General features: G+C 39.1%; 5 protein-coding genes across 9 annotated transcripts; 4 read left to right on the top strand and 1 right to left on the bottom strand.

Annotated features, from left to right (window-relative positions):
• Positions 1-8336: 8336 nt before the first annotated feature.
• On the top strand, positions 8337-12351 carry LOC144663944 (protein Wnt-8b-like). The gene is made up of 5 exons (XM_078525044.1): positions 8337-8788; positions 9240-9276; positions 10132-10288; positions 11019-11287; positions 11765-12351. The coding sequence occupies exons 1-5, from the start codon at positions 8715-8717 to the stop codon at positions 12236-12238; spliced, it is 1011 nt and encodes a 336-aa protein (XP_078381170.1). The 5' UTR covers positions 8337-8714; the 3' UTR covers positions 12239-12351.
• Positions 12352-14521: 2170 nt separating this feature from the next.
• LOC144663142 (alpha-1,3-mannosyl-glycoprotein 4-beta-N-acetylglucosaminyltransferase C-like) lies at positions 14522-18701 on the bottom strand. Its single transcript, XM_078524075.1, has 3 exons — positions 18527-18701; positions 16355-16438; positions 14522-15690 (listed from the first exon to the last, which is right to left on the bottom strand). Exons 1-3 carry the CDS (start codon positions 18699-18701, stop codon positions 14522-14524), a joined length of 1428 nt encoding a protein of 475 aa, XP_078380201.1.
• A 3519-nt stretch (positions 18702-22220) lies between these two features.
• LOC144663942 (uncharacterized) lies at positions 22221-52116 on the top strand. Of its 2 annotated transcripts, none has more exons than XM_078525043.1 (3): positions 22221-22395; positions 27203-27286; positions 31949-33284. In XM_078525043.1, exon 3 carries the CDS (start codon positions 31983-31985, stop codon positions 33024-33026), a length of 1044 nt encoding a protein of 347 aa, XP_078381169.1. In that variant the 5' UTR covers positions 22221-22395; positions 27203-27286; positions 31949-31982; the 3' UTR covers positions 33027-33284. The 2 variants fall into 2 exon arrangements, 1 of the variants encoding a protein (XP_078381169.1); XR_013572702.1 differs by lacking the exon at positions 27203-27286 and adding an exon at positions 51936-52116 and having other exon boundaries at positions 22224-22395; positions 31949-33087.
• LOC144663937 (uncharacterized) lies at positions 39268-51929 on the top strand. 4 transcript variants are annotated; one of them, XM_078525033.1, is made up of 4 exons: positions 39284-39338; positions 42464-42601; positions 43319-43360; positions 50380-51929. In XM_078525033.1, the coding sequence occupies exon 4, from the start codon at positions 50415-50417 to the stop codon at positions 51885-51887; it is 1473 nt and encodes a 490-aa protein (XP_078381159.1). In that variant the 5' UTR covers positions 39284-39338; positions 42464-42601; positions 43319-43360; positions 50380-50414; the 3' UTR covers positions 51888-51929. The 4 variants fall into 4 exon arrangements, with proteins under 4 accessions (XP_078381157.1, XP_078381159.1, XP_078381158.1 ...); XM_078525031.1 differs by lacking the exon at positions 42464-42601 and having other exon boundaries at positions 39268-39338; XM_078525032.1 differs by lacking the exon at positions 39284-39338 and having other exon boundaries at positions 42350-42601.
• An 8099-nt stretch (positions 52117-60215) lies between the features above and the next one.
• LOC144663141 (uncharacterized) lies at positions 60216-61787 on the top strand. The gene has a single exon (XM_078524074.1). The coding sequence runs from the start codon at positions 60216-60218 to the stop codon at positions 61785-61787; it is 1572 nt and encodes a 523-aa protein (XP_078380200.1).
• Positions 61788-65890: the final 4103 nt, after the last annotated feature.

The raw sequence follows: 65890 nt of genomic DNA, 5'->3' as shown, positions 1-65890 counted from the left end.
TTAGAAACAGCGCAAAAGGATTGATTAACATGAAAAATGAGGATAATGAATGCTTCCGTTGGTGTCATATCAGGCATCTTAATCCCCAAGATAAATACCCTCAAAGGATCAAAAAATCGGATAAAGCATATGTTGAAAAGTTAAATTATGATGGAATTAATTTTCCTGTGAATATAAAGCAGTTCAACAAAATCGAGAAACAGAATGAAATCAATATAAATGTTTTCGGTTACGAAGACAAGAAACCATATCCCATTTTTATATCAAAAGAAAAGTATGACAATCAGATGAATTTATTATTGATAACTGAAAATGAAAACAAGCATTATATTCTAATAAAAGATTTCAATAAATTCATGTATAACCAAACAAAACACAAAGAAAAGAAGTACTTCTGCATGCATTGTCTCCAGTGCTTTAGTTCTGAGAGAGTATTAAACGATCACAAAGATAATTGCATTCAAGTCAATGGGACTCAAGCAGTAAAGATGCCTGATAAAGATAATAATATACTGAAATTCAATAACTTTCATAAGCAACAGCAAGTTCCATTCACCATATATGCTGATTTTGAAGCAATAACAGAAAAGATATCTGGTTGTAAGCCTAATGATGATAAATCATTTACTGAAGCTTATCAAAAACACAAAGATTGTGGATATGGTTATAAGGTTGTTTGTTGCTATAATGATAAATATTCAAAGCCTGTTCAGATATACCGAGGTGAAAAGGCTGTTTACAAATTCATGGAAGCTATGCTAGATGAAGTTAAATATTGCAAAACGACTATGCGAAAATTCTTCAAAAAACCACTAAAAATGACTCAAGATGATGAAGATGCATTTCAAAAAGCAAACGGATGCCATATTTGTGACAAAAAATATACTGACGAAGATATACGAGTTAGAGACCATTGCCATATAACTGGTAAATATCGAGGATCAGCTCATCAAGATTGCAATCTTAAATTAAGAATAGAGCCCGATAAAATTAAAATACCAGTCATTTTTCATAATCTAAGAGGATATGACAGTCACTTTATAATGCAAGAGATCGGAGCTATTGTTAAGAACCATACATACAAAAATAAAAAAGGAGAGATCAAAGAGATGAATATCAATGCTATACCCAACAATATGGAAAAATACATGGCCTTTATGCTTGGTACTCATTTAACCTTCCTCGATAGCTTCCAATTCATGAGTTCTAGTCTTGAGAAGCTGGTTAGTAATCTACCTAAGGAATCACTAAAATATACTTCTGAAATATTCGAGAGTAAGCAACTCAATCTGATGTCAAGAAAAGGAATATATCCGTATGACTATATGGATAGCTTTGACAAATTTAATGAAAAACTACCCAAAAAAGAAGAATTTTACAGTATATTAAATGATGAGCATATATCAGATGATGACTATAAGCATGCTAAAAATGTGTGGAAAACGTTTAAGATTAAAAATATGGGTGAGTACCATGATTTATATTTAAAATCAGATGTCTTATTATTAGCAGATGTGTTTGAAAGCTTTAGAAAAACATGCCTAGAATACTATAAACTTGATCCATGTCATTACTTCACAAGCCCAGGTTTATCGTGGGATGCTATGCTTAAAATGACTGATATCAAATTAGAGCTAATGACTGACGTTGATATGTACCAATTCATCGAAAAAGGAATGAGAGGAGGTATATCGTATATAGCTCATCGATATGGGAAAGCTAATAACAAATATATGAAAAAATATGATGAGAAGGCGCCCTCAAAGTATATCATGTATCTTGATGCTAATAATTTATACGGTTATGCTATGAGTCAATATCTACCAACTGGATGCTTTAGATGGTTAACACAAAAACAAATTGATGAAACAAACTTGGCCAAGTATAAAGAAGACAGTAAAAAAGGCTTGATACTGGAGGTTGATCTTGAATATCCCAAGGAGTTGCATAATCATCATAATGACTACCCATTGGGTGCAGAAAAAGTTAAGGTGACTAAAGATATGCTTTCGGATTATTGCAAAAACATTGCTAAAAAATACAATATATCATCAGGTTTAGTACATAAACTGATGCCTACATTAAACAATAAAGAAAAATATGTATTACATTACAGGAATCTTCAGTTGTATTTAGATCTAGGATTAAAGCTCACAAAAGTCTATCGAGTGTTAGAATTTAATCAATCCCCATGGTTGAAGCAATATATCGATTACAATACTGAAAAACGTAAAAATTCTAAAAACGCTTTTGAAAAAGACTTTTTTAAATTGATGAATAATTCAGTATACGGCAAAACCATGGAGAATTTGAGGAAGCGAGTCGACGTTAGGTTAGTGACTAATAAAAATAAATTATTAAAGTTAGCTTCAAAACCAACATATGTCAGTAGCAAAATATTTAATGAAAACTTAGTAGCTGTCCATAAAATCAAAGAAACATTAACCCTCAATCGACCTTCATATGTAGGAATGGCTATATTAGATTTAAGCAAAACACTAATGTATGATTTCCATTATAACTACATAAAAAAGAAGTATGTAAACAAAGCCAAACTACTATTTACAGATACAGACAGTTTAACTTATGAAATTCAGGCTGAAGATGTATATAAAGACTTTTTTAATGATAAAGAGAAATTCGATAACAGTGACTACCCTGAAAAATCACCATTCTTTGATAAAACAAACAAGAAAGTCATTGGTAAATTCAAAGATGAAGCTTCTTTTATTCCTATTTTAGAATTTATCGGTCTGCGATCAAAAATGTATTCTTATATTAAAGACAATCTACAAGTAGGAAAGACTGCCAAAGGAATCAAGAAATCCGTTATCAAAAAAGATATCACACATGAAAACTACAAAGAGACCTTATTCAATAAAACACAGATGCATCATACTATGAAAACCATCAGAAGTCAAGGCCATCAACTTGGAAGCTATGAGATTAATAAAATATCACTGAGCTGTTTTGATGATAAACGGTATATACTTGATGATGGCTTAACAAGTTATGCTTACGGGCATTATAATATAAAGCAATAATTTTCATTATGATTTCTAGTATAAGAGATTTTTAAACGCACCTTGATTTCAAAATTTTAAAAAGAGTATAAGAGCATTTTTTAAATAAGGTGATTTTTGAAATAAATTTCAAAAACATCATAAAACAAGGCCCGAAAAGCTTCTTACGAAGCTTTTTTACCCACCAAGGCCTTGTGATTTTTTAACATTCGTCCCATCCCCCTCCTCGATCTTACGATCTGCGGTGCCGGACTCATTAAAATCTGCTTCGCTTGGTTTTTCCAGATTCATATTTCAGTTATGATTTCAAGGCTTGTTTAAACGCACTGTATCCAAAATTTTGAAAAAGGTATAAGAGATTTTTTTATTTTGATCCTAAGGTTGACCTAGGGTTGGTTTTTCAGGCTTGGTTTTCAGTTTTGATTCCATTTTGGTTTTCAGTTTGGCTTCGAGGTTTGGTTTCATTTTTGATTCTATTTTTGATTTCATTTTTGATTCCAGTGCTGTGCAGTAGTATAGGAGTTGGGGATGTAAGAGATTATAAAAATTTTTATGATCTCGTACCCCCAACTCCTATACTACTCATTGCTCGGAAAAAAGAGATTGACTTTTGGTCGCGTCTATAATTAATAACGTTATTTTAAGTAGACGAGTTTATAAAAGTACAGTTAACAGCCTATATTTACACTTTCGTTTCTGTCTATCATTTTTTCTCAGGGTCAGTCGAGTGGGAGGGCGAGCGCGCGCACGCAAATTACTTCGTACGAAGAGATACAACACGCGAAGTAATTTTCTCGCGCGCTTGGTGTCTACCTAAAATACCCAAATTGAAATCCCCGAGTTCTTAAATGTCCCACACTTTTTCAGCTAGTTTTGGTAAAGAGCAGTTTCTAAGCTTCCCAGTTTTTCAAAATAAGAGGTTGAATGAATAACAGCTTCAAACCATTACAATGTTTTTCTTTTATTTTTATTGTTTTACAAAAAAGTCTCACCTAACATGTTGCTTGCCGAAAAACTCGCACCTCATCTCACGTGGGACTTGTTTTTTGAACTAAACTCCAGAGTTCAGTTCGTCTGCAACGCAGGCTAATAAATTACAAGACTTGAAGGCTTTTTTGAAATCCTAGAACTCGCACAGTTCAGGAAAATTGATTGAAGAAGAAACTTTCGGCATTTTAAGGAATCCGGCATTTCTTTGTTTTAACCATTTAAAAAATAGAAGAAAAAGCTTCAATAAAAGTTTAAATTCATGATGCAAAAAATTTTAACATCTCTGAGACCCATTACAAGGCGCGAAGAGTAAAAGGTCGTAAAACAAAACACTTTGATCTCATTGGAAAACTTTTGTTATATTCTTTTTCAATGGCAAAGCCAAATTTTACTCAGAATTTTTGTGGGCGTTATTTTTAGATCTAAAAAACCAACAAGATAACAGAAGTAATTACCGTTTTAATTTTAATCCTTTTGTAAAAAAGTCTCACCTCGCATTCTGCCTAAAACCCCTCACCAAAGTTGGGCATTTCCCGGCAAAAAAGAGATTGACTTTTGCATGGTCGCGCCTTTAATCAATAAAGTTATTTCAATAAGATGAGCCTATATATATATATGTTGTGGTTTAAATTTATGTCTGGTTTAAAATTTTTCAAACCAGTTTGTCAGGTTTGGTTTTGATTTTTCATTGTCTCAAATTCATTATCATAATCTGAAACAAAGGGAAATAAAAATCAAACTGGTTTGAAAAATTTTGAACCAAAGATAAATTTAAACCACAACATATACACTCTCCTTTCTATACCATTTTTTTATCATTTTTCTCAGGGTCAGTTGAGCGGGCGAGCACGCGCGCGCGAAAATTACTTCGTGCGAGGAGATACCAAAAAAAAAACGCGCGAAGTAATTCTTTCGCGCGATAGGTGTCTTCTTAAAAAGACCCTAATTGAAATTCCCGACTTCGTAAATGCCTCTCACCTTTACAGTAAGCTTATGAAGAGCAGTTTCTTTAGAAGCTTCCCAGCTTTTCAAAATAAGGGTTTCAATCGATAAAAGCTCCATGACTTTATTTCTTTTGTTTTGATTGTTTTTCAAAAAAGTCTCACCTAACATGCTGCTTGCCGAAAAACTCGCACCTCATCTCGCGTGGAACTCGTCTTTTGTTCACTTGCTTTCTGACTAATTAAATTACTTGTTTTGTGTTTCTTTGAAAAAAAAAAAACGTTTGGTTAAAATGAAACTTGACAGCAACAGTTTTTTTGGAGTAGATTCATAATCAGGAATTTTCAAATGTATTGGGGGAGACCTAGCTTCCTCTCAAACAAATTATTATTCCCGTTGAGACCTGAATTTTTCAGGGCTTACTTTGCAACTGCTAAAAACTCAACAAGCTGCACTTCAGATCGTTGACGCTATAGATATCAGACATTTAGCGTGTTTTGATCCATAAACATAAACTGTGGAAACATAAAGTATAAACATAATTCCGTTGTAGTATAACAGAACGCAGCTTTGCCACAGGGCCACAGGGTAAATGAACATGTATAAATCAGTTCAAAAGAAACTTGGTAAGGTAAGGTAATTTATTTTACGTCAAAAGCACGGGGAGTGTTTGCCCAGTCTCCCGAGCCAGAGCCAGAGGCTCATGATAAAAGTGTTTGACATACATGTTAAAAAAAGATTTAAAAACTTTATATTAAAAAATACAATATTATTATACTTATACTATTAAAATCTTAAAAATATGCGTTAAAAATACAATATTAAAAAACGATAAAAATACAACATGTCTATAAAAGAATTATTAAAAACAAGAACTGCATTGGCAGCCACCAAAGTTTGTTGTATTAAGATGATTGATAAAAGCTGGGACGTTTGCTGCATTTTTTGCTGCCGGCGGTAACTGATTCCAAATTCTAGAGATGATATAAGAATACGAGCCGTGGAGGAATCTACTATTGTAAGGGCATTGTTCTACGTTTAGCCCGCTGCTTCTCAGATTGTATGGCGTGACCCGGGGCTTGAATAAGTTGGTGATATAACGTAGGCCATTTTCTTTAAAACACTTAAAACAAATAAACATACAAATAAAGACTTAAATCGCTCCTGGGTTCAACCCCTATAGTCCAGGAACTGGACTTACACAGGCGCTACTCGCACAGCTATAGACTCGCTCTGGTGGCCTGGATTTTATACGGCTGTATTCGCAGGCTAACTGGTTCGCGGCCGGTTACAGTTAGCGGCAATTAAGCGTGATTTATCATTAATCGCGCCACGTTAATAAAAGGCGAGCACAACATAGCGAGTTTACCGACTAAGAAAAATCACATCTCAATTCACACCGCGTGCTCGATTACACTTCCCAAAACGATAAAAACATGCATTCCTTGCGTGACGCGTTACTCGGGATAATTGTCTTTTGTCCATTTAATCATTTATTTATTTATTGACAGTGTCATCTAAAATTACGCACTCTCGTACCAGTACCTTTTCTAAGTGCGCCAAGGCCCGCACTTTCTAACCTGTGGTTACCACTAGTTATGTGACTATTCTTTAAAGCCCTGGTCAAACGGTAACGCAAGTGGACGCAAGTAGTCGCAAGTTGAACTTGCGTACAAACTTGCGTTGGGTGGCCAAACGGATTCGCAAGTTTACTCGCAAGTGCACGCAAGTTGTCAAAGAACCCAAAATGCTACTGCGCGTGCTGCAATTCAGTGTTTGAAGTAAGCAGCAAAACTTGCGTTGACTTGCGTTGGGTGGCCAAACGGTGAAAAACTTGCGTTGACTTGCGTGCAAAGTGAACGCAAGTCATCGCAAGTCAACGCAAGTGCACGCATGTCCTGGCCAAACGGAGACGCAAGTAAACGCAAGTTGCAAACTTGCATCTACTTGCGTCTCCGTTTGGCCAGGCTTTTACGCTGTAAAAAGGGTCTTTCTCGAAATCTCGACAAGTTCTACGCAATGCGCTACAAGGCGCGAAGGTAAAACGAAACTCACTTTGATCTTAATGAAAAACTATTGTTGTTAAGAATTTTGTGGGCGTTATTTTTTAGACCTGAAAACAACAAGATATCAGAAATAATAACCGTTTTGTTTTCATTGTTATTTCAAAAAAATCTCACCTCGAATGCTGCCGAAAAACTCCCACCTCATCTCGCGTGGGTATTTCTCGGCAAAAAATATTGACTTTTGGACGCTTCCCTGATTAACAAAGTTATCGAGTTAGACGAGTTAGTAAAGTGAACAAGGAGTAATGCAACCTTTATATACACTCTCCTTTCTATCTTTCATTTTCTATCATTTTTCTCAGGTTCAGTCGAGTCAGTGAGCGAGCGCGCGCGCGAAAATTACTTCGTGCGAGGAAATGCAACGCGCGAAGTTATTTTCTCGCGCGCTCCGTGTCTGGTGTCTACTTAAATACACCTAAAATGAAATTGCCGGTTTCGTAAATGTGCATCAAGTTTATAGTTTGTTTTGGTGAAGAGCAAATTCTGAGCTTCAAGAAAGGTAATGGGTTGAATGAAGAACAACTTCATAACATTATTTCTTTTGTTTTTATTGTTTTACAAAAAAGTCTCACCTAACGTGTTGCTTGCCGAAAAACTCGCAACTCGTCTCGCGTGGGACTCGCCTTTTGTTCATTTGTTTACTGACTAACAAAGTTAATTTTTTTTGTTTCTTTGAAAAAAGAAACACGCTTGGTTAAAATGAAACTTAACAGCAACAGTTTTGTTAGGAGTAAAGTCATACTGTTAGGAATTTTCAAATGTATTGGGGGAGTCTTAGTTTCCTCTCAAACAAATTATTATTCCCGTTAAGACTTGAATTTTTTCAGAACTTCTTTACAACTGCTAAAAAATCTAAAAGCTGCACTTTTAGATCGTTGACGCTATAGACATCAGACATTTAGCGTGTTTTGATCCATAAACATAAACTGTTGAAACATTAAGTATAAACATAATTCCGTTGTAGTATAACAGAACGAGCCTTTGCCGCAGTGTTAATTGATATGTCTTTATCAATTTAATAGATAGAAACTTGGTACATGAAGATTAAGGTTTTAAATTTTGGGGTCCTCAGAACTCGCACAGTTCAGGAAAATTAATCGAAGTAGAAAAGACATTTTGAGGAATCACTTCTTTGTTTTAATCTTTTAAAAAATCTCAGACAAAACTTCAGAACTCCAAACTTCAAAACTTTTAATTTAACGGAAAAATTCTGACATCTCTGAAAAAAAGATCTTTCCGAAACCCATTTAAAGAAAAAACCTCAGATAAAAACTCAGGAAAAGTTTTTATGACTTGTCAGATTAATGTTAATGTTGTTGTGACTTGTCAGATTAATGCTGACTTTGCAATTTTAAAGTTTAAAATCCGCCATCTATTTTATAAAGACATTTGAAACTAAGAAAAATCCCGCTTTAATCACGTTTTGGTCTTTTGTGAAAAGAATCAAGGCAAATTAAAAATGATAATAGATCTGCCTCAAAAAAGTCTCACCTCTAATATATGCTGAAAACTCACACCTCGTCTCGCTTGGGCAAAAATTCTAAAGAAGTGATGTCTTTTGTTTGCCTGTTTAATTATCAAATATGTTTATTTATTGTAATTTGAAAACCAACAAGTATATAAAGGACGCAAGACAGACAGGTTTTATTTCGTCCCAACTCGCAATCAGCAAAGGTCTCAACGAGCGTTCACCATGAAGTTATCTAACGCGTTCTTGACGATTTTGTTCATCTTGGTTCGTGCGCAGCATGGATTTACCAAAACTAAGTAAGTATTTTTATTTGTACTTTGCTTAAAGCTACGTCACACATTTCACGAGCGTTGAACGTGACTCTATCGCTGACACGCGTGCTCGTTGTTTGAATCTACAGCATTCTTGTTTAGCACTTACTAAAAACATTATTGAAAAGGTGTGCACCACGAGTCTTTCGCATCTCGCACGCTTCTCGTTCAAAGGAAGTTTAGCGCACACGCAAGAACTTTACCAGATAGCTTGTTGCAAGTATAAGAAAACAACAACAGTGATACCTTGTTAAATTGCTCGCCTTTTTAAAACATGACTTGTGTCTTGGGAGGAACTATCCACATTCAGATAATTTAGGTTAATGGCGAACTCGTTTAAGTTTGATTTTATTGGTGGGCATGTTACTACTTCCTAACTTTACAATCTCGATTATGTTGTAGTTAACTGATGATGATTTTTATCTTTTTCCTTCAGATCCAACAGTAATTCAAACAGCATCTTTCGACAAAAGGTATTATATAGCTGTGTATATACGTCAACATTCGGAATTTTTTAGTTAAAACCAAATACGCTTACAACATTTCTCTGCATGTTCTGGCAGTAAACTCATAATAGATGATCTAAAACTTTTTTCAGTTAAAATTGAGAGGTTTAAGAAGTTATTCCACCTAAGTAACACTACATTGGCTGACGCTGGTGTTTAGAAATTTATGAAACGTTTCTTACCGTGATAACTGGCAATAATGAGAGTTTATTCTAGCGATGTTAAACTGAGGCTTCTTGTTTTTGTTGCTCGTTTCCAAATTGTGTTGACGTGTTTAGTATACGTGTTTGTGAAGAGGGTTTTAGATGCTTTTGAAAGGCTATTGCATTCAAGTCGGCTGATTATCATAGAGTGAGCTTCAGGGATAATTTGAGTAACAATAACTGGTACAGTGTTGAAGTGAACTGACTTTGCACTTTCTAAATCTAATTAGTTTTCCCCCGGGGTTTTTAATAATAAACCCCCCTAACCCCCCCCCAAAAAACCTACTAATTTTAATTACGGTTTACTTCGCAAGTTTTAAAAAAGTATTTAACTTGTTCTCTAAATTTGGAGTTTAGAGGACCAGCTGTCGTATCGGTTTATACACGCGTGTTTATTAAATTCAGTTCTCGCCAGTTTAGTTGCTCTTCTTCGAAGGTTGCGTAGTTTTGTCCAACTGATTCGTCTCCCTTATTTGACGTGTCGCGGCCAACGAAAAGCACGCGATTTCTTATAACTGTTCACGAATTCCTTTTTTGAGCGCCGATCAATTATGGTTACATTCTTTGTTCCTGGATTTGATTGATCAATACTAATTGCTTGATTTTTCACATTTTTCAGAATTATCCTTTGTTATTGCGCATCGTAAGAGAGGGAGGCCATCGAGGACTGGCGGAATGTCGACACCAGTTTAGAAACGAGATCTGGAACTGTTCATTGGACAACAAGAGCGTACATAAGCAGTTGCCCATCTTTGTTAAAACAACTTTGCCTTTTGGTAAGTACCTGATTTTTTTTTATTCTCAAACATGAATTGGCAATCCTAATAGAGGTAGCTAATCTGTATATTGGTAATCTTTTTACATACTCTTTTGAAATCAGTTATCCGTGAAAGAGCTATAAAGACTAAACATGACATGTTTGAGGTACAAATGTCAGCGAGTGTAAAAATTGTAATACTTCGGTGTCAAACGAAAAAATACGGACATTGGCGGAAAAAACAGAAAACAATGAACATGACAAAATGATCGATTTGGTTTGCCTGTGGGAAAAGTGTTTTCAACATTGAGCTGAAGTGATCGAATACAAATTAACTCGGCTACTTATTTTGCCGAATCGCCCAAAAATATTACTTGTCGAAAAAGTGGCAGTCTTGAAGGTGGATTAATTTCAACCTCCTTTTCAAGCCTCTGTTTCAAAAGTTCTGGTTCACAACCTTTCATTTTGAAATCAATTTGATTTGCAAGTAAAACTCATTACCCCACCGGGACTTGTTTTCAAACAAAGTTAAAAGGCGTCTCGAAAATAGACTATTAGACCAACGATAGATTTTGGACGTTAGACTTGGATAGAACAATTTACTTGGTTGTAACTTATGTAGGACTTAATCTACGCAATTATTTGTTTATGAGATTTTTCTCGTTATAAAACTGCTGTTATAAAAGTGTAAGACTTTTTTCAAGTGCTACTGTGAGTCTAATTCTACATATCTCATTGTTTTACTGCAGCCACTCGAGAAACAGCTTTCCTTCACGCCATCAGCTCAGCCGCCATTACACACGAACTCACTCTTCAGTGCAGCCAGAACAGAATACCCGGATGCAAGTGCGGCAAGACCAAAAAACAGCCAAAAGGAAACAGTGGATGGCAGTGGGGAGGCTGCAGTGATAACATCAAGTTTGGAGAGAAGGAGACGAGACGCTTTATTGACAAACTGGAGAAAGGAAACGACGCTCGTACAGCATTTAACCTGCATAATAATGAAGTTGGAAGAAAGGTAGAACGCATCTTGTATTCTACTGATATCATGATAAACTGAAGACGCTTGGGTCTATGTCTGATAAGGGATTTATTTCTTTCACTGCTCTGGTAAAGACAATATAGCTATTAACTTAACGTGTATATAGACGTTTTTACGATTAATTGAATCACATAACAGCCATAACGGCCAAACAATCAGAAGAATACCCAGCATAGAGAATGTCATGAAAAACTCGTTTGTATCGTCAGTACGAAAGATGAACAAGTTAAAGACAAGTTAAACAAGATTATTCTTTTGTTTTAAAACATTTGAGAACTTTAAACTGAGAACCGGGCACTGTATTAAGCCAAATCTCAGTCTGAGTGAATAATTTCATGGAAGTCTTCAACGCAAAACTAAATTTGTTAACTCTTATTATTATCTGATTTTAAGAAATCGTAAACTTTTCGAGTGTAAAAATATTCTCTAATTTCTTTATTTCATTCATTGCAGGTCGTTCGAGCAAACCTCAAAAAGGAATGCAAGTGTCATGGCGTCACCGGAAGTTGCAATTTGAAGACTTGCTGGAAGCAACTGGCGCCGTTTAACGTCATTGGATCAGAACTGAAACAGAAATACCGCGCAGCTGTCCAGGTATCATTCCTGAACAACAAGCTTCACAAGCGAGACAACAACCGAGACAGACTGGTATCTAGGAGAGACAAGAAGCTGGTTTACCTTGACTCGTCCCCAGACTACTGTGTGCGAAACGCTACTGCAGGTTCCCCTGGAATGCTGGGAAGGACATGCCGAAGTGACGCTGTACCTACCAAGGAATGTAGATCTCTTTGTAATTCTTGTCAATTGCGGCATCAAACTGTGGAACATTCTAAGCAGGTCAAGTGTAGATGTAAGTTCGTTTGGTGCTGTACTATCAAATGTCAATTATGCACCGTGAAGTATTCGCTTACAACTTGTACAAAGTAATCAGTTGTGTTATAAATAAGAACACTTGCAAGTCTCAGTGGATAATAGTTTTTAAGGTCAAGGTTACGATTCAAGAGTTTTTCAGACAAAAAGTGTTTTATATGCAACTTTTAAGCCAGTCTAGTCAACAGGTTGTACTTATAAAATGTTTGTGTATTAAAATAGTTTTTACTTTTTAACTCGTTTGTGTGTGTTGGGTTAAAATCTTTTCTAAATCCGTTTTCGTGTGAGGTGGGAACAAATACCGCATTTCAATAGTGTAGGTTAGAGCGTATTAAATCTCCTTTTCCTGATTTTAATTTAGTAAGTGTCCTAATTTGAAAAGTGTGCCTGCCACTTAGTCCACATCTCCTCAATTAAATCAGTTAAACCCTTTTCCTTTCAAGCATAGCATCTTAAATTGATAGACAAAAACCTTGAAAATAATTTATTTTCATTTCTTTATTTCATGACTAAGGTAGCTGAGGAGGACAATAACTAAAACTATCCGATCATAGTGATTTGCTGTTGGACAATATTGGACCACACTTAGAGACTATCGGCCCTTGGAACTTTTTTTTCAGACCTCATTATAGCTCCAATAAAGCTTGCAGCTTACGTCACGAGTTTGAGCGCGCGTAATTTCTTAACATTGTTGAGTTATATATAAGCACTTGGGAATTCTTAAGAACGCTCGAGAAGTGTGAGAAGCCTTCTCTATCCATTTCTCTCGTGTTTTTAAAAATTCCCGCGTGCTTATATAATTCAGCAATGCACCCGGGTTCGTTTTTTATTTCTTTAGTAAAAAGGTTTTATAGAATGATATAAGCAAAAAAGGATTCTGGCCGAGGTCCCACCTGGTGTTTCGGTCGGAAAAGACTTCCCTTACGTTGTTTCACAAACCAATAAAAAGTACGCCAGGGTTTTTTTTTCATGCGAGTCAACTTTTTGTTTTACTATTGTAAGCCAAAGAATCATTACGCGGGTTCGCCCGGGATTTCGGGACAATACAAATACCCGTTCTAATACTGATAAAATATTGCTCAGACAGTGGAGAAAAATGATAAGTTGATTTTACACATAACACTAGTGATATGTGTGCGAGGATACACATATCACGGGGATACAAATATCGATCACTGTGGAATGGAGACGAAAATAGGTTTGCAATACGTGCGCGGGTCAGCTTTCCTTGTAAACGTGTGATAGAAAACACAGTTTTCAGGTCGTGAATTACCGTAAAACTGTCCTGTGTTCGTCAGTGACAACGATCATGTTTCATAAATAGGTCAAAGAATGCATAGTTTCTTGTAGTCTGTTTTAAATTTATAGTAACTTCAAATGAAGAACAATGAATCTGTCTCAAATATATGCTGAACGAGATCGTTGAATCATTATTGTTCATAATATCGATAAATCGATTTAATGAAACAGTTCAGACATCCTTTTCTTGTTTGAATTACAGTGAAAACAACCCTTTTAATCACATTTGCTCCCTACAGCTCTGAAAAAGGTCAAAGTCAACACCTCCAGTGACTAGCGATTAAAGAGTTCTGATCGGAAAGTATTCATCCGTTCTTTTCTAAGGGGACAGACCATGAACGTAATGGCGCTCCTGTAAACATCTAATTGCCGTAACCGTTCATCAGTAGGATACCCAAAATGCGTTCAATTCCACAATTGGTTTCGACTTTATTAAATTCTATACCAATTGTAGAACATTTTATGAGGAGCCACCCACGATGTGAGTACAGTTACAGACAAGACATAATAATAAGGAATATAACGCAAAATAAATGTAAACCGTTACATTACGAACCATATCTTCCCATGGGAACAATACTTCCGAAGCACATTTGCTCACTATAGCTTTAAAGCCCACGCATACCAGTGATATCCGGGATCAGAACCGAGCCCTACAACATGAAGGGTCCCTGTTTTACTGTACCAACCGTCATTTAGTTCATGCGAACCACGTGTATTGTTCAAACGTTTCGAACTTTCTTGTACAAATCAGTGTCTATTGCCTTTTTATCTTCCCACTTACTGGTAGCTAAACCTCGAGTTCTGTTGTAGGACTTTACTGGTATTTTTTTGTGAAAAGCGCAGGTTGCTATAAAGATTATAACGGCATGTTGTTGTCAAATCAATCCTCGAAGTTCCAATCCTTTGGTCAGCACAAATGTCGAAATCCTATTGGTGCTGACCCAACAAATAAGGAGAGCGAGATTGTCACTTGCCTGTAAGAGTCCTCAAGTGATGCTTGCAAAGCCCTCTGGACTTGCACAGCAGACGGACGGAATTTTACACTCGCCAAACATCAATTTCCCTAAAGAAGACCGAGCCAACCCTCGAACTTATCACCAGCACACGTAAACAAGTTGTGTTTTTACCACCATCAAAAGTGACTTCTACTTTACCTTTTTTGAATTGTCCAATTGTTTCGAAGTCTTTGCAAATCTCCAATTCTTTCGAAGTCTCATTATTATTGTTAAAACTTGCCAGCAAAACTGCCGACTTAAGCTGATCTTTGGTGGAGGCAATGTAAGAGCCTGTATCAACAAATATTTTACGAACATGCACTGGTGAAGTAAACTCAACCGTAATAGAGTCTTTTTCGCCCACTCCCTTGGCCCAAAAATAGCCATAACCTTTGTTGTAAGCATCTTCTGCACGTCCATGTTTAGATATCATTCCGCTGCTGCTGACGTACGCCGAAGGATTTAAACCCTTGTATTTGACATCGTATTGATCAAAATATTGCTCTCTTGAGGCGTCGGTATTACGACCTCTGTTTTCTGCAAATGAGGAATGAGTTCCGATATGTTGAAAAAGGGAAGCCGGAGGAGATATAAACTCTTGATCGCATGGTCGTTCACATTTGATCTTTCGCCAGTGGACAATAAGCCAATCTATAGGCATTTCGTCGTACATGAGGTAAAGATACGTAGCAAGATTTTCCAGGTCGCTGCCGTGATAAACTTTGGCTACGTGGCCCTTATACGAAGCGTCTAAGATAGGCCAAGGTGTTTTAACTGAAGCGATGAAATCACGGAGCTTGGCATAAAAACTTGGCGCTGGAAGTACATCGTCTTCTAAATGAAGATAATACTGCGAGAGTCCATGGCAATAACACATTAAAAATGCAAAGTCTATGTTTTGCTTTGAACGCCAAAAAATCCTCTTCGGGGTATCGCGAAATTTCTTTTTCAAATTCGAGAGCGGCGGGTAAAACTCCTTAGGTGCAAAGATTACACGAATAAAACCTTGATTAATGTATTTTGCGAAACGATTCGAGATTTTCGTCAAAGCAGTAGATTTAGGTGCTTCATCAAAGTCTGCAAGAAATATTACAATGGAGATATTACGTCGGTCGTCGTCGCTTGTATTATCAATCAAGCCTTGAATCGTTGTTATGAGGTAGTTATCTTTATGTGGTCGAACAATTGATGCAATTCCAATAGTAAGAAACCCTGAAATAAAATAAAAAATTTTTGAGTTGATAAAAGGAAGGCAAGGAGAGAGAGAGTGGGTGGGAGAGGGGCGGGGGCGTATAGCTTTGACGCTTGCGTTTTCAGAATTGATTTCACTTGGAAATGTACGATCACCCATTGCTTTTAAAATTACCGCCACAACTACAAATCAGGGCAGGGCCATACCTAGGATTCTTTGTCTGTGGGAGGAAACTCCAATATAGCTTCAAGATATAGCCCAGCAAAATCAAACACTATGTTAGAAATTTAGTTTTCCTTTTTTTTTTTTTTTTTTTTACCCTATTATTTTCGGCGGGGGCAACTGCCCCCCTGCTCCACCCCCTCGCTAGGTACAGCCCTGAGTCTGCATACTAAGGGATTAGGAAGCAGGGATAGCGCAGCGGTTAGAGCGCTCGCCTCCCACCATTGTGGCCCGGCTTCGAATCCCGCACCCGGTGTCATATGTGGGTTGAGTTTGGGTTTGTTGGTTCTCGTTCTTGCTCCGAGGGTTTTGCTCCGGGCTCTCCGGTTTTTCTCCCTCCACAAAAACCAACACTTCCAAATTCCGATTCGATCAGGAATACACGGCCCCACAAGCTTCCAGCTTTAAATACTATTATGTTTAGATAAAGGTAATTTCGTAGTTTTTTAATTCTATCCTTACCTTTTGTTTGCGGGTAGCTTCCCAGTTTGGTTATTTTAGAAGTGTTTGCTACCATTTTTTCTAGGCAAATAGAAGGGTGTGGTTCTGTGGAGAGAAAGAACAGAACATAATTCACTTTCGTTTACCATGAGTTTTCGAAAAAAAGATTGAGAATGAGAATTATATTCGCGCCAGCGCAATTGCGCGGAGAGATCCTAAGTTGCTCCTCTCCGTCTTCTTTCTACGTCTTCATCGCAGGCTAAAGAAATAACAATTAACTCCAAATTAATCTTTGAGCGTTATTTGCTGGTTGGGCTTTTCCGGCAAAAAAGGTGTTCACAATATCTTAAGGGCTAGATAAACCTTATTGAAACTCAATCATTTGTGTTCTGGGTTTTTCATGGAAAGGCCCCCTTTCCAATCATTTGAATTTATTATAATATTTTTACTACATCAGGCATCTTGACATAAAGGCAAATAAAAATATATATTTCCCTTCTAACAATATCTCTCAATTAACAATGTTTGTTCATCAGTTTTTTATTAGCTAGTACTTTCTAACGTTTTTCTTAAAGATGTTGAACGATTTAGAGCCCCTTTGTACTCTTCTTATTTTTGAACTGAATATTGCTCTCTAACAATTGGTTGAGGAGTATGAAAAGTGACCATATATAAGTAAAAGTGTTTCGCGGATATACTTTTTATATGACTAGCACCGTGATCAGTCAAGATGAAACGAATCGCATGCTCTGATTGGCTACCCGAGCGGTCAAGATGGAGCCATCCAGACCGCTCGGGATCGCCCGCTGTGTCCCCGCAAGCGAAAAAAACTTTTCAGTTCGGTTGACGCTATTTCAATAAGCTTTTCGTGGTAAATTTGCGCTATTAATTTTTTTTCCGAAACAACACATAGATTTTCTGTCTGTTCTAGCGAAAGGGAGTCCGATAACAAAGAAATAGGTCTAAATAGGCGAACTGAGAGCAAACAAATTAAACAACAAATGTTAACGAGTTTCGTAAATTTTATTCGCCACAACAATTCAACCAGCTAATGCAAATATTTAAACGCAAAGCGACTTGAAGACATAGTTTTTTTTGTTTGGCTGAAAAGGGAGAGAAGTTACTGGCATACCTGAAGAATAAAGAACTCGGCAAACTTGTCCGTTTGTGTAAAATCTTCAAAAATGGAAAAAGCGGCCGGCACGGCGAGCAAGGCACTGTAAGTTAAAGTAAACATCTTTCCACCGAAGCGTCTAACACTCACGTCGAATAAGGGTGTGTAGAACATTTAAAGCAATGATGTAGAAAAGTTCAAGCTTTTCCCGTGAAGTGGTAAGTCCGAAACGCTTTCAACTATCTCAATTTTCAGCTCGTCTCAGGGCAGGTTTGAACCACCACTAGGTACCTAAAGCGTACTATGAGAGTTTGTATGGATTTGAAATAAAGTTGAGAAAAATATCTCTTACAACCATTGAAAAGCTATAAAACTATAAAACTTAAAATCTTACCTGGTGTCACTTTTTTGTCTTTAGAGTGCTTTAGGAAGCCATACGCGCAATTTTCGTTTCAACAGTCTGTTGCATACGTCTTTTAGTAACTCGACGTTGATTCGCAATTTTAGCCATTTCAATATCCTTTTGAGGATTAAAAGGAGGTGAATTTCGCTGTTGTCGCGTCGTTTTACTTCGTGTCGATTCACTCAAGAATTTGACAGTCACTCATTAAACTTTTAAACCACTAAAATGATTTTAGCGTGCTCCATTGTTTGTGCATGCAACTGGCTTCCTTTTCAGTACTCGAAAAGTCATATAATAAATCCTTTATTGACCAAGCTTCTTCGTACAAGCAAGAAGGATACTGGCCTCGTTTTTGTTGTTGCGTTTTTATGGACCTCGACACGCAAAAAAGAACTTGGTCAATATCCTGCCATCTTGACCTCACGCTTGGTCAATAACCCAAATATATTAAACAGTAAAAGTTTGAACTAAACTGACTGAATTTCGTTTCTCCCTTTTCAGGAGGTGTTTTTCCTTATTTTCATTTTCATTTCCTGAGTAAAGTATTATGTTATTTTTATGTTAACTCTAAAGAAAACAAGTTTCCCAAGAGCAAAACCTGACTAAATTCCTGCTTCAATTTTTAACAAGTTCCCAACACGAGAGCTTAATTAAATGAAAAATTCTCATTACTCACCTAGAAATAGACCGCTAGCAGGCGCGTGAGGCTGAGTTGATGTCGTGTTTTCGCTTTTACTTCCAAATCCTAATAAGGTGTAGACATTTGTAAAACGGAGAGCCGCGATGACAAGGGCCGTGAAGAACACGATGGCAAGCTTCTTAAGATGCCCGCGTTTAAATCTGTATCGCATATTTAGAATTGGTTGGTGTTTTTTTTTTAATTCTTAGAAAACTGACAAGTTTCAAATGCAATGGCTGAATTCAAGTGCAATATAATGAGCATCGAAGACGAGTTCGGTCAAAACTAAATGAAGGCCTGACCATAAGCTTGCCCAAATCGATCTCGAAGATTATAAACGAGGTTTATTGTCTTTATTATAGGGGAGACGGGACGGGGGCTGATAATATTGTGAGCAGAGAAACAATGCAATACAAAACACTTGTTCATTACGGGTACCTGACAGCAAACGAGTACACAAGCACGAGTACAGTCGTGGGTGGAGGGAATGGGTAGCAAAAAAACTTACGGAAACTTCCCTCTTTATTTTCAACAAAAAATACAACATTACCTAAACCTTTCACCCGTATTCCCTTCCTTTTTCGATTTTCAGACTAGAACCCAAGGCAGATCGTGACTCAAATGTATCTCATATTGATTACACGGATTTGAATATCGCTACCCGTACAGGAAATTTACTTAAGGACAAGTTCTGAAGAGTTTTGAAGGGTGGCCTAAAGCAAACCATTGACATCCAATTCTTGTATGCAATATTCTTATTGCCCCCGCAGGGTTTTGGCCCAGAGGCCAAAACCCGAGGAGGCACCCTAGGAGTCCCCGGGTGTATACATACAAGGACAAAGAATATCTCTTGAAAAAGTAAGAAATGTGTTTGTAATGGGCAAAGCGTTCTCGATTTGACGAAACTAGGCGCGCACGGTCGTGACGGGTAATATTTTAGCAAGCGCGCACGGTGTTGTCGGGTATTTGCAACCACGAGGTCGCGTTTCGTCACCTTCGAGCTTCGCCATCTTCTAGCAGCATTTCGTTTTCCGGTTTTGGCTTACGCGTGTTCACAGATATGTTCGAGCAGTTTCTCTGCTTTAGTTGTGTTAAGTGATATTTGAAGCAGTTGTTTATAGTAATATCATAGTAATACGTCGAAAGATTTCGAGCAATTAGTTTCGTGTTCTTGGCTACGTGTGTTCCAAGAGCTGGTTCGAGTGCTTTCGGAGGTTTGCTGAATTGCTGTATCGTATACATCTTTCAACGAGTAATAAACAAAAGCATGAACTTTGTCATGTAATACAAGGTAATTCGTTTCGCCAACAAACTGTCAGATTATTTGATCCAAAGAGTGGGTTGAATAAGGTTAAAAAAAATGTTTTCTCGAATCTTTGAATGTGCCATATTTTGTTACTCGTGGAATTTTTGGGCTTTTTGGCCTGAAAATTATTGTAAGTTATTTTGAATGTTATAAGCCCGGGAATATAAAGCTTGCGTGTTGTCACCACGAATAATTAATGTGTTATGTGTTATTTCCGCTAGGAGTTAGTTCCGCGCGCTAGGTGATATATTCGACTTGAACTTGTGAATATTTTTAGGACGCAACGGAGTGTCACACAACAAGAAATTCTGCTGATGTAAAACAAATTATAAAAAGGCGGGGGCAGCTTTATAGTGAGAACTATTACTAGTTTTTAAAGCCATAAGCAACTGAACTACACGCGAGCATCACTGGGGAAGCGGCCTGTTCAACCTCAAGGGCGTAGCGAGGGGGATCCTGGGGTGCCCTTGACCCCCCGTCCCCCGTCCTCTTAGCGAGAGGCAATTTACAAACCTTAAAATTCAGGTGGCGAAGACGCGCGAATCAGAACGAATCAACATGGCATCCATGTAAATCTTTCTTTACCGGTGCTAGAAACTCTATTTACATGCAGCTATTTTGCAGGCTTGTACCGCCTCTCACGCTCACTCACTTTGCTCATCCAATAAAATGCCTCTTTTAGTAAAACACAGTGTGAATGTCAACAGGACAATCTGTTAGGTACCTTGGGTGTGACACATTGTCACCCCCCTTGAAAATCCTAGCTTCGCGCCTGAACCTTGCACTTCTTTACATCCGTTATTATTCCACTGTGTACCTGGACACGGTATGCGTAGTGGACTGTTAAGCCTGCTTACACTCCTGTAGACTACAACCGTAGACAACAGTCGAAGGGGTGTAGTGGCGAAAGCTAACGTACAGACCAGTAGGCCTTGGCCTACAATTGTTTAAATATCGCTTTTCGACTGGTATTTTTAAATTTTAAAATGTGCAATAAAACAATTCAGGTTGGAACATTTTCAAGATGAAATGGAAAGCAATTTTTTAGCGTATCATATATATCTCGCAACTACCCTTTCGCGATGAGAAAAATTCTCATCTTGCAGTTGAAAGCCTCGGGAGCCCTCTGGTCTAGCCAAGTGACTGGCAAACGCGTGAATCGTATGTGACGTTAAAGATTAGTTCGTTTATTTAGGAACGAGAGAAAATCAGTGCAATTCTCTTCTGTGAAATTTTAGAATTTAGGTGCTGTCGAAATACAAATAGAATTACCAAAAAGTGAAGGAGAGGCATTTTCGAGAGTCTTTATCTGCAAAACTTCCCCGAGGAAGCATACCCCCCGGATCGTGTGCCACTGGTAACACGATTTGGTGACCAATTTGGTGCGTTATTTTGCAGTTTCCTAATTTTCAGGTAGCCTCATGGTCTTTTACATTACCTATTGTCAAAAAATGGGGAAAATGGGTTCATTTAGTTCCTCTCTCTTCTCCGCAGAGGCTCAACCTAAGGGATTTACAGTGCGCGGAGAATTCACTGAGCGAGCGAGTAAGTGTAAACGCTGGGGGGTAGGGAGGAAATCCCGAGAACCCCTCCCCCCCCCCCCGCCCTCTGGGCCAAGAACGCAGTGTTCTCAAGGCCACAATTAGCCTACGTAGCAGGCGTCTGTGTACGTTTTTACTGGGTAAGTTCACGTTCCCGGTAATAAGTTCTGCCATAGAAATTGATCTGTATTCATTTTATACAAAGCAGGTGATCGCTCTTGAAAGACAAACCACATAAAGAAAAACCGCCATTTTGTACACCGCTCATATGGGCCCCCTGTGATATCTCAAGCTAAATTGGTCCCTTCTTTATTCAGTCGAGTATGTGCGATACGTATGTCCAATACAAAATAAGTCTTCAGCTATAACCGTTGAAATGTTAACACGGGGGAAACAGGCAGAAGTCTTGCAAAATAAGACTGATAAGACTTCTGCCTCTTTCCCCCGTGTTAACATTTCAACGGTTATAGCTACAAGTACTACATAAAGCTAGCCTACAGAACAGGCGGTTTATTTTTTGCGGGGTTATTGCGAGGTCCCGCGAAGCGCGACCCCCACGAGCGCGGAGCGCGAGGGACCCGCCAAATAAAAACTCGCACTTTGCGCTTCGACCCTCATAAAACCGCCTGTTCTGCAGGCTACATAAAGCACACACACACATTTCAAATAAAAGAAGGCACACAAATTTTCGGCCCATTAGGTTACTAAACCATACGTTGTAAAATATTTTGTTTCTTTTCTTCGAGGTACAAATGGTGTTGTTTTACTTGCTGTTGTGGGATTGAGCCATCAAAGAACCCACCCTTCACAGTCGACGAGTATTTCACAGTCGGGGATTCACAAATCTTCGTTGCTGCTCGGCAGGTTCTCGTGGCTTTCCGTGACAGCTTCGAGACGAATACTGCGGGCTCAACCAGCGAGGGTTCTACGTCTTCTCAACCGTCTTCTCCAGTGCCGAACCGTTGTTGAGTTCAACTTTGCCTTTCGGCCAGTAAAGTGTAACGTTTCCTCTTTTGAAGGTAAGTAAATCGTTTAACATGCAAAGAAGTGTTTAATAATAGGAGAGAGCAACTGCAGAATACCGAACATATTAAATATGAATGTATGTTCGGTAAAATATTCAATATTAAAGATGCAAGTTAGTTGCGCGGTATTCTGCAAAATATTTAGCTCCCTTGATCAAGTTAAGTAGTCTAGCTCGGCAACACTCAAGCAATTCTTCAAAATACTATAGAGGTGCTTCACGATCGTGATGTTCATTTAGTTTATTCAAACCCGTTTAAAAACATCTTCGTAAGCTACGTTTTTGTTTCAGTTATAATGTCCAAACCGCCCATCCCCCCCTCAGGGGACCCCTGAGCATGTGCAAAAACCAGAGCCAGAAATTTTCCCTTTTTATTTGACCCCAGAGTAGCTTTTACACCTATGGGTAAAAAAGTGACAGTTCCTTCTTACCCAAAAGCTGTTATATTGCCACACATTTTAACCTCATGTTCCTGTTGTACTTGGAATTAATTTTTTTGGACATAAGGTTTCATATCAGACATGTTTTATTTAATCAAATGTTTGTTTTATTTCAATGTCTGGGGGGACAGAGCATTGCATGACTGTGCAACTATTATTAGATACACACATGTGTTGTACTAGTAGTAATCAGAGATTAGGGGAGTGCGCTCGACCTATAGGTAAAAGAGACCCAAGGTAGGCAGGCATTGGCAAAGAACAATACGGTCTGCCTACTAGAATTATGCCTTTTACCAAAGTTAGTTAATATGCATATACACTGTACCTGACCTCACTAAACGCCAATAGGATAAGTGTGAGGGAAATGATTGTGTGACGAGCCAAAAGAACATAGAATGAATGAAATATTATGTACACAAAAATAATTATATATTTCACTTGACTTGTTATCGATTGGCACTAAACGAGATTTAAACTTCCACAAACTTGTGGTACTTAAAGTACTTCAATGTACAATGATTTCCCCGTCAAAACATCTTGTCTTTCTAAGAACAACGATATATCACAAATTCAAAGAAGTGATAAAACAATTTTGATCCGTATTATACCCACTCTCGATGCATGTAATTCTAACAATGCAATTGTAGTTTTGTGCAACGTATAATTGCAGGAATTGCTAGGCATCAACTTACTCGATTTCCACTCTTTTTACAACGTTCAGTGGCTGAAGACAACTCTGCTCCCATGGATGATAACCCTCTAATGTTCTCCATGACATTTTCGGCAAAATTACAATTTTGGTCACACGTTTTTAGCCCTTTTTCTTAAGCAAAATAATGTTTGTGAGCTCAGTTTGGGACGCCATCTTGTTTGGCATGAAATCGACTTTGCCCCTGCAAAAATTAAGCGGGGGAGGCTAATCGCGTGTCCATACATCTGCGCGCGCAATGCGGCTCGATTCATTCCGCATAACAGTACACAGGCATACCAACTCAAAAGACACAGGACACAAAAACAAAATTAGGCTTGCGGTCTCCTTCGTCGAACGCAACAATCACTTATAGTCTTGATCAGTCAATGAACTGAATAAAAACCTTACAATGAAAAGCCCAAACTACAGCTGTGAAGACCTTTGAAGGAGAGAAGTGTGCCCCCCACCCACCCCTAGGTGAAAAATATTTTGGTCTCACTTGGAAAGAGGAAAGATTAAGCCCCTCTAAAGATAAGCATATGAGCATACAATTTTTATTATAAGCTAAACACAGTAACACACTCTAGAACCAAGTTTTGGGATCAGGCAGTTTATTAAGATCCTACACTTACATACAACAGGAACGATATAGAAAATTATCGTACAATCTCAGAAATAAACCTACCATAACTAGAGGCCTGTCAGGGCTTGTACATAAAAACAAAACTGAAAATTATATAAAGCTCTAAATTACAGAGAAATGACAATACCAGGGATCCATATTCCCAGTCGTCCGGTCGTCCAAGACGACTAAAAAATCGTATGGACGACCAAAAGATTACATAAACTCGTTCGCTGGACGACTTAAGTTTGAGTTAATGGAAAAAAAAAAAAATTATTAAGTTTTCTTATGAGTTACTTGCGTTCTGACCACTTGTCATCCATTCATAACTTTTCGAAAACAGAAAATAATTTGCAACTTTCTGTTGCGATAAAATCATAATTTTGGCCGCCATCTTGGTTGATGCGGTATTTTCCATCAATGAAATCATTGCAGGCTCAATTTTCAAGCTGTCAACCGCTGATATTTTGCACTGCAGCTGCATCCGCGAAAACACGAGGCGATCGCATCAGCTGATGTTTTGATCAAGTATTTGTTAATGAGACTTTTTACTTGTCTACCTTGGCTGCCGGTTTACAAATTTCACAAAACATCACGCCCCCAAGCGGCTTGTGATGTTGCGGAAGCGTATGATGCGGTCACAAATGAAAGCCAGGGCCTCTTCGACTGCAACCACGGAAGAAAAGAACGCTTTTGCTCTTCTTATTCATATTTGGTTTGTTTTTCTGAAGTGTTAACATTGTTTTTTTCCTTTGCTGGCGGCGCCAGACCAAGATAACAGCAAATTTTGATCAAAACATCAGCTGATGCGATCGCCTCGTGTTTTCGCGGATGCAGCTGCAGTACAAAATATCAGCGGTTGAGAGCTTGAAAATTGAGCCTGCAATGATTTCATTGATGGAAAATACCGCATCAGCCAAGATGGTGGCCAAAATTATGATTTTATCGCGACAGAAAGTTGCAAATTATGTTCTGTTTTCGAAAACTTATGAATGGATGACAAGTGGTCAGAACGCAGGTAACTCATAAGAAAACTTAATAATTGTTTTTTTTTTCATTAAGTCAAACTTAAGTCGTCCAGCAGACGAGTTTATGTACCGTAAAGTTCCGTGTATAAGCCGCACCTTTTTCCTCTAAATTCAAGTCAAAAATCGGGGGTGCGGCTTATCTACGGAAACATCTCTGGTTGAAGTTCTAAAAGGCTTATTAATATTTCATAGACATCACTGAATAAACATATAACAACCTTAAAACTTTGTTGTTCACTGCCTTTTAGTTCCTCTGCAAAGCTGTTTGCAGTGAAGCCTGCCAGTCACTTCGAATCATGGTTACCTCGAATCATGTCTTGCGGGTTGCAGTTTCCAAGAATCTTGAAATAAAAATGTGGTTTCTTCCGAAGAAAGTGCCACCGAGTGCCGCCATGTTTGTTTTTAGAGCCCAGACTCCTCTCTACATTTCATCATTCGCGTACGATTCGACGAATTACAAGTGTTTCAGGAGTGTTTAGAAGTGATAATCTCGAAAAAATTATATCAAGAGAGCATCCAAGTTTAAGATATTGTGAACTCAAACTAAAAGGAAGGTATGACAAGTGAAATTTTGCTTTCGTAGGTCTTAATTTGTATTAAATGTTGCAACAACCGCCGTGTCAGTGTTTGTTTGTTTACCAATAGAACTTCACTTGAACTTCAAACTTTATGGTCTGTATATTTTTTTTTCCAAAATTTGAGCTTCCAAATTGGGGGTGCGGCTTATCTACGGGTGCGGCTTATACACGGAACTTTACGGTAATCTTTTGGTCGTCCATACGATTTTTTAGTTGTCTCGGACGACCGGACGACTGGGAATATGGATCCCTGTTAATAGACTAGTATTAATATTCAACATAAACTGAGCTAAAAAGAAAAATTTAAAATATAAAATACCAAGATTTAATTTTCTTTTAATTTTTCATTTTGACCCCTTAGAGTGCCAAATGCCACATAATGTCATAACTTGGAATGTGGCGCTTATTAGAGAGCGGTGCATATTCAGGGTACCCAAAATATATACTAGTTATGCAGCGCTTTCGAGTGGTATACTGTGGAATATCCCACGAGTCACTTGTATTTTCTTGGTATACACATGAGCCTTTAGGTGAGTGTGTATACCAAGAAAATACAAGTGACAAGTGGGATATTCCATAGTATACCACGAGAAAGTGTTGTGTAACTATTTTATACCATGCCATAGAAAATATGCTTACTAAATTTCGTCGAGAATACAATTGCAGCGCACGATGGGAAGGTTGGGTTGAATACTGTCGAATATACAACGGCTTTCCTGCATTCTGATTGGCTGTATTTTCTATGGCATGGTATAAATAGAGAGAAACAACTCTTTAACAATTTCCCTTTTTAGTTTTTTAACCCATTTCTTTCAAAGCTAAAACTCTTTATTTTTTCAAGTGTTTTGTGAAACAAACTGATCGGCACTTTTCAAATGGTGTATCATACACGGATATCTGCTTTATATTTTATTAATTTATGTAAAGACCATTCACCTTAAGAGGTACAGGGTTAACTACACATCCAATACAGATGTAATGCTTGGTATAGTCTGGTCACAAAGATAGTTTATTTACAGTCTGCAATTCAGACATAACTGTTTATTTTATTTTTTCATCTCTGAAGGAGTGGAATCAATTTTCAGTGTAAAGAATTTTCTACCTCAATTTTAAAGTATGACGCTGTTGAAAATGTTCCTCAAGCTAAATGTTAACTCTGATCATTATTGCTGGGAAGTGCAAAGTGAAATCTTCATTGTTTGATGAGAACATTCGAGAAGTGATTTGTGTTTAAGATAAGATTTTTGCAAAGGCTCAAAAAAGGAGACCACAGGTTTTGTTAAAATCACTGATAACCATGACACACTAAGTTGCCTGAAAAGTAGTGTGCCATTTGTATGGTATAATCCATTAGAAAAAATACAAAGAGACAAGAGACTAAGAGGGTTTTATTCATGAAAATAAAATTTTTACTGAAAAGAGTTTTGTTTTTACTTCAACTAGATAGCAAAGACAGTCTGGAATCAGATTACATTGTGCACGAAATTTGCATTGAAGTTGCAAAGCAAAAAGTACTTGAGAATGAAAGTAAGTGTGAAAATCTAAAAAACCTGGATGAAAATTCCAGTCAGCAATTCAGGCTGTCTGTGAAGCAACAGGGGAAGAATCCTCAGGAGGGGGCATTCATAATTAAAAATTCATTCTGAATGTTCCCTCTTAAGGGGGCATTTATAAATAAACTGTACTTAAATGTGGCCCTTCTGAAATAAGTCCTGGGTGTCCATGTCCCAGATGTTTTATGAATAAACATTGTACAAACTCTATTTTCCCCTGTGAGCTTCTTTTTTAATGCTTTTGTTTGGGTGTGGGGGGGGGGGGTGGGGGTGCCTATTAGAGCTGGATGACTTTTTTCAAATCATATACCAGATAGGGCACAGCTAAGCAAATAATGGATTTATCAATGCTTTAGTGCTGTTCAGTAGCACATTTTCACAAAATACTAACAACTACAAGTTAATACAATGGTCCTGATTAATGTGGGGATGAAAAACTTTAAAATCATCAATTCACCTTGCCTTGTTTTTTGTTTGTTTATAAAAATCAACCGAATTTAGGGAAGGGGGGCTTCATAGAAAGAGGGGTCTCGTTAAAAAACTTCAACTTTCATAGGGGACTTATTAGTGAAGGGAACTTAATGTCGCGGGGGACACCTTAGGCTCATCATTATGCATTTATTTAAAGCGTATGCACGAAGTACAACGACTGACATCGACAACTTTACGAGATATTTATGACTGGATAAAAATATGGGTGCGTGTGCGTGATTTGTAAAAAATCCCTGTTCCTTTGATATTTTAACCAATTTAAAACAACACTTAGCGATATACGTTCATATAGTTTGTAGGAAGTCTTTGAGCTTATTTTCATCTAAATTTGAATATTTCTGCAACTCAGAGTAATCACAAAAATATTCGGCATAAAAAATCGTGTCCTATTTAAAAACGCATTGTTCTCACCATAAAAGCGTGGAATATAATTACCTTAATTACATCTCTCCTTGGCAAAATGATCGTATTTAGGTCGGGACACTTTCGGAAATCTCAAAGTTTGGACTTTTCCGACAATTTTGTGGCAGAGAATACAGCACGGATACAGAACTTCATGACTTGCCACTGCAGATAGGCAAACTATGAATATTGAAGTGTGTCATAACAGAAGCGTAATTTTAAAAGAGCGCTTTTAGAAAGAGGTAGAAGACATTAAATTCAAATTTGCGCACTTAAATCGCCGTAACTTGCTGGCAAACTTTAAATTAAAAAATCCGCTTCTGTTTTGACACTCTAGAGGTTTGACTGATTAGTTTTTGACAAGATCACAGTTTGCTGTCTCCTACTCGTTCCACAAACTCTGCCACAAAATCATGTTTTTCCTAATTTGGCACTCACGAGGCTATAACATCGCCGATAAATGCAATCTACCAAATAAAAGACGACATTTACAATCTTTCATCATTTCTTTGTGTCTGTGTAAAATTTGAGCTTAATCGCATCCATAACAGCTGCGAAATAAGCGTTTTAAAAGATGCAGGTCAAGCAAAATTTCCCTTCATGAATTTATTCATGCTGTAGGTATCCCCCGCGACCTTAAAAGAGAGAGCTTTTACAGCAATCAAATAAGCACAATCGTAGGAAGCATAAAAGCCTTATTGACAAACAAATACCATAACATTTTGAAAATAAGCCGACAAACCGCAGAAGCAAAAATAAGATTTAGATTAAGCTATTATAGAGAAGTATAAATTGTTTTGATCAATAATCCTTTAATTGGAGAGCTTCTTTTTTTTGTCATAACAGAATGCTGAAAAGGGTTTTGATGTTTACTTAAGGTGACCTGTGGGTATTTCCCGGTGCTATTTTTTAAAAAACAAATGTTCAAATTTTATAAAGTCTTCAAATTTGGAACAAACAAAAACAGTGAACAAAAAATATTAACACTTTTAAATTAACTTATTTTTTAATAAAACGCGAATATTTTCTAAACGCGAAAATAGATTTTTTTCTTATTGCTGTCAAGACGTTTAAATTATCCAAGAATTCATATGAGCAAGTTTCAACGAAATCAGCTGGGTAGAAATTGCTGCACAGTTGACTGTTAGATTTTAGCTTAAAAATATAATGCTTGTATATTTTTGCCAGTTGTTACAACAATGCTTGTGTAATTTTGGATTTTGGATTTGATTTCCGATCTTTTCAGAATTTTCAGAATTGTTTTAGCTGGTATTAAGCTTTCAAATAATCAATGCAAAATCAGAGAAATCGGTTAAGGTTTCCGTGCCCAAAAATTGATTTAAAAAATTGCACCTCTGCTCCGGGAAATACCTGTGGGCCACTTTAACAACTGTAGTACCATAATGATTCGATTTAGCGCCCTCCTTCCAATAAGTGCCCCGCTTCGAATGTGTTTTTGTCAATAAGCACCCCTATTCCAATAAGTGCCCCCATTCTTATAAGCGCTCCTAATCTATCACTGTCGAATGGATAAACTCATGAACATTCGCCATACTGTACATTATACATTTACTGTTAAAGTGAACAATTCTTCTAAAAGTAACTGAACTTTCGACAATTTGTTACTGTTACAGTTTCTGTTATTGATAGTTACTTTAACATTTACTTAAGTTTTCTTTTGAACATTTGGTTGTTTCTCAAAAAAAAAAAATAAGCACCCTGTCCCAAATAAGTGCCCTCCCTTTAGCCCTGGGTGCTAAATCAAATCATTACGGTACTTGTTAACTGAGTGGCCTGGAGTGAGCCCAGATTACAATTTGCTCAGGGCTTACTCAGACATTTGACTTAAAGCTTGGTTGGATGGATAAAAATCAACTTTGTTTTGGACGGGAAATGTGAGTGTACTGGTACCACTGCCAATAAACTTGTTACCAAACGAGGCACCAATGCTAACTTGTGTTTTTTTTTGTATTTTGTGACTTTCATTTGATGTGACTTCAGGGGTGTTAATCATACAGAACATTACACATAAATTAGATGCCAAAATATTGTATTCCCCAAAGCTAACCCCTAGAGGATAATTACCAGTCTTTAAAATGGCTGAGCTTTTCCCCAAAGTCACCAAAGGTTTCTTTGAAGAGATGCATCATAAAGTTAGCTTATTTCTTTTGAAATCTGAGACTAATGTTTGACCTATTTTTTGTAGTCAGTGAAGTGTCAAACGTTTTTTGAACATACCTAAATTACATTAAATACAAAATAACCGTTTCAGTAGAGTGCCTTGTGATTGAAATAAGGTACAGTCAACTCTCGCCTTGCGGACACCCCGCTATTGCGGGCACTCGCTATTACGGACAAAATCCTGATCCCCGGGAAATAAGGTTTGACTAGAAATGACTCCCGCTATTACGGACTCTCACTATAACACTAAACGACGACCCGAGCGTGTCCGCTATAACGAGAGTTGACTGTATTAATCTAACTGTAGGCTTATGGACTTATCTTATGAGGGGCTTAATACATCCATATTTTCTTAAAAGATTAAGTTTTTGTGTTTGATATTTGGTTACACTGATATTCAAACAATCAAACTTTCTTGGGCAACCAGGGTTGGAAACTAATATTTCGGAGCACTCAACCTTCAAATTTGCGTTTTGCTGCTCGGTGGACGAGTTGGTGTATTTATGATTTGTACAAATACAATTTGTACAATTCCCAAACAGAAGCCATTTTTGTCTGTTTAGGAATGCGAATGCAGCTTTGTTGGATACTTCAAAATGTTGATAAGCTATCGGCTTGTGGACTGTAGGTTGTTTCGAAAAGGAAAGTAAAGGTTACGTTTATTTTGAATAATATATTCTGAATATGAAAATCACACTCTCTGTGCATCATATTTTTACCTGTCTTCTCGGTGTTTGGATATCCCGATGAAACACTGTCTCTTGGGTGTTATATATTATGTAACCTTGTGCTTTTGAAGTTATTATTCAACCACATTTACCGGTACTTTTTGTGGTTTTATTTTCATTTTTTTGAAATTGTGTTACCAAATACATGTACAGTCAACTCTCGTTATAGCCAACACGCTCGGGTCGTCATTTAGTGTCCGTTATAGTGAGAGTCTGTATTAGCGGGAGTCATTTCCAGTCAAACCTTATTTCCCGGGGATCAGGATTTTGCCCGTACTAGCGAGTGTCCGCAATAGCGGGGTGTCCGCAAGGTGAGAGTTTACTGTAGCACTAAGACATTGAAAAAGTCCACTTTATTTCTTTTATATGTACCCTAACTGACAAATGGTTAGAAATAAGCTCTTTGCCCTCTAAAAAACAACCCAAAGGCGTAATAGATAGATAACTGCCACTAAAGAAAGAGTAAAAAGAACATTTAGTCTGGTTAACAAGGCCTTTCTGGTAGCAGGTTCAACCTTTTGGCATAAAAGAGGGTTACCCTTTAAATTAGATTTCAACGTTAACTTATGCTAAACATCTAAGAGTAAACGTTGTCTGCACCTATCCTCGGATGTTTTCCTGTTTGTTGGGTTTTGTCTACATAAACAGACTGGAAAGAAAGTTTCTTTCTTCAATTGTTGTTAAACAGCACCGACCGAGCTCTATTGACAACATGTTGGCATTCAAAACTACTAAATATAGTAACATTGAGCATAGGCACTATTTGGCAGGTTGTGTAATCGGCGGTTTGTATGGGAATGTCACTTAAAGTGTTTTTTGTTACTGTATTGCAGAGAATTTTTTGGTACCAAACTAAGAGGTATAGAAATGTGGGGACAAAAAATATACCAGACTGGAACGAAGCCGTATCACTGCAAAACGTGTGACAAGTGTTTTAGCCAAGCAGGACATTTACAGGTACACGAAAGAACCCACACTGGACACAAACCTTACCATTGCAAAACCTGTGGCAAGTGTTTTAGCCAAGGAGGTAGTTTGCGTATACATGAACGGTCACACACTGGACAGAAACCATATCAATGCAAAACTTGTGACAAGTGTTTTAGCGTAGCAGGAAATTTGCGTATACATGAGAGAGTGCACACTGGAGAAAAACCATATCATTGCAAAACCTGTGGCAACTGTTTTAGCCAATCAGGAACTCTGCGTGTACATGAACGGACACACACTGGACAGAAACCCTATCAATGCAAAGCCTGTGACAAGTGTTTTAGCGTAGCAGGAAATTTGCATATACATGAGAGAGTGCACACTGGAGAGAAACCGTATCGATGTAAAACCTGTGGCAAGTGTTTTAGCCAAGCAGGAAGTTTGCGGAATCATGAAAGAACCCACACTGAAGAGAAACCATTTCAATGCAAAACCTGTTACAAGTGTTTTAGCGTAGTTGCAAATTTGCAAATGCATGAGGGATTACACACTGGAGAGAAACCACATCAATGCAAAACCTGTGACAAGTGTTATAGAGAAGCAGGACATTTGCAGGTGTATAAAAGAACAATTGCCGGAGTGAAACCTTATCACTGCAAAACCTGTGGCAAGTGTTTTAGCCAAGCAGAAGATTTGCGAACGCACAAACGGTTGCACATTGGGGAGAAGCCCTATGAATGCACATGTTGCACAAGTTATACTCGCTTAAGTAGTCTAAGGTGCAAAGCAAACTCGAGATTTCTGATTGCCCACAAGGGTAATGATTCTCTGAATGGTTATAGTATCTCTACACCACCAGCATCCATTTTGCAAGATGTTGAGCCAGGCCATGTTAACACGTTAACCTGTTGGATTTGCCAGGATGAACTTGGCAGCGCTGCCCTCCTTAGTGAACACTATGATGATCATATGAAAATATAGAAAGAAAGAAAAAATAAGCCATTATCCTTTATGCTCATCAGTCGGTTTGGTAATGTTCAAGGTTGAATTATTAGTTTTAAAATATACGTAAACGAGAATTGGGCAACTTTTAAGGCGATCCTTAGTGCTTGTGCTGAATAGAAAGAACGTTATTTGCTGTGATTACAAAGTTAACGGATTTTATGAATGTCCAGTTAGTGTATCCTAGCAACTGAAATCTGCAGGAGAATGAACAAGTGCTTTTTGTGCTGCAATAGATTATGCTATACATCTAAGTGTTAAGGTTGCCTCCATCTATCCCCGGACATTTTCCTGTTTTTTTGGGTTTCGCCTACATAAACAGACTGGAAAGAAAGTATCTTTCTGCAATTTTCTGTTGAACAACACTGACAGAGCTCTATTGATTTAAAACCACTTTAAACTTATTTTAATACCACCTCAAGTACTTCTTGCGAGCGCTCTTGATAGCAACCAGGAAATCCCGTTTAAGTCTGTTAAACTCGTTTATTCAAAGCTCCTGAAGCGCCAACCACTCCCGTAAGCGACTGCAGCTGCCTGGGATTCTTGAAAGTGACCAGTTGTCTGAAAAACCCAAATAGCGAGTAGTATGAATAGTCGTAAATAGTGACGAATAGTCGCTGGATAGTCGTGAAAAGCGATGAATAGTCGCGAATAGTGACGAAAAGGCGTGTTAAAAAGAAGCGTAAAGTCGCTGGGATAGTTCAGCACTGAAGGCGATTGCTTGCAATTGACCAGGTAAAGTAAATCAAAGTCTCTTCGAGATATCGACGTTTTTGCATGAAGTACGAGTCGAAGGTTTATCCTGTGCATTGTTCTTCGAACTTATCATTACAGTTTCTTTGTAGTTTAGTTTAACAATTTCCTATCTTCGCGGAGGAAATGCAGCCATATAATTTTGTCAAAAATGGCTCGTCCGCGCCGGGTATTTATACACATATTCCTTAACATTACACAAATAAACAGTGCAAATTTCACCGAGATCTGACAATTCTATACTTTAAAATTGCAAGGACCTTTCGAGGCAGTCGATTACGGCAGCGAAATTAGCAAATGAAACAGCAAAATATAATTGCAGCGTAAACAAATCGTTACACTCAAGCTGCGTTTTGTCTAGGCTCTGCGAGGGTCGGATATCAAGACCCAGGATTAAACAAAAGCCATATATACAGTGAATGCTTTCGAATTATATTTGAAGATGAAATAAGAAAGAATTTTGCTGCCTTTGACTGAAATTCCACTCGAACTGCGTAGATACGATCGCATGTTGTAAAGCCGATTCATGCAAGATTGCTGTCATTCCCTGTCAACGCGAGGTCACGTCCCTAACGACCTAGGCTGATGACGAAATAGAGTTGCGCTTGCATGTAGCGACCAAATTTGGCCTAATTTCTAACCGCTCCTAAGCTAAAAGAAGCCCCCATCTCTTGCATTTGTTTTAACTTCAATAATATCTTTGAAAAGAGCGAGTTTTTTGGTATGGTTTATTTTTGACGTTTGTAATTTTTAAACGATGTAAGTGCTAGTGATTATTTATTCGTGTTTTAGTTACGCAATCCATTGTTTGTGCGACGCTTTTTATAGATCGCCTTTCAGACACACGTGCGTTGAGATAAGAAAGCTGACATGTCACTTTTAAAATTGTTATATGACGTTTGTAAATGTGACAAGTCACGTTTTTTTCACGAGATCGCAAGTGATCACCCACAGCGGAAAGTAATCCCTTGAGAAATTAAAACAGTCCCTTGAGAAATTAAAAAGTCCCTTGAGAGTTTACGAATATGTGGTTCCAAATTTTGTCCACTAACCCCTATTCTACGTTTTTAGCTTGTAAACAAGCAAAAACGTCGAAAAAAGGTTCATTCGCATTCGCTGATGGGCTCGGCTTAACTTGAGAAATTGTAGCAGAAAGAAATATTGTTTCCAAGGCGGGTATGAGTTTGAGTTTGAGTTATCGAGTTCCCAGGTCGATCGAGTTCGAGTTGCGAATTTGAGTTAAAATATCGCGTTTAGATAAGATAGAAAATGGAAGGGCCTGAAAGGTTTCGGATTTCGTGATGGAAAACGAAACAAAGAGAAAAGGTAAACGAAAAGCTGGCAAACGGGGTATTCCCAGTTGGTCGCCCATCCAGGTGTTCACCCCGCCCGGCAGGGCTTAACTTCGGCCAGGTGGCATAGAGCCTGCGCGCTCATTGTGGTATGAGAGAAAAATAACACAGAATTAACTTACTCGAGTAGTACTTTAAGGTTCGGTTATACGATTAACATTTTTATTGCAGGCTGTAAAGTGTTGTTTTTATTACCTGCCATGCCGCACATCCTAGTCATAACCCCGGTAATGTAGCACTAAGTGCTGCAGCTGAGTGGCAATGATGAAAGGCGAGATTCCGACGCCTTACTAACCGGAACACGCTCCAGGCCCTTGGGTGATTTGGCGTGGCCTAACAAACCCCACCTAGTAAACGTTTTCTATGTTACAAAAACAGGCGAATCACTGAACAAACACCAACTGTCTTGAAGAAAGAAGTTCATCTGACGAACGTATGACGCATGGCAGGGAAAACCAACAACAAAATCAACCAGTAAATCAAACATATTAGCTGAGGGGCCCGAAGAGGTAAGGTACAAAAGACGGAGTAGACGAGTAAATTGCATGGCCTGCTTTCTCATGATCATCTGAGCTTGATATCGAACAGATTGAACAACGCATGCTTGGTGTTGTGAATATGTGAACCCGTTTTGTTACTGCTAGTATCTGCTGTTAATCCGATGTAGTTGAAGAAATAATTAGCGTTCAGCTGTATTGACGGCACTAAGAGTAATTTCACAGAGCAATAAAAAAGGTTATAATATGGATTGGGTTAGTTTCAGTCCCAGTTTCTTTAAAGGATATATTCTTGCTCCGTCATTCAGTTTTTGTCGTCTTTTTACTTGGCAGCAAAAAACGTTTAGGCATTCTGATTGGATAAATGAAAATGGCGACTTCACTTAATGTTGGCCTAAGATGACAGACGAATGTCGTCGCGCGCTTAGTGACGTAGTTTACGTGGTCGCAATGCTGACAACGAGTCCTATATTTTCACACAAAACAGTTCCGTAACGCTTGTCTGTCTACAGATACCTCTCTGCAGTCGGAGTAAATTCACCTCCGTCAACGCCCCCCACGCTTCCTGCCTATGTCCAGTTCACTCGCGAATATTTCGAGAGCACTACAAATATCTTACAAATATGAATGTTCCAAGACATACCCATTTAATTACATATGACAAATTTAAAACAGAGGTGTCAAAATATACAAACAGAAAGCCGTGACGTCTACACATTTGCTATTAATAAATAAAGCGACAGTCTCTCAACTTAAAACGCCTCCAAATAATACAGCTGACAACAAGTGCCCCTTCTAAACGAGTGAAAAGCGAAATAAATCGGATGACCAATTCCATCGAACGGCAAATGTACAAATTATATGACAAAAACGTTTTACTGTAACTGACCTAACTGGTATCTGGTATTCATCGAACGCGTAACTATGGTTTCACAACATCCACTTCACCAATTGCGGCGCACGAAAGAACGGCCCTATTCAAAAGCCAATCAGAGGTTATAATAGAAATCCCTGGTAACACGCGGGGGGAAGGGAACAAGCTTTGTGCTCTAATTCGCAGACGGATATAACCGGGGTTTTGTTCGTCTGCAACGCAGGCTAGGAAATGCGCGAACTACGATAAGTCAGTACGATTCATCGGTGGATTTGGGTGGTAAAAGGCTTATGCGTGACTCGTGATTTAAGCAAAATACTTGACACGTGACACATGCATGAAAGCAGCTCAAACCTGAGCGTGATCCTTGAATTGTCGGTCTATGGTATAACGAGTGATCTGCTAAATTTGGCTGAAAGATTGGAACATAAATATAGAAGGGTGGGGCATACTAAAACAGAGTTAAACGGGCAGCCGTTGCACCATAATCGCCCACTTTGAAGAAATGACCGAACAAGGATCTGTTTATGAATTGTGCTCTGCGAAAGAGTTCAGTTCAATTCTTATCAAGAAAAGCACAACTTTCAGCAGCGCTAAAGAAAGCTCAAGTCTAAGCCACACTTGTTGAAAAGAAGGGTCCCAATTTCTCGAATCTCTAAGGCCAAGTAAAAAAATACAGATGTTTCTCGTCCCCGCCCGCTTCATTTTTTGGGGCCGCCTCTCTTTTTTATTATTTGTTATTGGAACGAGCAAAAACCAACAGGCGTTACTTTCACTTTGTCAGCTTTGTGACCTAGTTGGAAATTCTGTAAGACATGGCTTTAGTATGCGTTTTAATACGAAATCAGGCCAAAATTTTGAAGCCTTGGTACGCTAGGTCCGTACAGGATAGGTCAATTACATTGCAGGATTTATTTTTACAAGTTCGCTTCTGGAGAATTTGACGATGGAGGAAATAACAGTATTCGAACTAAACAGGTAAGGAATGCAACACTGTATGATAAATAAAAAATAACAAAAAAAGCGCCCGTCCGTTCTCTTTTTTAAAGAAATCCGGACGAGAAACATTTTTTTTTCACTTGGCCTCATGTAAACGATTGATTCAAGAAATGTACGTAATCACGAATTGGAGAAATCGGGGGGAGGGGTAAAAATACAGTGCTCGACTGAGTGAGGGAAATTCGAGGGAAACGACTTTTGGTTCAAGTTATCGGGAGGAAATCGAGATTCCACTGTTCTCCCTCGCAGCCCTTACTTTGACGACCCCAATTACCAGAATAACGGTTGCGAAGAAAAACGTCACTTGTTACGTCACGTATAAAGAAATTCAAGGCCTAGGACACGTTTGAAAATACAAACTTCAGTCAAAAAAAAAATACTAAGACCGATTTTCCTTGAACTGTTTCATTCGTGGAGGCTTCTTTTGTATTCCTAAGATGCAAGTGCGATGACGTTTTGAAGCGCAAGAAGATAGATAGTTTATCGCTCTCTGTTCACCTTAACCTTAGGCGGAGAGAAGCGACGACCGGAAATACGTCTGTGTTCGCAGGCTACCTCAACCTCTACTTTTTGGGGAAAAGGTTTTCGGGCATATGTGAGGTTAGTTTAGTAATAAGATCAGTCTAAAATAATTTGTTTCCTTTTCTTCGTGGTACGAATAAACTGTTGTTGCTGTTGTTATAGAGCGCCGGACTGCTGTGCGGGAGGTCGTGGGTTCGAACCCCAGACCGGACCAACACTCAGGGTCTTTAAATAACTGAGGAGAATGTGCTGCCTTTGTTATTACATCTGCAAATATGGTTAGACATTCTAGTCTTCTCGGAAAAGGACGATAAACCGTAGGTTCCGTCTCCTGTATCCTCAGTCTTATAACAGGGGACGTTAAAGAACCCACACACTATTCGCAAAGAGTAGGGCACGAAGTTCCCGGTGTTGTGGTTTGGCCTTTGTGTAGTAAATTACAGTATGTGTACAGCGCATTTGAACATTACATATGAAAAATGCGCTATATAAATTGATTATCATTATCATTATCATCCGACGTTCCTCCTCGATCTTTTACTCAGGGTCTCAAAGGGGGGGTCCATGGAGCCCCGGAGCCCTGAAATTTCTGCTTTGGAGCCCGGAGCCTGATGATTTTACTGACTGGAGCCCTGATCTTTATTTGGCTGTGGAACACAGAGCCAAAAGAAATTTTCCACGGAACCCAGAGCCCAGCGTTTTGAAATTTGATCATTCGCGATCCCAGATGGCATTTTTTCTTTCCAAAGATCAACGCCACATGAAAGATGTCAAGAACTTGAGACCTCGAGTTTCAGTCACATAGAGCAAAGAAATCTGATCCGCTACATGACCTTAGTGGGGACTTTTTAATAGTTGGAGACATGATAACCGTTGATAACCGGCTTCTTGCGTTTAAAAAACTGGTCGGAATTGCTGCCTTTTTTATTTGCGGACTTGATTTAGCGTTGCAAAATAGTTTTTATATCTTAAGCTTGTAGACCATAGTGGAGCCGGGAGCCCGAAAGCAGATGATATGGAGCCCTGGAGCCCTAACATTTTCGTCTTGGAGCCCTGGAGCCTTGCAATTTTTAGCCTGGAGCCCTGGAGCCCTAAACCCCTTTGAGACCCTGTTTACTGTCGGGGACTGGCAAATCCTCGTAAAAGCACTCGTCGATGTTCGGGAGGTTCTCGTAGCAACTTCGCCACGAACACTGCGGGCTCAATCCGCGTGTTTCACTGTGTATGTTTTGGCGTACAGTTGAGTTCAACTTTGTCTGTCGGTCAGTAAACCATATAGTTTTCTCTTTTGAAGGTAAGTGAACCTTTTAACATGCAAAGATGTGTTTCATAATAGCAGATAGCAACTGCAGAAAACCCCATTGTGTGAATGTTTTGTTATTCAATAAGATGCAAATTAGTCGCGTGACATTGTCGAAAATATTTAGCTCACTTGATCGAGCAATCTAGCTTAGTAGCAGTCAAGCGACTCGTCAAAATATCATAGAGGTGCTTCACGACCGTGATTTTTATTTACTTCATGCAAACCGTGTATTGTTCAAAGCAACTACGAGAGCTTGTATGGTTTATGTGGTTTGATTTCCTCGGGGTTGGGGGGGGGGGGGGGTCCCATTTAAAATGGGTGGGGATCCTTGTCGACTTGCTTAGGGGTGTAATTCCTGGGTTTTGGTCTCACTTAGGGTGTTCAGGCCAAACATTTTAGCTATTAAACTCTCCCTTAGGGTTGCATGGTAAAAAATATAAAAAACAGCTGTCATGCTGTGTTGGGAGTCCAGATTGATTAGTTGTATGAAGAATGGTACCCTTTAGGGGTCAAACAAGCTTGAGCCATGCCTTTATTGGTCTCATTTAGGGGTCCATTTAACATTTTCTGACAAGTATCCCTATTCCTTTCATATGGGAGCCTTTCCCACTCCTCAGGGATCAATTTTATATGCAGTTGCTTACTTCAAATCCCATTTGGTAAGAAGGTCTGGATTAAATTTCGATTCAGTCGAAAATCACATACATTTTAGTAAATGCGAGATAAATGAAATATGATTTTTGATGTTTACTTTTTATTCAAACATGGCCAGTACACAATGTGGACTGGACTATAAAATGCAGATTGTCAACTATCCACTGCTTATACAAATAACAGGTGCATAGGTTGTAAATATAAAATCTTGATTTGCCTTGGTATGATACTTTTCAAACATTTGTCATGAGGCATTTGGCAGAATCTGTAGAACTTTCTGTTGCAATCGACTGATCAATAGAACCAAATGGGACTGTGAACTAGCTACAGGAATAAAAAGTTACACAAACAGAGATCAAGTTAACGTTGCGGCGAAAAACACGAAGCAAAATACTTGTGGAAAGTTAGAGAGGACTGATACAAAGTATAAACGAAAAAGACAAATTATAAGATGTCTTATCAGACAGACATGATCACATCTCTACTTGTATTAATACAATGGGCCTGTGTTGTCGGTCTGTGGAAACAATTATGAAACAGTGCTTGACCTTGCATGTCGCTCGCAAAAATATTGTATATCGCATATCGGATGTCATGCAACAAGGTAATGCAACTTTAAGTTTTGTTGAAAAATCATTTAACATAGTTGTCAGCTACTTTTATTTACATTAATTTTTTGAAAAATTCTTGAAAATTTTTCAAGACCCCCAGGGGAAACATCATCGTTTCTGCATGCGTTGCATGCTGCTTACTACATTGGTTATGACTTGTAAGACCACTCCTTATACAGTTACGTCTTTGCTGTATTTTTTCTCTAAGTCTCTGGTGAATCGACTTTGGGCAAGTTGACTCAACATGATGCAGGTGTATTAGACAACTGTCATTCTAAATATATTCTAACAAAGGATGTTCACTGTATTCTCAAACTTGGAAAGAAATGAGAACTTCTAAGTTTATTGACTGTATTTTCGAGTAGCTTTTGGCACAGAGGCAGAGATCATGATGTCCACCAAAATTCAACTTCTCTGGCTCTTTGTTGTAAGTGTTAGAGACCAAACATTTGAAATGTAACATGCCTGACCCTTTTCGGAGCTAACCTGTTGCCAAAGGTACAATGAGATTTTAACTTTTACAGCCTCACAGGGTTCAAAATAAAATCACAGCTTTTAGCATGAATTTGTCAGCTTTTTTGTCAAGGCTAATTATTCCAGCTGTCAAACAGGCTTTTGATAGCCATGTATTTCAAGGGACACAGTTTATATGCATACATGATGTCCCCAATACTCAAAAGTTTGCAATGCTTTGTCGGGCGATTTCAAAGACTGTCAGCCATTTGTAAGTTTTCCAAGGTGACAGAGTACATATTTTACGTCAAAGCAAGAGAATGGAATGAAGCAATATGACCTTCTTTTCTTATTTAGCATGTTTTAGAAGGAATTAAGACCTTCCAATATAATTTTCTGGAGGGACACAATACCTGAGAAAATGCCGTTATTCATCTTAACACAGAAATAGAAACATAAACCAAAATTTTAAGTCGCCAAGGATGAAATTTTGGGCATATCGGCGACCAGTGAGTCGCAATTTCGATTTGGTGATTGTGGTCACAGTCCCCAGGTACCTGGGCACCTGACCTCCACTTGCGTCATTGGCTTTATAAACTGACCATATTGTGTGGTTCAAGAAAATATTCATATCCCCACCACAGGGGGAATTTCACGTAAGACCCCCACCTCTCCGGAATTTCCATTTTTGTAAAGAAAAATAACCCCCACTCCCACTCCTCAGGAATTTCTAAAACTATTTGGCATACCCCCCAGCCCCTCTGGAAAAAAATTAAAAAGAAATTGTGCAATGCTCTAAACATTAGGCCGCTTCTCTTGTAAACATGACTATCGTGAATAACTGATTGATCAGATAAGAACACATCTTAAAACGATACATGCATGTACTGTTGAAGACAAAATAATTCTAGGTTTTCACATAACGTCATCAAAATTCTAAAATCCAGAATCGCAAGACCCCTGAGTTTTATTCTTTCACTGGCTATTAGACATCCTTTATATATATCTTGTTGAAGGCTTTCAGCTCGATAGCATCCGCCGTCTTTAAGATAGAACATTTTGAATTTTGGAGTTTCACGCCACACCACATTCACGTCACTCCACATCAAGATGGCCACCAGAAGGCTGTCACATTTGCTTAAAAAAATGCCCCATTCTGTGATTTTTAGAAAAGTATCTGAACAGTTGAGGTCTTGCAAGAAGTGTTTATGTGAATATTTAAAATGGCCAGAAATAACAAGATATTCTTTGGTTTCTGAAATCATTACACTATTTTCATCGCTTATAAACCTGAAAATTTTCACAAACAAGGACGACTTTCCTTCAATTGAATGTGATATGTAAAACATGCAATGCTTGTCACTAGTGCATTTTGGTCAAACCATGTGACAATTTTAGGTGGACTGGTAACAAGTAATGGTGGCGGTATCTACGGACCAACATGGTGGATTTCTGTGAAATTATTCGCTTTCAGTGTGCTTTTAGGAGAAAGAAAACTTGTTTAAAATGTAACAGGGTTATGTATCAAGAACCCAGGTTGTTTTTTTAATGTAAAATATATCATATTTGTACAGTAGGTAAGAAATGATTTTGAATCTAGTTTGCACTGCATCAAACTTGGCCGTCTGGAAATGTAATTTCACTGGCATCCCCTCTTCTCTTAGGAATTTCCTGGGCCTTTGTCCCCCGCCCCTCTGGAATTTCCAACTCCCTCCGTGGTGGTGGTACGGTATTTTCTGGAGATTATCACACATTCAAACACATGGAGGTAGTGTTAAGCCCCTCTGAAGCTAAGCCCATGAGCAGTTAATTAATATTAAAAGATGAAAGAAAATTCTACACAGGTAAAATACCAAAATGTAGATTTCTTTTTCACTTCATTAAATTTGTGCTTTTATAACTACATATACACATAAGATACAGATGGGTTATAAGGTATTTACCTCAGCTGTAATTTGACGATTTTTGGGTGTAAAACCTGATATGAAATGTGGATAAACCAGTGGATAAACAATGGTGGAAATTTTGCATGTGTTTGTTCCATTTGTTTAATGACTATGTATAATTCAATTCAATTGAACCCTTTATAAGTCTCACATAAATGTACGGCAGTCTGCAATAGCAGTAGTTAAGAAAATGTATAGAATAATACTATGTACATGAAATTTCCATTTTTGATTGTTTTTTTTTTTGTTCTCTTGCGTGTTTCAAATGTGTTTAGATGTGACTTTCTTGTTACCCATTTCGTTTCAGTTTGTGCAGCTAGCAAGGGCTGTTTAGATCATTGGTTGTGAGGTAGGAAAGCACGGTATTTTAATATAAGATATGTAGTAAAAATTGTTAATAATTATTGAACTAGAGATAGTTGACACTACAGCTGCCTCTGCTGTTATTATTTATCTATTTCTTAACACATGACAATATGACCATAATCATTCCCAAGTCCCTCCTCCGTGGTATTTTCAAATTATTCTCATGTTGAGCTGAAAGAATAATAATTATAACATGCATGGTTTCTGGCCTTCTCTTTTTCAAGATGGACAACAACATGTAATGTAAACAAACTTTCGGGGTAAACTGTTGAAGCCAATTGAGTTAAAGCGAAGGTTTCGCAGTTATGCCCATATGCATTGTGACAGCTTCCAGAATAAACCATACGGGTCAAATCTAAATTTGAAGTAGCCATCGTTTGTTAAATCCGAATGAATCTGTCGCTAAAGATTGTCATCCATCGTTCCACGTAGACAAATTGAATTCAACTATTTTTCAAGAACGTAACATAAGTAACGTGCGTGTTTTCGGCTCATGGATAAAAGAAGGAGTTATATTCATGTGTAACATGCTTGTTCAACTCAAGCATTAAAGAACAAGGTATATTCATATGTACACACTTTTATCGGCTCTTGGCTAATGAGATGCATTTTTCCAGTCAACAGGATATTTTGTCAAGTTGACAGTAATTTTGTCCATTCGTACGACATGTAAGACGCAACAACTTTTCGCTGCAGTCCCTTGAGTCAATTAATGGGATGCAGTTTTCCAGTGGACAACTCTGTCTCCTCAACTCGACTTTGAACTCATCACATACATAGACTGTATTGGACATGAGTGGTTTTTGTGGACTGTGTCTGGAGTTTTTAATGACCTCCACATAAAAAATTTCTTTTGGTTGCTCATCACATCTCCTTCGGACCTATACTTTTCTATTATTCATCTTTTTCTCCCTCCAAATTGATAATAATGCTATACATGAAGTATCCTTTTCTAAACCTTTTTACGAACACCATTCTCAGCTTAGTAATAAGCCTACTAGAAAGCCCCATTCTGGTCAGGTGGATGAGTTTTGAAACCCAATGAAAAACGAGTTGAAAATCACATGTGTTTGGAAATTCAGGGGCGGATCCAGGGGGGGTGGATTGGGTGGCTAGCCACCCCCCTTGATCCACCAGAAAAATGAAAATAAGAATAAGAAAATAAGGACAATGTCCATCCACCTCTCATAGTCACGTGGCCGTTCAAAGTTAAGGACGGCCATTTTTCCATAATAGGAGATTTTTCGACAGCCTGTTTTTCGAACTTCTGGCTTAATGTAACAAAACATGTGTGTATAATTTTGAAAAAATAGATTCCTTTTAGCTTTCAAGAATTGTTTTAGCCTTGCTAGAATGATTTTCGTCTTCATTTACGTCTTTTTTTAGCGAGTTTTCTTACCGTTTTTTCGCATCGAAGCGATTTCACAAGCAAGCAAAGTCGCCAAAGTTGTCCCAAGGCCACTTTGCCAAGAGCTAAAAATTTCTACGCACGTGGGTGAGCAAAACAACGCATATCTGTTCTTTCCTGCCTGTAAGTTCGTGGTTCATTTCATAACTGAAAACTATACTTTTTCTCCGAAATATAACTCAAGGTAAGTTGAGGAAAGAATATTTTGCCAAATTATCAAGGAAAAACAGTGTTTTAATAACTTAATTGACAGCTGTATAAAGCTGCTCAGAATCGCGGAAATCACGTCTAAGAGGCTTCAACTTTTCAAATTTTTCTGCGGGGGGCATGCCCCCAGACCCCCCCTAGGGGGATGTAGCCTATGGCTCCATGAAATATGGTCCTCAGACCCAAAATAATTTGCGCTCCCATTTTCAAAAAACTGCCTAAAAGCCTGAAACCCCCTCCCTCATAAACAAATTGGGGCTTAAACAATATAGTAAAAAAAATATTGGTAAACAGCCACCCCCCTTTGAAAAATCCTGGATCCGCCCCTGAAATTATTTTAAACCTGTGCGTAAAATGTTTCTTTATCTGACTATTTATAAACACAAACACACGCTTTATTACCAGAAAGAAATAAGATTTAAATAACAAACATATACAAATATGTATTAATACAAAAATTTGGTAAATAAAAATAAGTAATCTTCACATATAGTGAGGTTGTCAGGCACTAAAGCTTGAAAGCAGAAAGAAGGAAAAAGAAGTATGTAATAACTAAATAAAGCAAGAAATAAATAATAAAATAAATAATTAATTGAATAAGTAAATAAATAAATAAGCAAACAATAGGTACCAGTTGAAAACTCATAAACGTTGACAGTAAGATGTTAAGTATGACTTTGCTTTTGAAGGTTTTAAGGGGAAGGTGTTTAGTGTTTTTGTCTAGATAAAGCAACGCAATAGCAACGTTAACAAAATAGCCAATAACAATTCTTGCCAGTCTTGCAGACAATAAATTTCAGAAACAGTTAACATTTTATTTCATTATTTAAAATACATTGACTGCTTTCTCATTTGTTTAAGGTTTACTTTTGAAGGTCGTCATCTTTGAACAAGCCACGCTGTTACAATGTCGGTACGTTCAATGACCGCACTCCTTGCCATCCCAAAAAAATTAAAACCGCCCATTTGTTTTCCGGGGTAGACTTTTGTTTGGCCATTTCTTTCAGCAAAGCTCTTTTTCTCGGTTTTTCCTTGCTGGTATGAACCTTTCACCGTAGTAAAGCAAAGAACTATGCAAAATGTTCGCTTCAATCAAACGACCATGAAGCGGGGGATAGTGCATGCAATCAATGATGATTACAGACATGTTGGTGTCAAATAGCAGTGACAAAGCCAACAGTTGGATAATTTAGCAATTAGGTGACGTGATCGAGTTCCAAACAAATATAACAAAAAAAAAACTGTCTGAATGGGCCCCGCTTATTACATAGAAAATTTCTACTTGCATTTGTTAGAGAATTAATTCAAAAGACTCGGGCTTTGTCTTTCATTGGGTTTCCAAACACTCAAAAACAGTAAAAGCCCTCAGCATGCGGCCTCGTGCTTTCATCTGTTTTCTCGTGTTTGGAAACCCAATGAAACACTCGCCCTCGTTGATTAGTGCAGAATGCACTATAGTGATGGTTTATTGCGGTTGCTGTGTGACGTTTCAATAAGGGAAATCCTTCTCCCAGATGAAGGCTGTTGCGTGATTTAGTTGTTTGCTTTATGACAAAATCGAAATGTATTACGTTTGGTCTTTCCCACATCTTAATGGAAATCAAAGGAAGCAAGTAAACGTAGGACAGCGTTTCAAACTGAAAAGTGTCTCATTTGACTTATTCTCAAGCGAAAGTATTATTATACTGTCAATGGATTGGCCAGATTGCATTCTGTACTATCCTTCGAGTCTCTGAGTTAAATATTACTTAAAGCTCTCTTAGCCAACCTCTCTTTAAAGCCCCCTCTAGAAGTTCAGCCCCCTCTAAGAGTTCCCCCCCCCCCAATTTCTTTAGATGGTAGATCATGACAATTTATGAACAAGAATATGAGGTAACCTTATGTCTTTAAAGTTATTTACCTTCTGTGGTTACTATTTTGTGAAATTGTGTTACCAAACAGCACAAAAACATTGAAAAGACCACTTAACTCATTTTATACTAGTAATATGTGACTCGCAGGGCCTCGCGAAGCTCTGGGTTGGGAAGGGGGGGGGGTGTTATAAATAAGGAGTGGATTATTTGAAGTTGAACATTAATTGAATTGTACATATTCAATTTTCCACAGTAGGCAGGAAGATATATTTGTTAGAAATTTTATTTCAACGGGCATGGCCGCGACACCCTCGTTCCCAGGGTCTACTCCGCTTTAAAGATGGTGGCTTTTTCTGGTTCGTAAAGAGGTATAAAGTGTTGGGAAGCGCAGGCTATTTTCAAAATCATCGACAAATTATTGGATAGTCGCATTTTGGACATTTATTTGATGGCATAAAAAAAAGAAGAACGAAGGGCAGGAGGATTCGAAGCCTCCGCCCGCGCACCCCTGATGGCGATGAAAGGTTTATAGCCTGAATAGGCGTTGAGGGAGTATTATGTGGAAATCAATGTTATTTTAATCCGAAAAGAAAAACGATAAAAATGAAAGGCTCAGGATTCGAACCCACAAAAAAAATAAAAAGAAAACCCTAGCCGGATTCGAACCCCCGACCTCAGGTATGACGATCTGATTTCAAGTTCGACGCCTTACCATTAGGCCACCAGCGCGCGGCAGCCGTGTGACGTCATTTCCGCCACACACCAAGCTCACAAATATATATAGAAATATATTAACCTGAGTATCAGGCCTTCCTAAGGGGAGGGGGGAGGGTAGGGAAGAAATAGGAGAGGAAGGCCTGACACAAACGCTTTGATTGGGTCATGTCAAACATCCAGATTCTGGATGTGGCGCTGATTGGGTAATTCACAATGGGCCCTGACGTCACACCACCGGAAATAAAAATTTTATAACGGCGTCTTCAATGAACTGATGTCCACGCGAACGAACAGTGAGCGAAAACTTCGCTCGACGTTATTCAGCGTTATTTCAGTGTATTTATGGAAGGCGACGAATTTAAAACGGCTCGTAAAGGCGCTCTACAGTTGTTCCTGGAATTAGACGTAATAGAGGACAGAAATTATGCCTCGAAAGCTGCTTGTGAAACGGAAAGTCGACGTCCTCGGAGTTTTAGCAAAATAAAGGTGACGGGCCTACGTTTGTGACATTTGTACCCTTGCCGTTCTGTGTTAAATTCGGTTTTTCGACGTAATTTGCTTCTCACTTCTTTCTGAGGGGCACTGTTTTATTTAGAGGCATTATGTATTTTAATACATATTAAAAATAGAGCCGTAAGATTGTGGCCAAGGAAATGTCTAGAGGTCATTGCATAATTGTCTGCGCTGCGTGGTTTCCTGTTTGTTTCACACTTCTTTGCCACATGTTTTGCTAGCTTGTTTTTGCTCAATTCTATTTGTAAGATATACTTTAAACTCTCGAAATTTTCGCCGTGTAAGGACAAGATATATGTTCCGTGAAAACGTTGATTACTTGCATTTTATTGATGCCGGGATCGGCATTATAAATATTGTTGCAAGATGTATTGTGTCTTATCAGTTATATCTTGGTCCGGCTTCGCAAGTGACAACCGGAAATGAATTTGATTGGTTGACGCTTATCACGCCGTGAGGGGTGGAAGACTGGAATTAAAGCCTCTGTGTCAGGCTTTTCTTTACGTCCGCGCTCCTTCCTTTTCCCCCTACCCCTTAGTAAAGCCTGATACTCAGGCTAGAAATATATATGACCGTAAACTCCACACGAGATTTCATCCCGCCTGATCCCTTTGAGGGACAAAATTATACACCCCGCTACGCTCGGCCTTCGGCCTCGCTTCACGAGGAACTATATGTACGCTTACTGATATATACGTTACGAAATTAGCCCTCCCACTAAACTGTCCACAACCTGTCGATTTTTCAACGCAAAAAAACAGACGAAGCGAGCGGCAAAGCGCGCGCGGGGGGGGGGGGGGGACGGGGAGCGAGCGAAGCGATCGAAAGAAAAATAGAGAGGCTGTAAAAATCTTTGAATAAAAGTGGAAGTATTAGACTCCTTCCCTTGTCATCGCCTTGTAATTTACAACTCCGCCTCTTGACCTTTCAATTAAATCGGACCCATAAAATTTGAGCGGTAAAGTGCTTGTTTAATTGACTACAAGTGTCAGTTAACAAAACAACTAAACCCTAACCTTGCAGAATATGCGGGTGCTCATTCGCGATTCGCTTTGGGAACTTTGGCAAAACATCGTACATCTCTACGGAAAATTTATTTGTCGAGCCAAAATGCGAAGGTGTGTTACGGCAAAAGTTGGCAGACGTCTTGGTCGATTTGGGATTGCAGTGCAAGAAGACGAATTTCCTTCTAGTAGAGTGTGTTCATCTTGTACATCTAAAGCTAGAAGTGCAGCAAGCAGTAATGAATTTATAAAGAAATCTCTAGTGCGACCGATAGATGGCGAAGAATCTCCTACAAGGCAAGTTGATCGTGACGAGCAATTCAAAAGAATGCCACGTTCGCCTCACACGTCTTCGGCGAGGCAAAAGTTATGCTGGCCAAGTGATTCGCCAAAAGTTCTGCCGCAAAAGTCATGCCGGCCAAGTGATTCAATTTGATCATTCATGATTCTTTTTAGCGGCAAATTAAACAACAAGAACAACATTCCCATCTTGTATTGTTTCGCCGTAGCATACACTGGTATATAAGGCTTTTCCCGAAGCCAGTTGGTAAAATTCCAACTACGTCCTTCGAACAAAGAAGGTCGCAAACAGCCTCTTTCTGCTCGTCTTTGAGCAACGAAACGTTTGGAAATTTCTCCAACGAGCGTTCCAATAATCGATCTATCGCAAATCACAGCATGTCAATAGTGATGACAACTCGAGCAAACCGCAAGACGCCGCCTGTAAGCAATCGTGATCGGCCCTTGTCAAGGTGATGACACTTTTGCCGCCTTTCAACCAATGGGAATTTTCCATTTCTGGAGAAACGGGAAATTCAATATTTCCAAAGATGTCTACAGCCCCTTTATTTTTTTCGCTCCCCAGCCCCCACCCCCTTGCTCTTTCCGTTTTGCACTAGCGTCCAGTTCTCTCGCCGTTCTCACCGTGCGCTCATCAATCAAAAAAACACGAAAAAATAGAGGGCTGTGGACAGTCTACCCTCCCCCCGTTAAGGGTCTTGAAAAGAAAAAAGCGCCCCAAGGGCTTTTAATGTAAGAACTGGATGTTTCATTTTTAGTAGATAACTATCCCAGAAAATAGAGTAAAAAGGTCATTTGTTCTGGTTAACAAGGCCTCTCTAGTGGCAGGCTCTATCTTTTGGCATAAACGTGGGTTACCCTTTTAATAAGATTAAAACGTAAATTTAAAAACTGGCAAAATATACAAGTATTGAACACAGGTACTATTTGGCAGTTTGTAGAAATAAATCATTTGTATGGGAATGCTCTTTAAAGTTCTTTTTTTGTTACTCTATTGCAGACGCTCTTTTCAGTACCAGACTAAGAGGTCTAGAAATGGGTAGACAACAAAAAAAACAGGCGACTGGAAAAAAGCCATATCAATGCAAAACTTGTGACAAGTGTTTTACTCGAGTAGGACATTTGCAGATACATGAAAGAACACACACTGGAGAGAAACCTTATCAATGCAAAACCTGTGACAAATGTTTTAGCCACACAGGAAATTTGCGAGTACATGAGAGATTACACACTGGAGAGAAACCTTTTCAATGCAAAACCTGTGATAAATGTTTTAGAGTGCCGGAAAGGTTGCGGGTACATGAGAGGTCACACTCTGGAGAAAAACCACATCAATGCAAAACCTGTGGCAAGTGTTTTAGAGATGCAGGATGTTTGCGTGTGCATAAGAAATTACACACTGGAGTAAAACCATATCAATGTAAGACCTGTGACAAGTGTTTTAGCCAAGCTGGACATTTACAAAGACACGAAAAAGCACACACTGGAGAGAAACCATATCAATGCAAAACATGTAGCAAGTGCTTTAGCCGTGCAGGAAATTTGTGTAGACATGAGAGATTACACACTGGAGAGAAACCATATCGATGCAAAACCTGTGACAAGTGTTTTCGCTATGCAAACAATTTGCGTGTGCATGAGAGATTACATACTGGAGAAAAACCATATCAATGCAAAATCTGTGATAAGTATTTTAAAGAAGTAGGACATCTGCAGAAGCATAAAAGAACCCACACTGGAGAGAAACCTTATAGATGCAAAATCTGTGACCACTGTTTTACCCAAGCAGGGTCCTTGCGTGTACATGAGAGATTACACACTGGAGTAAAACCATATCAATGCAAAACATGTGATAAGTATTTTAGCCTAGCAGGACTTTTAAAAAGACATGAAAGATCCCATACTGGTGAAAAACCATATCATTGCAAAACCTGTGACATGTGTTTTACCCGAGCAGAACATTTGCGTATACACGAGAGATTACACACTGGAGAAAAACCATATCAATGCAAAACCTGTAACAAGTGTTTTACACAACGAGGAAGTTTACGGAGTCATGAAAGAACCCATGCTGGACAGAAACCACTTCGATGCAAAACCTGTGACAAGTGTTTTAGAGAAGCGGGAAAGTTGCAGAAACATGAGAGATTACACAGAGAAAAGCCACATCAATGCAAAACCTGTGATAAGTGTTTTAGCCAGGCAGGACATTTGCGAAGACATGAAAGATCACACACTGGAGAGGAGCTTTATGAATGCAAGGTGTGTTGCACAAGTTATACTCGCTTAAGTAGTCTCAGGCATCATAGCAAAGCACACTCGAGTACTCCATTGGCACACAAGGGTAATGATTGTCTTAATGAGAATAGTATCTCTTCACAACCAGCATCCGTTTCACAAGATGGTGAGCCAGGCCATGTTAACACGTTTACCTGTTGGATTTGCCAGGACGAACTTAGCAGTGCTGCCCTACTTAGTGAGCACTATGATGATCATATGAACATATAGAGAAAAAAGAAAAAAATAGGCTCATCAGTCGGTTTGGTTATGTTCAAGGTTGATTTAGAAGTTTTAAATTAGTAAACAAAGACTGGACAAGTATAAAGGGCGATCCTTAGTGCTTTTGTTGAATAAAATGAATGTGATTTCGTATGATTGCAAAGGTTACCGATTTGATGAATGTTCAATTAGTGTATCCTAGCAACTGGAACGTGCAGGAGAATAAATAAGTGTTTTTTTTTGTGCTGCAATAGATACTGCTATACATCTAAGTGTAAATGTTGCCTACACCTATCTTTGGACGTTTTCCGGTTTGTTGGCATTATCACCCGGGTAGTAGTTTTCGCCTACATCAACAGACTGGAAAGAAATTAGGTATCTTTATTAACAACATTATGGCAATCAAAACCACTTTAAACCTATATTCATGCCAGTCAAAGCTCTCCTCACTCTCCCTGCAAACACTCTTGTTAACAACCAAGAAATCCCGTTTAATTCTCTGTAAAACTCAGTAATTCAAAGTTCCTGTAACCAACCACTCCCATAAGCAACTGCATGAAAGTGACCGGGTGTCTGAAAAACCCAAATAGCGAGTAGTATGAACAGTCGCGAATAGTGACAAATAGTCATTGAATAGTCGGGAATAGTGACGAAGAGTCGTTGAATAGTCGTGAAAAGTGATGCATAGTCGCGCATAGTGACGGATAGGCGTGTGGAATAGTTAACAATTATTTACCGAAGGAGAAGTGAATAGTGGTGGATATTTACCGGGCCGTGAAGCGGCGAGGTAAATATCCACCACATTCACCGGCACTGAGGTGAATAATTGTTTTAGTATATACCACACAAGTTCAATAACTAGCGGACCAAAACATCACTTTCGGTGAGAAAAGCGACGCGCGAAGGCAGTTTGTTTCTCTTTTAGCAGCCCGGAGGTACTTTGCTAATCACCTCCGAGTTAACCAATCAATACTAATAGCAAATAGTGACGAATAGTCGCCACTATATATAATGTTCATCAGCAGATGCTGATGGGTTCGGCTAAACTTGAGAAACTGTAGCACAAAAAATATTAAAATGAATGAAATGATCCTCGCAGTGTGTAAGCAATAAAAGCAATTGCATTTTTCGCCAGGAAAATTTTTTTCAGGCTTAAAATGCAAGTGCTTAAATTGCGTACACACTGCGAGGATCATTTTATTCATTTCATCAGTTAGACCAGTTCACATATATATCTTTCATATATTCACTTTGTCACAAAGAAATATTGTTTTTATGGTGGGTCTGGCTATATTACGAGTGAGTTATCGAGTTTAGATTAGATAGGAAATAGAAGGGCCGGAAAAGTTATAACCTGAAATCATACCCTCCCTCCCTACTACTGCTGCGTGGGAAGGAGGGCATGATACATTTGCTTGTCGAAAGTCATGTAAAAAAACCAGATTCTGGTTTTTTGTCTGATTGGTCGAGAAACAATACTCAATGGAGCGGTGTGGACTGATTGGTTGTCGTATTTCAACGAGACTTCCGGTCAGAAGCTGGTAATGGCAAAGACGAGTCACGTTTACTGCGAGGACGAGTTCTTTTCTACGTTAGCTGAAGCCCTAACATATTTCAAGTGTATCTCGCTGAAGGCAGAACAAAAAGAGTGAGCGACAATGCGTAATAATTTTGGTTCCGTGAAGATGTTTTTGTTGATCTTCGAAAACAATATTCCAGAGATGTTGGAATGTTTACAAAAGCGACCGATCCTATCTGCCGTAAAACAGCTCTTGTCGGTGAATTCCTTTTTTTGTGTGTGTAAGCTGAAATAAAGGGACGGCATCCAGTACAACTGATAAATATATGTTCGCAAGCGCCATCTCACCTTGCTACTAAAAGCATTTTTATCTCATCACGGCGAAGTTTAAATACAGGCTGTACATATGTACAATTTTTCTCCAGACGTTTTTCACGCCTTGTGGAAATCCGAGTCTCGAATTTGCCGCCAACTACAAAGAGTGGTTTGACAGTTCGACGACACATTAGTTTATTTAAATTAGGGGGCGGCTGGCGGCCGGTTAAATAAATGTATCAGGCGTTCTTTTTTCCCTCTCGCTTTCGTAAAAAGAAAAAAGAACGCCTGATCGCAGGTTAGAAAAGTTACGGATTTCGTGATGGAAGATGAAACAAAAAGAAAAATTAAACGAAAAGCGGACAACACGGGGTATTCCCAGTTGGCCATTCATACAAGTTTTTGCACCGCCTAGCAGGGCTTAATTTCGGCCAAGTTAGATAGAGGCCTGCGCTTTCATTGTGGTATGAGAGAAAAATAACATAACTTACTCTAGTAGTACTTTGAGGTCCAGTAATACGGTTAACATTTTCTAATTGTTTTGCAACATTGTTGCATTGCATGCTGCAAAGTGTTGTTGTTTTTATTACCTGCCATTTTGCAAGTTGTGGCAACAAAGTTGAACTCGTTTCTTCTTCGCACAACATGTTCTTATGGAGAAACGTTGACCCCCTGGGCAAGAAAACTTTAATACACTTCTTTTTACTTTATTACTAGCTGCAAACATGTTCAAAGATACTATAATGTTTTTTGTGGGTGAAGTTGCCTACCATTAATTTCAGAACAGTTTAGACCAAAAGTCTGCGAAGTCCTTTTAAACATCAACATAGCTTGTTCCAGGCGTTCGGTTTGTTGGGGAGCAGCGTGAAAAACTGGATTCACGTGAAGACCGGCGACCCCTAACTTTTCGTTCGCCGTTTCTCGCATAGCCTGCGTTGCAGCCGGACGTGTCACAAAGTCCTTCGTCTGCGACGCAGGCTGTTTCTCGCTTTGCAACAGGCTAGCTTCAACTGAACGCCTTCAACAGGCTAACATCAACTCAGTCATAAACTCGGTCTTGTTTAATAATCGGCCGAGGACTAAATTTATCGAATTTCCTTAACAAGTCATAGCTTTCTAGTTGTTGCCACACCGTTGTTTATATTCTTTACGATATTACTCTTTTTGTGTGTACCACGAACTGACTGTGGAATCATCTGATTCCATTCCAAAAACAGATCACGTTCCACTGCCTATGGATTTCCTGGTCAGGGAACCGCAGTGATTGTTGCTCTTAACATTCGCAGGTTCAATATACTTTTGCTGTCCTTTCGGTTGATTTTCGAGTTAAGAAACTATCATCGAGTTTAATAAAGATCTTCCAACGCGGTTTTACTAATCGCTGAAAGGACGCCGCGCCAGATATTGAGCCTAGCTTGCTTACTGACTGATAAAATTATTTGTTTTGTGTTTGTCCAAAAATACGTTTGGTTTTAATGAAACTTTACAAGATCAGTTTTGTAAGGAGTAGAGTAAAATTGTCAGAAATCTTCAGTGACTTCGTGTGACTTCGAATTAGCCAATAATAGCGCGCTGTTGGGGAAAATTTCTAGTATATAACAACCAAGCTTCCTTTTAGTTATTTTTATTTCCTTCACTGGAAGAGATTTTTTTGTTTTAATAGGTAATCGGGACATGGCGAGCCTTCTCCCCCACATTTTAAAGTTTTTAATTTTTACGGGTTTTGAAATTCTCAGTTAATTACCAACCGGACGAACAGGAAACGGTGTTAGATCATTTTCAACAACGTCTAGTATTATATAAAAATATGATTCGTAAGTGTTTCACAGCAAAGCATGTAGCTTCTTTAAGCCAAAATCGCTTTTGCTTAGTTTTTTACTTAAGGGAGATTTCACCGGGTTGAAGTTTCAAACTGAATGCTTGGCTATTCTCTGACACAAAATACACAAGCAAGAGAAACAAAACTTCCATTTATTACAACATGTTAGATCTTTACATCTTTTAGCAGTATTTTACAGTTGCCACGTTAGAATAAGCAAATTAATTGACATTCGGTTAAGTTGCCTCTTTGACACGAAAGTAATTTTGCCAAGAAAGTGAGAAACTTCATAACCACTGTATTCATATTCGGCAAAGTTACTTCTTTGCCAAAGACAATTTTGTTAAAAATTGGTATGAGAAAAATCCTCAAAAACATTCTTATTATGAGATGTAGAATGTAGGATAAGAAAGAAATATTTATTTCCTGCCTAATGCCGTACTAAAAAGAAAAGCTGTGTTTCGAAGTCTGCGAAATACCGTCAAAGTCCGAGAAAAAGTCCCGCCCTTATATTTATTTAAGAGTGGTCTTATACCACTTTTTTAATGCAGAAGCCATTGCTTTGAACATGAACGTTAAAAATCTATAAACATTTGCGAAACACGTTTGCAAATAATTTTGCTCTAACTCTCCGCATGTAGGAATAGGTACCGCCGAATTGAATGCTGGGGGTAACCCTGCATTGGACTAACATCCCATCCAGGGACGAGTAGAAATACTCCCAGTGGCTTAATGCTACAGAAACTGCGATAAGCTCCGGCCTGATGAGCCACTAGGCTCCAACGCAGACTTTGTCGGCCGTCATTTACACAGCGCCTCCCTGAAAGGACCAGCAATCTTTGCTTCTGGAAAATATTCGGAAGGCTCGTATTATTGATAGGGGTTTTGTTTCGGGGATTGGGGGATGTAATTATAACGGGAATTTTTTCCTTGGTCTAAAAACTGTGTATATGGAGTTTGGGACGGGGTCCCTATAAGGGAAAGGTGTTTTGGGTAAGATATTGTGAGGGATCATAATCGAAGGGACAACAGTAGTAAAGAGGGAGTCACACAAATACCATCTCCTAATTCCAGTTTTATTTACCAATAAAACTAAAAAATAAACCTTTTCTTCTCGGCTCGCGAGGCCGGCTAGCTCGCTTGGCCGGCTTGCTCGCTCGGCGCGCTCGCCTCGCGAAACGCGGAATGTCAATTGAACATTTGTGATTATCAGGTACATGCCTTCCAGCGAAATATCTTTGAGCGAGCCCCAGTCGGCAAAAGAAAAACAGTTCGTCGAGTCGGTTGAGCAACGAATTGAGCGAATGCCTCAGGCCACAATTCGTGAAGTTGTCCGTAATATACTGGATGAGCCGATCTCTTTTGAAGTGCAAGAGCGTTTGCTTAAACCGTTGCTTTCACCAAACAACTGTTCTTTGATTTGTTTATGTGGATGTTATTGTCTTCCAAATCGCACGGAAGCGTTGAAAAACTCTGACAAGGATGTGAAAAAGAAATATCTTTCGATTGACGGAAAGACATTTAAAAAATCAGCAAGCGTCTGGTCCTTAAAAGATTATAAATGCGAAGCTTGCGAGAAAACGTTTACACAATGCCACTCGCTTCGAACACATGAAAGGTATTATTGTAAGAAAAGAGAAACACAAAAAACACCAAAAGAAAAATGCCTTAAATGCGGTAAAATGCTTCATATATCGACCGTTTTCAGACACAAAAAAAATGGTTGTCCAAAAGAGAAGACATCAAACCGGCTGCTTCGCGAAGCTAAACATGAATAATTAGCCGTAATGTATGGTTACCCCTCAAGCAGAAACCGGAAAACCCTCTGACGTGTATATATTGTCATGCTTGGTCAAGCAGTGAAACTTTTAAACCTGCATTAACTTAATCGGAGATATTTTTTTTGGCGTATGCCTTTAACTACTTAAAATGCTATTCTTTTTTCAAGCAGGAGTAAAAGTTTGGATAAAATAAAGCAAATCGCATGTGTTTTGCGAATTATTTATTCAACAACAATATAACTCACATGCAAATTGTGTGCAAAGAAGTTTCTAGATAGATCGTGGTGAGTTTATTTACCTCGCGTAATTACTATTTTTAGTTAATAGATTATTTCCCGATGTAATGACGTCTTTTCTGACCAATCACAGTTAAAATTATAACTTTATATTATTCACATAAGCTTTTTTGTATTACACAAGCAAGTATGGCCGATGTATAAAGACGTTTATCAAACCTTCATTGAAAAAGAAGCAAAGACACAGCTTACGGACATAAATCATTTGGAAACGACAAACGAGGATCCGATTTTAATATTTCATATCAGCTATTCGTGCCGAAGCAATTACTGACAACAATCAGATGCTTGGTCGTGAAGTTTGATCGCAAGGTTAAGTATATCGGATGGCTTACGCCGTAACCTGAATTGACAAAATTATTTTAGTCACAGGCCTCAAAACGTCATCACTTTGAAATTTCAAATGGGTTACGCTGTAACCCGAATTGACAAAATCAGCCAAGTTCTCAACCTTAAATATTCCGCCGTTGTCAAGGAACAATTTACCTTGGATACCGTGGCCATAGATGTCCGCCGTTGTCAAGGAACAATTTACCTTGGATACCGTGGCCATAGATGTCCGCCGTTGTCAAGAAACAATTTACCTTGGATACCGTGGCCATAGATGTCCGCCGTTGTCAAGGAACAATTTACCTTGGATACCGTGGCCATGAATGTCCGCCGTTGTCAACGAACAATTTACCTTGGATACCGTGGCCATAGATGTCCGCCGTTGTCAACGAACAATTTACCTTGGATACCGTGGCCATAGATGTCCGCCGTTGTCAAGGAACATTTAACTTAGCAACTGAATAAAATTATTTTTACTTAACACACTTGTAATGTTTATTGATTGCTTAAATTATATCATTAAAAAGCTGTTGATTTGCATAAGTCTAACGCTGTGGGACATTCACCCACACACAAAAAAAAAAAGAATTTGCATGCCTTGTTCAGACAAGCCCTTGACTGTGGGGATTAAATCAAGTGTTTATTTTTTTTTCTGATTTCGACTCGGCTGAAAGTCACTTTAAGCGCGCTTTAACCTTTTATTTTGCCTCGTTCAGGCAAACAACAACCTCTCTTGTGATGTCTCGAACATTTTTTTGCAACTCGAACGACAATGCTTCCATCACAAAGTAAACTACAAGATGAGCGCAGACAATCATTCTTTCATTAAATGAAAAAATGTTCTATTGGACTGAAATTTTATTTCGAAATGTCTGCGGCGCTGCCGAGAATTTTTTTTATCTTCCTGTCTCAGCCGTTCAATGTCAGGACTTCTTTGCTTTTTACTTTCTTTTGGAAGTGTGCCTTTACGAAAGATTTCTTTTTGAAATCTATAACCCTCTTTCTCATTAAGAACGCTCTGAAACTCAGCATCTGTTATTTTGCCGTCAACAAGAGATTTGGAAAGAATTCGGTTGACGGTATCAAACTTTGACAGGGCAAGGGCCATGATTTTGCAGTGCTTAATAAGTTTAGGCTCGAGTTTTTTGTAAAAACCGGTTAACACTGCAGCGCTGGCACCGAACGTAGCAGCGACGATGCCAATCGGAAGAGCCGCAGGTATGCCAATCCCTGTCATTGCAGCACCCACCCCCCCCCCTGCTGAAAGGGCACCAGAAACGCCACCAGCAATGAAGCAAGCGTAGTTGATAATTGTCTTGGTTCGCTTGTATTTTTTTGCAACCAGTCGATAGTGGTCAACTTCTTCGCTTAAGTATTTCAAAACTTCATTTGCTTTTTGCAAACAGAAGTCATTCGGTTGCGGCAGAGCGGGATATAAAGTTTTTGTTTCATCGTGTTCATTCAGAGCCTCTGCACGAACACCGTAGGCCGGGGCACTCGGGAGAACATTAGCAGATGACATGGTCGTATACATAAAAGTTATTTTTGTATTTAATTTAATTCAATTCCAGCTCATATGTAAGATTTGAGCCGTTAAAATCGAATGGATTTCCATTCTCATCTCTAATCGAAAGAGTCAGAGATGTCACTTGTGCATCAGCCATAACGTCACGCAAGACATTGGGCTGTTCACCTTTGTAATTTATGTTTTCGTAAGCCTTTCCTCGGATGTCGAAACAAGCTAAAACAGAAGATGGTTTACCATTAAAGAGATTCTGTTCTCTGTCAACTAAATCGCAATGAATGAAATAAGTTGTGGGAGAATTTAATCTTCTTATATAAGTTATAGTTCCCAAATGCATACTATAATTGTTTCCTAGAAGTAAATTAGACATATTTGGATCGACAACTAATTTCTTAAACTGGGCATCTGTGATTACAAGCTGGCCAAGTGGTGTATTAATATCTGTGGGCAATACAATACGATGTTTGGAAAAATTATTTTTCAATTCACTCGCCAACCTTTTGAGAGTGTAATGACCAGCCGGAAAGGGCACATCGACAGGCTTTTCATGATCGTCCAAAAACCTGATAAATCCATTTTCTTTAAGATTAAACCAAGAGTTAGGGATATGAGATGACAGAAGTCTGATATAGCTCGGTTTTGGAATAGGATAATCGAAATTCACAGTGTGAGGATTTTCTGTTGTGGTGACAGTCAGCACAACCATTTTTATATTAAATAAAAATAAAAAATGTTTAATATAAAAGAGGACCATGGATGCGAAAACAAGAGATTTTATGAAGTGGATGAAAACCCCAGAAGCAACTAAAATTTCTCAAGCGGCAAAAGACAAGGCATGGAAACCTTTTCATGCAAAATATCCAAACGCTGACCGAACAAAATTTGTTGCACAGGTTGAGTTCGCGTACAACCACACAGCAACGGCAGACATTTATTTCAAGGCAGGGCAAGGCCATTTGATAAATGTTTTTGGCTCTGACAGCAAATATTGGAGCCCAGAGATGAAAAAAGCACTGGGGGTGAATAAAATTTCAGGCGGTTTTCCACAACAGCTGTCACCAAGCGGCGCAAAAGGCTCATCTTTGCCAATTCCCGCGGTTGGATTTCACGAAGCCGCACCGAGTTTGAAAAAAATATTTAACAGCAAAATTAACATCTTCGTCACACCAGACCAATATTTCACAACGAAATTAAGAGAGATTTTTCAAAAAACAAAACTGAAGCATACATCAGGAAAAGAGTCAAAAAGGTGGCTTGCTGGCCCTAATATTAGCTACTGGCCTCAGCAACTTAACTTTGCTGTCTGGTGCGCGACAACAGGCAGTGGGATAAGTCGAGAGATTTTCGATGAAGGTCACTCAGCTCTCAGCTTGCCGCCGGTTGTGCGAAATTTTTACCTTTTTCACGTTTATTTTACAATAAGGCGAATATTGTTTCAGATGGGTGGAATTCAGAGCGTAAGCGCCTTGCCTGGCGACCCAACGTTTAGCGAGTTCGACAACAAGTACGACGTGGCTTCGTACAAAAGAATATGCGCTGAGTTCGGTGTCGACCCGTCAAGCGATTTTCGTTTCACAAGAGGCGCGAACCACGGACTGGGTGACGTTTATATCTGGATCTCAAATATTGGTCCGAAAAAATCTGGAGCAAAATACCCCGATTACGATAAATTTTCGGACGAAGGGGGAGCTGCAAGCAAGGGTAACTTAATTCAATACATCGAGCCGGATGACGCTGCATATGCACAGGCAGACTGGTTTTGTCCTAACGCCGCGGAAGGGTTGACCCAAGCAGGTTTGTCGAGAGTAAACCAGTCGATAGAGGCTTTTGTCTACTGTATTTTGGGTTCGCAGGTCAACGTTCGAAGTAGCATACTTGGCACAGGCGGCCGTGCAAAGGAAGCGCAAAGTGAGTTCCTCGTGTTGGTTGAAGACGCTATAAGGCAACCAGATCTGGCAAAGTCGGTCCAAAGGTACCAACTTGCAATTGACGAGGCCAAGGTTCGTCTTAACCTCGCCGTCTGTCCAGGTGCCTGGCTTATGCCAGCCAGGATGGTAATAAATACAGAAAGCGTTGTTGGTTACAACAACCAGCTTAAGCAGGCTGTAGGAGGAATGAAAGTTGGAGTAAATGATGATGTTAATAAATCCACAAAAAAAGCAGCTCTTAAACTGATGGCCGGAGGACCATCAAAGATCAACCCACCAAACAGCCACCCTTCAAATCCTATACACAAGGAGCCCCAAAGGGACACAAAAAAAACTCCGGCACCAGTGAGCACAGAAGGTGCTGAAACACCAGCTAGAAAGCGCGCAAAGCGCTAAAGCGACAAAGGTCGAAGTCAATGATACACACGAAATAAACAAAGCAACTGTCGCTGTTGGTGCGGTTGGAGCTGCAGCTTTGCTCTACGCCCTTATGCGTTAACGTCTCTTCTTGATGTATCTTTCAACAAGAAAAGCAACCGCAGCAAGGATAAGCAGCCAGGTGTGTTCAGCAAGAAAACCGATGGCTAGACCAGCGGTTTTGAAAAGAAAGCTCACAATCGAGCCAATAAGACCGGGCAGAGCTGATGCTACCTTTGAGCCAACATCACTTAGGCCTTTTCCCAACGCTTTGCCGGTGGCCTTCAAAGAGTTTGTAATGGCCCCAATAACAGCACCAATCGTGACACCAGCAGCAAGAAAGATCGCTGTAACTGTCACGCCATTTTTTTTGAAGATCTCTTTGATCCTCTCACGAAGTGGAAGCGCCCTTTCTCTTTCCGCAATCTGCGTTTGCAAACGTCCAAGTTCCTCGGTTCTTTCCGCAACTCTTTCTTCCGCGGCTTGTTTGTCAGTGGGGGATGCATTCTCATCCTCAATAACAGCTTGATCTTCCTCGTTTTGTTGCTTCAGCTCGTCTTCTTTCTCTTTTAGATCATCCAACGCTCTTGTGTCGTTGAGCCTTTCTTGCAAAGTGTTTCTTTCGCTCTCTTTGGCAGCGAGGCTTGCCCTTAGTTGGTCGACTCGTGTTTGTTCTTTTGCCTTCTGCTTTGCTTGTTTTTCAAGAGCAGCAACTTCTTTTTTTGCGTTTTCAAAATCCGTTTTATAGTTTTTTATCCTTTGCTGCAGCTCGCGCAATTCTGATTCATTTTCAACATTTGACCCAAGTTGATCAATCTTGGCTTGAGCTCGCTCGATTCTTATTCTCAGATCTCGCACTTCTTGGGCGGCTTTTTCTTTTTGCATGCCAATTCTTTCCGCCTGTTGTTGTTGAATTTCAGCTTCTCTTAATCTTTGTCTGGTCTCTCTTATTTCTTCATTGTCTTGAGCAATAACATCTTCAGCTGGCGGCCCAAGTTCATCTTTGAAGTTGTCTAAAAAGCTTTTCATGAAGCCTGACTCATCATCTTTTAGAATCTTGTACTTACCTCCTTTAGTTCCCACCGCAACAATTTTCCCATTATTTTTCCCTTCGCCTCTTCTTATTTTAATTTTTTCAAATTTTGCTTTGGGGAATTTATCTTTTATCATGTCGACAACTTTTTTAATTTTTTGCCGCAAATAACTTTCATTTTGAAGATCACTTATTGAAGGGGTTCTTTCAAGCAAAGGTGTTTCGTCGTAGGATGTATCAGGCAGCCCGCTCTGTTCGTGCTGCATCGTTTGCATTTGAATTTCTTCACCCCCATGGTAGGGTGTGGATGCCCTCCCGGGCTGAAATGGTCGGGTTGTGTCGACCTCTTGTTCCTCTTCATCATCGTTATCACTGTTGTGGTCAAGATCTTGGTCCAAATCAGTGTCCTCGAATCCAAAATCACCACCACCTGTTGCCATCGCTTAATTTATATATATTTTCAAATTAAACTTTTCAATTTAACAATAAAACCAATCGAGAGATGGCTGCTGTTCAAGAAAACCTTCGACCGGGGCGCACAGAGAAAATACTCGGCGCACTGAAAATTTATCGATTAAAAATTAAAAAAGCGAAAAAATATTATTATTATTATTATTATTATTATTATAAAGCCGAGCGCGCTGTAAAACGAATCACTTTTGAGCGCACTGAAGCCAATCCAGAGGAAACGTTGTATGTTTCAGTGCCCAAGCTGAACGAAAACGAAGTCATTGTGCCTGGCTCGCTGGCGCTGCGCTTCAACATCGACTTGAGCGGAGGCCATGCCAACAACTTTCTGGTTGACAACATCAGCCGAGCTCTGGTAGACAAGTTTGTTGTAAAGTACGAAGGCACCGTCGTGCAGGACACGGTTGGCTATGACATCTACAAAATATTTGAGGACTTTTTCCTTTCGCAGGAGGAGCGCGACGACAGGGTGCCAGAGGGCATTCAGAGCGAGGACCTTAACAAAATTCGCTCAAATGCTGGCGATAAGAAAACTTCAGGAGTCGAAGCAGAAAAAAAGCTGAATGAGCTATATGGTAATAAATACCGCATCCGTCTGGATCACCAGATTTTAACTGACCATGGGGCATTTTATCCTCAGGCTCTATTCAATGAACTTGTGTTCGAACTGAAGCTCGCGGCAGCCGAACATGTGGTCAGAGGCTCAGATACAACAAAACTGAAATACAAGTTGACAAACATCCAGCTGGAGTACGAGATGATAAGAAGCAAGGAAATTGCAGATGAAGCGTTCAGCGCTTATTCGGGCGGTAAAGAGTTCGCTTACGACCACATCCAGCGGGATAAAGTGGTGACTTTTGCAAAAGGCTCCGACACACGTCTGAATCTAAGGGTCAACCCGCAGAGGAGGTCCATGAAAGGTATCTTGCTCCTATTTATTGAGCAATATAACAAAGGTGCAAGGAGCTCGGAAAAGTACATTAACCCGGACCTTACAAAAGTAAGCATCACTGTCAACGGCTCGCCAAACATGCTGTACAACAACGGCATCGAAGGAATGGACATTTGGGGAGAAGTTAAAAGATTCTATATGAAAGAAAAAAATAAAACGCAGCACATGACTCTGCAAAAGTTTTACACAGAAGACAAGTTTGGCCTTCTTATTGATCTGCGTTCCATGGCTGACCACTCGATGCATGGAAGCGGCACGCGCCTTGCGAACACAAAGGACGGTGTCCAGCTTGAGCTAGAGAGGAAAGCAAGCGGCTCAGGTAATTTGAACTGCCACATTTACGTAATCAGCGACGCCCAAATGAATATAATTGGCAGGCAGTTAGAATCTGTGCTTTTATAATATATCGAACGAAGATGGATCCTGCCAATATACCCTTCAACGCCCTCATTGTGGGACCAACGAACTCAGGAAAAACAAGGTACGTGGTCAATCAGCTTTGTGGCCCTTTCCGAGGCAAGTTTGACTACATCGTGCTAATCTGCCCGACGTTCGCGCACAACAAGACTTATTTTCGCTTTGCGGTGAAAGATCTTCGATTTTTTGTTTTCATTTGCGAGCAGCACGAGGTTGAATCTTGGTTAAGGCTATCAAGATTTCTTTTTGAGGGTACGAACACGCTTATCATCCTCGACGACTGCGCTGCATCGAAAGATGTAAAGGGAAGAACAGGGGAGTTGGTCAATCTTGCTTTCTCTGCTCGCCACGTAGGTTTAAGCGTTTGGGTGCTGACTCAAAAAATGACAAGCATAACTGCCTCATTCCGAGAAAATGTTGGGGCAATCGTTTTCTTTTACACCCCCTCTGCCAAGACAACGAATGCAATCTTTGAGGATTACGCTGGCGAACTTGCCCATGAGGATTGCAAAGAAATCATTTCAAGGCTGAAAAAAAATAAGTTTTCGCATCTTGTCATTTCTCATCGCCACCCTTACGGCACAAAATTTTTTTATTGAACATAATTTTTTATAGTAATAAATGGCTGACCCTTTCGCAACTTCTCCTCCCGAGAGCGTCAAGGGCGCTGCAAGTGAACAAGAATTAGCTTCCGTAATGGAACTGCTAGGAGCTGAACCAGAAAGTACAGAAAGCGCTATGGCATCCATTCAAGGCCCTGACATTCCTGCTTTGCGTGAACAGCTTGCAATCCTTGTTTCAACAGGAAAAGCCAAAGAAGCAATCGGTGTGCAGCTGACACACGAGCAGGTGAAGCGCTTGACAGATAAAGAAGTCGAAAAGTACTTCAAGAGATATGAGGCATACGTTGGATCCAAAACAACCGACAGCTTGATTGACAGCTTTATTTTTCTTGTTACCAAAGTCGTTGGTATGGCCGTAAATATCAAGGACGTCAATGATTATCAGAAGGAACTCAAAAACGACTACATTATCAGCAAAGAGCTGTCCACTTTGGCAGGCGGTCTGGCTTTGAAATGCGGCCGCTTTCTTGCCCTTGCCAATGCTGCGCTCATCACAACAAAGCACATTGATTTAAACGAAGCCGCGCCTGGCGCGGGAACGTGCGCGCGCGCGTCAAGAAGCCCAAGGGGTCCCGACAAAGTTGCAAAC

Source organism: Oculina patagonica, chromosome 8 (assembly GCF_052425735.1).
Source record: "Oculina patagonica isolate OP01 chromosome 8, crgOcupat, whole genome shotgun sequence".
Taxonomy (NCBI): domain Eukaryota; kingdom Metazoa; phylum Cnidaria; class Anthozoa; order Scleractinia; family Oculinidae; genus Oculina; species Oculina patagonica.
Note: the sequence above shows the minus strand (reverse complement) of the source record. Positions and strands in the feature narration are given on the sequence as shown.

Bases quoted from the DNA above. Each gene is read 5' to 3' on its own strand.
- LOC144663942 (XM_078525043.1), top strand. From the start codon at position 31,983: ATGTGGGGACAAAAAATATACCAGACTGGAACGAAGCCGTATCACTGC.
- LOC144663141 (XM_078524074.1), top strand. From the start codon at position 60,216: ATGGATGCGAAAACAAGAGATTTTATGAAGTGGATGAAAACCCCAGAA.
- LOC144663142 (XM_078524075.1), bottom strand. From the start codon at position 18,701: ATGCGATACAGATTTAAACGCGGGCATCTTAAGAAGCTTGCCATCGTG. The intron at 16,439-18,526 runs GTGAGTAATGAG...TTCTCTCCACAG, and splicing joins TGCTAGCGGTCTATTTCTAG to AACCACACCCTTCTATTTGC. The intron at 15,691-16,354 runs GTAAGGATAGAA...ATTTTATTTCAG, and splicing joins AAGCTACCCGCAAACAAAAG to GGTTTCTTACTATTGGAATT.
- LOC144663944 (XM_078525044.1), top strand. From the start codon at position 8,715: ATGAAGTTATCTAACGCGTTCTTGACGATTTTGTTCATCTTGGTTCGT. The intron at 8,789-9,239 runs GTAAGTATTTTT...TTTTTCCTTCAG, and splicing joins CATGGATTTACCAAAACTAA to ATCCAACAGTAATTCAAACA. The intron at 10,289-11,018 runs GTAAGTACCTGA...GTTTTACTGCAG, and splicing joins TAAAACAACTTTGCCTTTTG to CCACTCGAGAAACAGCTTTC.
- LOC144663937 (XM_078525031.1), top strand. From the start codon at position 50,415: ATGGGTAGACAACAAAAAAAACAGGCGACTGGAAAAAAGCCATATCAA.